This window comes from Macaca mulatta, chromosome 11, assembly GCF_049350105.2.
Source record: "Macaca mulatta isolate MMU2019108-1 chromosome 11, T2T-MMU8v2.0, whole genome shotgun sequence".
In the NCBI taxonomy this organism is placed as follows: domain Eukaryota; kingdom Metazoa; phylum Chordata; class Mammalia; order Primates; family Cercopithecidae; genus Macaca; species Macaca mulatta.
In genome coordinates, this window is record NC_133416.1 from 73,333,675 (window position 1) to 73,396,328 (window position 62,654).

At 39.6% G+C, this 62,654-nt stretch overlaps 1 protein-coding gene across 3 annotated transcripts; it reads left to right on the forward strand.

Annotated features, from left to right (window-relative positions):
* Positions 1 to 4,960: 4,960 nt before the first annotated feature.
* Positions 4,961 to 57,454, forward strand: IRAK3 (interleukin 1 receptor associated kinase 3). 3 transcript variants are annotated; one of them, XM_001117080.5, is made up of 12 exons: positions 4,961 to 5,212; positions 18,852 to 19,034; positions 24,429 to 24,493; positions 25,121 to 25,175; positions 26,411 to 26,562; positions 32,332 to 32,396; positions 40,889 to 41,003; positions 42,456 to 42,574; positions 54,918 to 55,116; positions 55,379 to 55,441; positions 55,529 to 55,693; positions 56,977 to 57,454. In XM_001117080.5, the coding sequence occupies exons 1-12, from the start codon at positions 5,080 to 5,082 to the stop codon at positions 57,451 to 57,453; spliced, it is 1,791 nt and encodes a 596-aa protein (XP_001117080.4). In that variant the 5' UTR covers positions 4,961 to 5,079; the 3' UTR covers position 57,454. The 3 variants fall into 3 exon arrangements, with proteins under 3 accessions (XP_001117080.4, XP_077810808.1, XP_002798715.4); XM_077954682.1 differs by having other exon boundaries at positions 18,855 to 19,034; XM_002798669.4 differs by lacking the exon at positions 18,852 to 19,034.
* The last annotated feature ends 5,200 nt before the right edge of the window (positions 57,455 to 62,654 follow it).

Here is a 62,654-nt window from a genome sequence, read left to right on the forward strand (position 1 = left end):
GTGTGCACCACCACACCCAACTACTAATAATTTTTTATTATTATTATTATTTTGTAGAGACAGGGTTTTGCCATGTTACCCAGGCTGGTCTTGAGCCCCTGGGCTCAAGCAGCTTGCCTGCCTCAGTCTCCCAAAGTGCTGGTATTACAGGCCTGAGCCATTGTGCCCAGCTGGTGGAGTTGCTGTTAATCTAAACATGGAGGAATGCAGGAAGAGTAGGTTTAAGAGGCATGATCAAGAATTCAATTTTGGACATGACTCTAGAATTTAAGAGAGAGGTCTGGACTAAAAATAAATTTGGTAGTCTGTGGTATATAGATGGTACCTAAAGCCTTGAAACTGATTAAGATCAGCAAGGCAGTGGGTGTAGATAGAGAAGAGCCATGGATTGAGTCATGGGTTGCTCCAACATTTAGAATTTAGGGAGAAGAGGAGGAACAGCAAAGGAAGCTGAGGGGTGACCAATGAGGTAAGTGAAAAATATAAGAGAATGTGGTATCCTAAAAATCAAATGAAGAAAGTTTCCAAGAAGGAGGGGGTGATCAACTGTATCAAAAATACCGATGGGTCAAGTAAGTGAGGACTGAAAATTAATTATTTTACTTAGCAATGATGTGGACATGTGTGACCCTGAAGGCAGTAGTTTTAGTGGAGTAAGGTGGGAGGGGTGCCTCTAATTAGAGTTGGTTTAAGAGAAGATAGGAAGAGGACATCGGACACAATGAGAATATTCGGCTCTACACTGCAAAGGGGAGCAAAGAATTGGGACCAAAGACAGAAGGGGGAAGTGGCATCAAAAATTTTGGTTTAGGCCGGGCGCGGTGGCTCAAGCCTGTAATCCCAGCACTTTGGGAGGCCGAGACGGGCGGATCACTAGGTCAGGAGATCGAGACCATCCTGGCGAACACGGTGAAACCCCGTCTCTACTAAAAAATACAAAAAAAAAAACTAGCCGGGCGAGGCGGCGGGCGCTTGTAGTCCCAGCTACTTGGGAGGCTGAGCCAGGAGAATGGCGTAAACCCGGGGGGCGGAGCTTGCAGTGAGCTGAGATCCGGCCACTGCACTCCAGCCTGGGCGACAGAGCCAGACTCCGTCTCAAAAAAAAAAAAAAAAAAAAAAAAAAAAAAAAAAAAATTTTGGTTTAAGTTGATAGAAACAACATCATATTTGTATGCTGATGGAATTGAGGTGGTAAAGAGTGAAAAACTCACAATGTAACAGGGACCAGGGAAAGCAGGTGCCCTTGATGCCTTTGAATTGGTACTAGAGATAAGATCCAGTGCACAAATGAAGTCTAATGATTTACATAGGCGCCTAGATAATTCATCCATGGAAAACAAGAAGAAAGAGTATGTTGGCACAGATGCTAGTAGATAGTTCGATGTTGTGGTGAGATTCCATGGAAGTTTTTTTTCCTGATGCATCGGTATTCTCAATAAATATTCTCAAGATCATTTGTGGAGGACAGGATGATGGGAGTTGAGAAAAAAGAAAGCATAGCATAGCTTTCAAGGAGACCAGAAGACTGCATTGGCTAAAGGTGCATAGTATGCTTGCCCAGTGACATAAAGGACCCACTTGAGAGTCTTGGCCTTGATTTTAAATTGAGTTCAATTAACAGGATTTTGGTTTTCCACCCTGTTCCCCAGCTACACTCAGGTGCATGGGTGCAGAGCCAACTTAGAAAATTGGATTTAATCAGGATTTTAGACTTGCCAAGAGAGCTCAACAAAGTGGGAGAGGAACAAGGGAATGTAGAGCATATGCAAAGGAGTGAATATATTAATTGACCACAGACCTAATGGAGAAGCAGAAAAGTGAGGACGTCAAGAGGGTGGAGCCAGAAAAGAGGCAGCAAGATTTTGGATTGGATATCTGGTGAAGGGAAAGGATTGTTGGGGTCAGAGTACTAGAGGGAATGCGCTAGAAGGACAGGAGGTATGATCAGAGAGTGGATTCATGAAAGAAAGTATAGATGGGATGCAGCTATTGATAATGACAAATTCTAGGGTAGCTCATGGGATTGAGTGGCTGAAATGGAGCATTGGGTGGAGTACAATGTCACTGGAGGAGAGGAGTCAAGGAAATGAGAGGCCAGGCATTGGAAAGATCACCATCTATTCTACATATATATCTGTGTGTGTGTGTGTGTGTGTGTGTGTGCATTTAATTTTGTTTCATCAGCTTTTAAGTTCCGGGGTACATGTGCAGGATGTGCAGTTTGTTACATAGGTAAACATGTGCCATTGTGGTTTGCTCCACAGATGATCCCACCACCTAGGTATTAAGCCCAGCATCTATCAGCTATTCCTTCTGATTCACTGCCTCCCCTACCCCTTCGCCTGACAGGCCCCAGTGTGCATTGTTCCCCCTCCATGTGTCCATGTGTTCTCATGGTTCAGCTCCCACTTATAAGTGAGAACATGCAGTGTTTGATTTTCTGTTCCTGTGTTAGTTTGCTGAGGATAATGGCCTCCAGCTCCATTCATGTCCCTGGAAAGGACATGATCTCATTCCTTTTTATGATTGCATAGTATTCCACGGTGTATATGTACCACGTTTTCTTTATCCAGTCTGTCGTTGATGGGCATTTGGCTTGATTCCATATCTTTGCTATTGTGAATAGTTATTCTACATATATTTTAAATCACTGAGAACTAAGACAGGATTAGTACTGGAGAGAGCAACAATGGGCCAGGAGCTAGAGAGTCTAAAAATGAGGAGAAGGAATTGGAGTCGGGGAGATCAGCAGTTGACAGCAACCATGATGATATAACCTGATGATATAAAAATCAAAACTCAAAGACAGTTTTAGGAATAGGGAGGGAACATGGTCTGAGAACAACTGCCAACCCTGAAAATACAGGAAATTTCACATACTTTAGCTTTCACATAGGATCCTTGCTTCTTGGTAAATTACAAGATCTGGCAAAGCAGGCTGTTCTGATTGCTTCCCTCATCTGCAGTGATTTCCTGGTTCCTCTGAGTGAGTTTGCCTCCCCTGTAGTAGCAACTCAAGAGCTACCAAATAATTAATGACCTCTTGCCTCTGTTGCTCAGAGTGTTCAGGTAGTCCCTTTAAGAGGTGTAGAGTGGGCTGGGTGCGGTGGCTCATGCCTGTAATCCCAGCACCTTGGGAGGCCGAGGTGGGTGGAACACTTGAGCCCAGGAGTTTGAGACCAGATTGAGCAACATGACAAAACCCCATCTCTACAAAAAATACAAAGGTTAGCTGGGCATAGTGGCATGCACCTGTAGTCCCAGCTGTGCTGGAGGATGAAGTGGCAGGATCACTTGAGCCCAGGGGTTGGAGGTTGCAGTGAGCCAAGATCACACCACTGCATCCCAACCTGGGCGACAGAGCGACTAAAACAAAATAGAAAGAAAGAGAGAGAGAGAGAAAGAGAGAAAGAAAGAAAGAAAGGAAGGAAGGAAGGAAGGAAGGAAGGAAGGAAGGAAGGAAGGAAGGAAGGAAGGAAGGAAGGGGTGTACAGCGTGTACAGATTGACAATAAAACCTTGAACAACGGCATATCGAAATTCCTGCCCACACAGTATGGGCTTTGCCAGTTTTTAGGTATATTGTTATGGAGTATTTTCGCTGACAAGGACCATTCAGGTAGGGCCATGAAATGCTAGTGTTTCATAACTCCTGATCTCTAGGGGAAGATATTTCTAAGACTACAATCTGAGAGGTTTAAAAACACCTCTGGTGTTTTCACTTGATGGTCACTGCCCACTCTTCCAGTCATTAAGGCTAAGCTTTTTCTCACCACTTTGAAAACAACTTTTTGTCACTGGTAACATGCCTTGTGTGACCTAGAGGATTTCGAAACAACAATTTTACTTAAACTCCGTGAAGATTTCAAAACAATAATTTTACTTAAACTCCATGTTGAAGGCAAAAAGGAAGATTATGTGAAGCACTTTGAGGAAGGAAAAAATGATGGAACGATATTTCATCAGGGAAGCCCATGAGGAAGAGAATTTCTTAAAACCAAGTAGGTGTATGGAGGAGGGGCCGCCTCGTGAAGAAAACGAGCATAATTTTACTCTCATTTGGTGTCTCTTCTGTTTTTCTGTTGTTGATATCTACATTCATCTTTTCCAGTAATAATCCCATATATGCACATTTTTATCTGTTTAAATTCAGTAAAAGTTGGGAGGAAAATGTGTCAAAACTTTTAGAGGGTAAATGGGCTGAGTGGGGTTGTGAGTGATTATCTTCTTTTTTCAGTTTTTTTTTTTTTTTTGTGGGTTTTCCAAGTGTTCCTCGATGAACATGGATAGCTATTCTGACAGGATAAAAAATAAATAGTCCGGGGACAGTGGCTAATACCCCCAGTCCCAGCACTTTGGAAAGTCGGAAGTGGGAGGATCGCTTGAGGCCAGGAGTTTGAAGCCAGTCTGGGCAACATAGCGAGACTCCCTCTCTACGAAGAAAGAAAAAATAATAATTAACTGGGGGTGGTGGCGCGCGCCTGTGGTTCCAGCTACTCAGGAGGCTGAGGTGGGAGGATCCCTTAAGCCCAGGAGGTGGAGGCTCCGGCGAGCTGAGATACAGCCACTGCCCTCCAGCCTGGGCGACACAGCGAGAACCTGACTCAAAACAAAGAAAAAAAGGAAGAAAAGAAAGGAAGGAAAGAAGGAAGGGAGAAACTTTCAGAAACAAACTTTTTAAAGAAGTAATGACATCTCTAGCTATCCACACCAGGAGACCGCCTAGCCATGGGGCACGGTGGGCCCCTGGTAGCTCTGAGCTCTGGGCTTTCTCCAGTTCTCACTCTGCTTGTTTCAGCAGCTCCATCCCCACCGCAGAGGTGTGAAGGGGCGCAAAGCCAGCGAAGGGAGAACCCGGGTTGGGTAACCCCCCAGGCCAGGCCAAGCTGCCGCACGGGCATCTCGGGCTAGGCGCGCCTTGCGTCACGTGGGCACCGCCCCTGCCGGGGCCGGGGAACTGCGTGTTCCTAGGGCTCTGCCGCCGTCGTGGAAGCAGGATTTCCGCGGTTGTGTAACGGCCTGTCGCGGGCCTGCAGGGGCCTGGGCTCCGCCTCGTTCCCGGGGCTCGGGCCACCGAGCCATGGCGGGGAACTGCGGGGTCCGCGGCGCGCTGTCGGCGCACACCCTGCTGTTCGACCTGCCGCCCGCGCTGCTGGGGGAGCTGTGCGCGGTGCTGGACAGCTGCGACGGCGCGCTGGGCTGGCGCGGCCTGGGTGAGTCGGCCAGGACCGGCCGGGGGCGGCGGGGGAGCGGAGCGCGCCGCGGGGCCAGCTCGGCGTAGGCTCCGCGTCGCCCTGCACGGCTGGGGTCGCTCGCGGGGCTGGCGCGGCCTCCGGGAAGTTCCCGCCGGGGAACCGGCCCCTTCCTTTCCCGGGGAGGACGCAGAGACTCCTTGGGACCCAGAAGCCAGCCCTGCCTTCTCTGTTTCAAAGAATTTTGGGTATCGCAGCAATGTCAAGGGAGCCGAGGCCTGGGAAAGACGGATAACCCGCGTGAAAGCATCTTCTGTTCGTCCGCAATGCCACCCTCACTGGGTTCGCAATGTGTGATGTCTTCTGGCCCTTGTGAAATCATCCCAGAATATCATTTTCGTATTAGGACATTTTTAGAACTTTGAGATATTTATCCTTTGGTGTTTTCAATGCATGCCTAAGCCCCTAACTTAATTCCAAGTGAAATGCTAAAGTAAAATACGATTTGCAATGAACGTGGCTCCTAGTTTTCTTAATTAAATCTTATTTAACCAATTTCGTTGAATGAAGGTTTATGCTCGAGTGGCTTTTTATTTTAGTCTAAAAAAATTGGCTTCAGAACTGTATTTTATGCAGACATTGGAAAGTTGAGCAACTGCCTGTTGGAAGTGTTGAGTGTAGCCAGAGATAATTCAGACAAAAATCTTTGTTTTGTTAAGTATAGGCATTTTTGGTTAGATTTGATATTCCACAATGTCATGTTTAATGTTTATTGAAAAGAATCATGATTATGTCAAAATAACTTAGCTTTAATGGTCTGAAGTAGGATTTTTCTTACCAGGACTAGCAGAAGACCTAAATGGAGAGTTTTCTTTGTTACTGATGAACAGTATGGTCACAGTCTTTGAATTGTAGCAATGGGCTTCTAGTTATACAAAAAATGTTTATATATTTTAAGCTCTGTAATTTTAAGTTATGCCCCCCCCCAAAAAAAAGTCTGATTTCTAGAAAACAGAGACTTCCAGTGTGCATATGAGGGATTTTGAGGAATAAGGTCACTTCCCCATCAGATCTTTTTGAGATGGATTTTGGCGTCGGCAGTATTTATACCCCTGGATTTCCTAGAGTTACTGACTGTGAAAGAAAAGTGTTTTTAGTCCAGTTTAATGTTGGTGAATGGGGCCAGGTGGGTATCATAAATTAGTGAGGCAGATTATTCTCTCTGTTGATAGCACTGAAATCCAGATATTCATGCTTTACATGGCTTGTCTCATATAACCCCTCCAGTTACTCTGTGAGCCATTATCATTGCCAGTGTTTTTTAACAGGTCAGGAAACTGTGGTACAAATTGGTTAAGTAACTTGTTCAGGTTCACCAGCTGGTAGTGGAAGAGCCAGGATCTGAACCATGGCAGTCTGGATCCAAGGCTTATGTCCTTAACCCCAGCCACTCTACACTTCTTCCCTTACTGCTGTGCTCTTTTTGGCCACATCTAACAGCCTCCCTAAAGTACAGACATTTCTGGCATCAAAGAACAATTCAGTGATCCATTTCAAGCATGCAGCCCCATTTCCCTAGTGGTGAAAATAAATGAGGACCACCCAAATGAGAACAAACAAAAGCTAATTTTTCAAAGCAAGGGAGCCAGCCACCATTACTTGTGTTTGGCAGAAACTCAAAAGCAGGCAGAGGACAGAGGAGGATGGGAGAAGGCTGCAGTTATGTCCTGATTGGAGGCTATTGATACAGGGAAGCTGTAGCTGAGCTACCTAAAAGGGGGGTATGCTGTGTGTTTGTTTAGGGGTATATAATTGACTTTCTCTGATTGGCCCTAAGTTGGAAGTAGGAGCAAAAATTGAGGAAGCTGTCAGTAATTATTCAAGTCCTGGCCATTTGGGGCAGGTTGCTACAGGGTTTCTTGTTTGGCTGCCTGGGCTGGTTGCTACAGTTTAACCCAGTTGCTGATAGTTTAACTTGTTAGATACTGTAGATGGTAGGTTGGTTTCTTGGACTGGTTGATGCACATTGTCTGCAGAATTCTGTTTTTATATATAAGCTGGCCATTGTCCGTTTGTGTATTCATTCTCTCATAGGGCAAGGGTCTAAAATGTTTACTCCATGATACTTCAGCCGTAATTCATTGTGCAGGTGGTCATGCCTACTGACTGCCTGGACTACTGAGCTGGCCCTGACCAGGTGCTGCACAAGCTGTTGGCTCAGCAAGAAGGCAAGGCCAGCTCAGTTCAGGGTGTTGAGGCAACTGCCTGTACTAAACATGCTGAGTTGTCCTGTGGGCACAGTGAAGGGAGAAAGAGGGGAAGAGGTGCAGGGAGGGAAAACTTAACCTTCGAGAGGGGAAGGAGAGTGATGGAGGACTGAATCAAAGAGGCAGTCCCTTGTATGCTCAGGACAGCTGACAGCCCAAGCTTAAATATAGAAAACAACCGTAATATACTAAGTAAAGCTCTCTCAAGCTGATCATGATTCTTGATGACGGTGAGTATCAGTCTATGTTTACCAAGGCAGCTCATATAGCAGCCTATATGATATGATCAGTGTGTGCAGGATAAGGTAAGCCAATCATTCACAAACCAAAATCATCTATGCAGTCTTTTAAATACACAGATGCAGGTCTCACTCCTAGAGCTGCTGATTCAGTAAGTCTGGGTTGAGGGTCCAGCTTCTTTCATTTTTTGTCAAACCCCAAGAGTGAGTCTGATGCACAACCTGATTGGGAAGCCATTGCTTAGGCCAAATTCTCTTCTTTAATAGTGTCTTCATATAACAGATATTTTACTACATTCTTTCATTACTTCATTTAATTACTTTTATTTTTAAACATTCTACATATTACTCTTCAAATCACTTTTGTCAAGTATTATTATTACAAATAATGTAATAACAAGATAATATATTCTCTGGTTATCATTGATGACTTTATGGCTTTTAGTGAAAGCAAGAGCCCAAAAGCCCAAATGAAAAATGTTGTTTACATTACAGACATGATAACGTAGTACATATAGAACCTCTGGAGACAACTCATCTGATTACATTACCATAGATTGGTATTTAAATTAAATTGTTTGCAGCAGCTGACACCATAAGACCTCTCAACAATTATGATGCACTGAGAAATGCTTTTTGCAGATGATTTATAATAGGCTGTATTCAATTTTTTTCCTCTCAAGAAAGGAAAGGGAAATTATTATATAAATTATTAATAATTACTTTAAAAATTAAATGTAAAATCACACTAAGTGTGTGTTTGTATATTCAATAAAGATTCAAAATAATAGTAGTAATAATAATAAAGCTACCTCCTATCAAGGCTTACTATTGGCCAGTGTGATAAGCATTTTACATGGATTATCTCATTTGCTTATCACAACAATTCTATGAGGTAGATACTCTTCCTATTTCCATTTTATAGATAGGGGAACTGATTCTCAGAGAATTTAAGTAACTTGCCTTGAGTCACAGTCTTCTAAATGGCACACTAAGATTCTAACCAGATGATCAGACATCATAGTCTATGTTTTTTTTTTTTCCTTTTCTTTCGAAATTTTAAATAGATGTGGTTTTTTAATGTTATTATTATTATTTTTTGAGATGGAGTTTCGCTCTTGTTGCCCAGGCTGGAGTGCAATGGCGCAGTCTCAGCTTACCACAACCTCCACCTCCCGGGTTCAAATGATTCTCCTATCTCAGCCTCCCGAGTAGCTGGGATTAAAGACATGCACCATCATGCCTGGCTTAATTTAAAAAAAATATTTTTTGTATTTTTAGTAGAGACAGGGTTTCTTCATGTTGGTCAGGCTGGTCTAGAACTCCCGACCTTAGATGATCCGCCTGCCTCGGCCTCCTAAAGTGCTGGGATTACAGGCGTGAGCCACTGCGCCTGGCCTAGATGTGTTTTTTTATGAACAGTTTTAAATTTATGGAAAAGTTTAGAAGATAGTAGGAAGAGTTCCCGGATACTCTGCGTCCTTTGCATACTCCGCACCCAGTTTCCCGTTATTAACATCTTGCATGAGTGTGCTGCATTCATTACAATACAATATTGACACATTATTATTAACTAAAGTCCATGCTTTATTCAGACTTCCTTCGCTTTTACTTGATGTCCTTTCTCTGTTCCAGGATCCCATTCAGGATACCATATTACATTTAGTTGTTGTATCTTCTGGCTCCTCTTGGCTGTGATGGTTTCTCAGACTTTCCTTGTTTTTGATGACTTTGACAGTTTTGAGGAATATTGGTTGGAACTTATCCACTATTTTGTAGACTGTTTGTCAATTGCGATTTGTCTGATGTTTTTCTCATGATCAGACTGAGGTTTTGGATTTGGGGGAGGAAAACCATAGAGTACCAACCTGTATCCAGGGTCAGTACTATTTACAGGAGTTATCACTGCTTATGTTAACCATGGCTGAGGTGGCGTCTGTCAGATATCTGCCCTGTAAAATTACTTCACTTCCTTCTCTTTCTGTTTCTTACTTTTTGGAAGGAAGTCACCATATGCAGTAGAGCCTGCTTTTTTTGTGTTGCTGTTGTTGTTTTGGAAACGGGATCTCACTCTGTCATCCAGGGTGAAGTGCAGTGGCGCAGTCACAACTCACTGCAGCCTCGACCTCCCAGGCTCAAGTGATCCTTCCCACCTCAGACTCCCAAATAGCTGGGACTGCAGGCATGTGCCACCACACCTGGCAAATCTTTTTGTACAGATGGGGTCAGGCTGGTCTCAAACTCCTAGGCTCTAGCAATCCTCCTGCTTCAGCCTCCCAGAGTGCTGGGATTACCGATGTGAGCCACCGCTCCCGGGTAAGCCTGGTCTTTTGACCACTGTGTTATTTCTCTCACATGTTAGCTAGACAATGCTATGTCTAGCTCTCACTTCTCCTCTAAGCTAACACCTCACTGCTCTGTTCCTCTTTATGGTAAAATTCCTCAAAAGGGCTATTTATACTCCAGGTCCTCCATTCTTCCTTGAACTCCTCCAATCAGGGCTTCACCTCCCACTGCTCCATTGAAATTCCTCTCATCCCAAGTCACCATAGCTAAATTCAATGGTTGGTTCAAAGTTTTGATCTTATTTGATATAGTTGATCACTCCTTTCTCCTTTCTTCTTGAAGCACTTTTTTCCTTTTCTTTCTAAATTTTAAATAGATGTGTTTTTTTATGTTATTATTTTTTGAGATGGAGTTTTGCTCTTGTTGCCCAGGCTGAGTGTGGTGGTTCACGCCTGTAATCATGCCCCTGCTGGGTGCGGTGGTTCACACCTGTAATCCCAGCACTTTGGGAGGCCAAGGCGGGAGGATTGCTTGAGGTCAGGAGTTCAAGACCAGCCTGGACAGCATGGTGAAACCCTGTCTCTACTAAAAATGCAAAAAATTAGCCAGGCATGGTGGCAGGCGCCTGTAATCCCAGCTACTTGGGAGGCTGAGGCAGGAGAATCCTTGAACCTGGGAGGCCAAGGTTTCAGTGAGCCGGGATCACACCACCATACTCCAGCCTAGGTGACAGAGCGAGACTCCTGTCAGAAAAAAAAAATAATAATAATAAAAATTTTATGCTCCTTAATTTCTTCTCTTCTTATAGATTTATCTTGATGTCTTAGAGTGCCCCTGGGCTTAGTCCATGGACCTCGTCTCTTCTGTTTATCTGCTAAATTTACATAAATTCCATCTATATATTAACTCCCAAATTTCTAGCTGGCCCAAGTCTCCCTGTAGAATGTCATCTTCACTTATCTATTTACCTATTTGACAGACATCTCCAACTTAACAGCTCAGAAATGCTCCCCCTAGCCCTCCCAAAGTTTTCCCATTTCAGTAATGGCTGCTCCATTCTTCATTTGTTCAGGCCAGAAATATTAGCCTTTTGTGACTTGTCACTTTCTCTCACAAACCACATCCTATCTCTCAGTAAATGATGCTGCTGACTGTGCCTTCAGGATCTATCTAATAATCTGACCGCTTCTTACCACTGCCACCACAGCCATCTTGGCACCAACCACCATCAGTTCCCACCTCTACTATTTTCGCAGTTGGCTGACTGGGCTCGGACTCCCTGCTACTGCCCTTGACTTCCTCGAGTGTCTTTGCAGCCCAGCAGTCAGCGAGCCTGTGATGCATGTAAAGCATATGCTATCATTGGCCTATTCAGAACCCTCCAGTGGCTTCCCAGGCCACTCAGAGCAAACCCCGAAGTTCTGCATGGCTTTTCTCACTTTCCTCTCCCTCTTGTTTGCTTGACTCCAACCACATTAGCTTTCTTGTTCCTTGAACACGCAATGAACATTCTTCCTGCCAGTAACCTTGTAGGCTTGCTTCTTCACTTCCTTCATGTTTTTGTTTAACTATTACCTACTCTGACCACTTTTTTGTTTTGTTTTGTTTTTTGAGATGGAGTTTTGCTTTTGTTGCACAGCCTGGAGTGCAATGGTGCAATCTTGGCTCACTGCAACCTCCACCTCCCGGGTTCAAGCGATTCTCCTGCCTCAGCCTCTCAAGCGGGATTACAGGTGCCTACCACAACACCTGGCTAATTTTTTGTATTTTTAGCAGAGACAGGTTTAACCATATGGGCCAGGCTGGTCTCAAACTTCTGGCCTTAGGTGGTGCTGGGATTACAGGTGTGAGTCACCATGCCTGGCCGTGACCACTTTTTAAAAATTGATTACCCCCTCTAACACTCCCTTATGCCTCTTCTCCAGTTTATTTTTCTCTATATTATTTATCACCTCTTACATACGTCATGTATGTAAGTATCTCTATGTATATATAAAATAAACTATATACATATGTAAACATATATATGTTTATTTGTTTATTCTTCATCTAGAAATAAGCTTCAAGGGGGCAGGGATATTTCCTTCCTTTGTTTCCTGCTGACTCTCTTAGCATTGAAAATTGTACTTGGCACAGAGCAGGCACTCACTAAATATATGTGTTTTGAATAAATTAATGAATCAACAAATGTCTATTAAACATCCAAAACCTTGTTGAGCAGAATCTTTGGCAAAGCACTGTAAATACAATGTCCTAGTCCCTGCTTGTAAGAATTTTCCAATTTAGTGTAGGCAACAGACCTATAAAAGTTTAACAATGGAAGAATGTGTGGGGAAATAGTATTGATATTCACCTGGGAATGAAATTACATAGCTTCTGACTGAAACCTTGGTGTTGAGGGTGAATTCTCTCCCAGAGGTAGTTAATGTTAGGTTCCTACCTGTGTCTAGGATTAAGAGAGCAGGACAGAGAGAGGGGCATCTGAGAAATCGCACACAGCCCTCCCCAGTTATGAGTCCTACTCAGGCATGGGGTAAAACATACACATGAGCTTAAGTATGAATAAGAACTATTTCTTCTAAAATATATTAACTAGTGAGTGTTAATGCTCACAGTCTGGTATGAAGAACAGATCTAACTTATAATTTTGACTTTTGTTTTACTTTTTTGGAATTAAAATATCTTTAACCTTAATAGTTCTTTTAAAAAATTGTCTAATTTTTTGCATGCTTTGTAGAAAGAAAGAAACATCTTTCCTTTTTCCATTACAGTATCTAAAAACAAGCTCTGTGAGAATGGAGTCTTAATTTTACAGGGGTTTTGGCATGTGGTTGTATGCAAATACAAAGATTCCAAATACGGATGTGTTGCGTTATTTGAAAAAACCCCTTCAGAGACATATTTGCATATGGAGACGTGATTTCTGCAACTGAAAACCCCAAAGGTTAACACTACTTAGACAGTCCTGCACTCTTAAAACAGCCTTCAAGGACCTTTGAGCATGTGATTTCTGAACTTCTTAGGTTGACTTTTTGGCTTATGTGACTCCAATATGACTTTCAACAAAAGATTTGTGTTCCGAAAAATGGTTTTCAACAATGCTTAACTAACAGCATGTTTTTCTTAATTTGTATTTTCAGTTTAGAATGCTTTTAACTTTATCAACACAATTAATCATTGAGAACTTTTCTCTATATTTTTATTTGATATGTACTATGAGTAAACAAAGTCCTATATTCTGAAAGGGGACAAGTAAGGGAGAGTTGGAGAAAATGATGAATATTGAAGAATGTAATTAACATGTTGATAGTTTGCATTCCTGTTGTATCAGATTGAAACTATTTTATAGAATTGGATCTAAATGAAGTATGCATTTTATGGATGCTAATAATACTCTTTAGCGATGTTGCTATTCAGAATGCATCATCGTTAGAGAAAAGCTATTAAGGTTGCAGTGTGAATCACCAGTTGGAAAAAGAGAAAACATATTTCACTTCCAGTCCAGAAGCAATCCATACATGCAGGCAGTCTGGATCAGTTTTTCACCATGAACTTCTGCTATTAGAAAAAAATGCCTTTGACTAATCTAGCTTTCCTTAGATTTGGTGCAAACTCAGAACTATAAGCCCCTGGTCAATTTAGAGAACTTAAAACCCCAGCTCATTTGACATCTGTTCATTCATATTCCAGCTGAATCTCAGAAATGTGCTTAAGGGAGAGCATCTGATATTAGCAGTTTCTCAGCCAAGTCACAGGACAGGACAGCACAGAGTCATGGCCTGCTGCACTTTTAAAAGGGTAATCAAGGAATTAAAAACAAAACAAAACAAAAAACAAAGAATGGAATTTATGGAAAGTATGGAATGAAAAGCTGACATTCCCTGGGACTTGAAATGTTAACTGTGGATTTCCTTTACAGCTATCAACTGTGCCTTTCCTTCTGTGGCAATTGTTGTGAGCAATTGAAGGTAGCTTCAACCTCCTGGGCTCAAGCTATCCTCCCACCTCAGCCACCTGAGTAGTTAGGATTACAGATGCATGCACACCACCAAGCCTGGCTAATTTTTAAATTTTTTGTAGAGATGGGGTTTTGCCATGTTGCCCAGTCCTGTCTTAAACTCCTGGGCTCAAGCGATTCTCTTGCCTTGGCCTCCCAAAGTGCTGGGTTTACAGGCGTGAGCCACTGCACCCAGCCTTGATTAATTTTCTAATAGAAAACATAGAAACCTAAACTTTCCCTTTGCTGAAATTTGATATTTAGAGTTCTCTTGTTGGAATGTTCATTTTGAGAGTGGGAAGTGTTTTACAGATTAGAGGTGCTATAATTAATTAACAGGCCAGGGAAGAGCAAGAAGATTTATTATATGTTTTAGGTGGGACTACAAGGACATTTGTGAAGAAGTTTGAGATTGTTCAGTGAGGCTATGTTTTGCCTGGAGTTGTGTCATAGGTCGATGGCAGTGCCACCACTAAATACATACGTTCCTGTACTCTCCCAGAGGCCCACGGGAATGCTTTGTTTTGACTAAGAACCTTTTTTCTTGGAAAGCAGGATAGTCTGTGGGGCTCAGACTCATTCATTTGTCTTGTTTTCAATCTGAAACTCTAGTGATTATTTTTTTCCTCCCCAGGATAGTGTACCCTATCCAATACTTCAAGAATTGGCCTCTCTTTAGAAGTACTCAGTTTTAGACATGGCATGGCTCAGGCTTCAGAAACCACCCCTCCAGAAAGGCTTCCCTGCTGTTCTCATCTTTAGGTAGAGGCCTGTCTTCATAGTCAACCCACGCTTGGTGCATGCAATTACTGTATTGCTGACACATAACAGATACTCAACAAGTGTTTGAACTACACTGATTTGCAGTATTTCTCTTAAGAGCTTTTAGAAATAGCTAAATAAAGTGTTTATTAAAAATGTGCCTCAATGAAATAGGCAGATTACCTCATCAGAAAGAAATACATTAAAATAACATTACAACATTTGGCTAATATTTTTGCTTTTTAAGGCTTCCTTTTAAAAATGATAAGCTATCTAAAACATATATTGGCATGTGGATAGTCTTTGCCTCTTTGTGAAACGTCATCTCTTCAAGGAGATGAGGAATGAATATATTCTTCCCAGAACTTGAAATATGGAGGAAGGGCAAAGACATTCTAACTCAATTATGTCAGACATTTTATTCTAGCTATTTTTCTTTCCTTACAGCCTAAACATGCATTCAAATAGAATGTCTCAACTTTATCTTCCCTTGTTTAATATGTAATTTGCAAAGGCTGCCACTCTGTTTAACTCTGTTCTGGTACAGGTTGTAACAGAGTAACAAAATTCAAGATATGACCTTGTGTATATCAGTCAGGATAGACCAAGTTATGCTGCAGTAACAAGCAGCACCAAAATCTCAGTGGTTTAACATAGCAGAGGTTTACTTTTTGCTCCCAGGAAGAGCTCTGAGAGTCCAGCAAACTCTCCTCCATCTGGTGGCTCAGCATTTCAGGCTGCTTTGGTCTTGAGGCAGCCCCCTGTCAACACGTGGTGAATTGTACCCTGGTTCTTCAGTGTTTCTGGCTGGAAGAGACATAAAGGCGTGCCTAATCTGAAAGGGCAGGGAAATGGAATCCTCTATGATGGGATAGAGGGTTGGAAGTTATTAGCGGCACTAGTAATGTCTACCATGTCAATTTTTAGCTCATAAAAAGAGGGCCAGTAATGGTTTCATATTGTGGAAACTTTCAACTTTCAGGATTTACTCATCGCCTCAGTGGGAGCATAAAGTTGAGGTAAATTGAATATTCCAGCAAAGGCTTGTAGAACCAAAAATTGGGCAGGGGGGGAATGCGATATAAAGGCAGAAGATATCTGCCTTTCTGCTGGCTTGATTTCGAATATAACTGGTGTAGCAACTCCCTAAGAAATGAATGACCTTTGGACTCTAAAACAGACTTTTGTGTGTGTGTGTGTGTGTGTGTGTGTGTGTGTGTGTGTGTAAACGGAGTCTCACTCTGTTGCCTAGGCTGGAGTGCAATGGTCTCAGCTCAGCTCACTGCAACCTCCACCTCCTGGATTCAAGTGATTCTCCCACCTCACCCTCCTGTGTAGCTGGGACTACAGGTGCACACCATCACACCTGGCTAATTTTTGTATTTTTTTAGTCAAGATGGGGTTTCACCATGTTGGCCAGGCTGGTCTCAAACTCCTGACCTCAAGTGATCCTCCTGCCTCAGCCTCCCAAAGTGCTGGAATTACAGGTGTGAGCCACCACGCCTGGTCCCAAAACAGACTTTTAACAGAAGAAAGTTTCACAAGACTTATCATTCTTCTGATATCTGAACAACCATTGCCTTTTAAAAGCACATCTGCCTTTGAAGTATCTCCTTGGTGGAAAGGGGAGTCCTGTCTCCTATGAGATCACATTGGTTCCTGCTGGAGGGCAGCTTCCACATATTGGTATGTGGCAGGATGAAAGGGTGCTGAGCTCCTAAAGCCAGTTATGGTGGCATGTCAGGGGTCCCCCATGACCACCCTCAGATAACAGTAGGATTTGATCCACAGACTTGCATCCAGGATCCTAAATTTTTTAGCTTCTCTGGAAGGTAAAGTTATGAAAGGATGCTGCCATCACCACCAATAACCCAAAAACACTGTTAATTTTAGTGCTCAATATTCCAGGTTATAAATATTATCATAGGAACGAGACCACCTTTTCTGTCATTTGCTTTCTTTCTCTCCACTTTGCCTCAAAGTACACTTTAAAATTTGGAAGTTGTGCAGAAAGGCAACATAAATTTTCACTTGAAGAAACCTGTTAAATCAGGGCACCACAAAAACTCATATGCTTTCTGCACAGTTTTAAGATGTTTATGCCAAACTTTAATTGAATTATTTAAAGCCTAGTATCCTAGTAAAACATTTCCCTGATTTTACCCAGATACTAGCTTTTAAAATTGCTCAAAAGTGTTCAAGGGGAAGACAGGGGGAACAAAACACCATTTCTCAAACCTTCAACAATTGAATCTAACTGTATTACAAATGAATAATAACCACACTGAAGGGGTGAGGAAGAAAAGAATTAATCTAAGTAAGTTTGGAACACAACATCTTAACTGGATGTGCTTATGCTAAGGACAGAAAGAATTATGTATTCTGATTTTGCTAATGTGTTTCTCACAAGGTTATAGGTTGGCAATTCTGAAAGTACTTTATGTGCATTGTAGAATTAAGCAAACAAGTAAATATATTATCAATAATATTATTGTTCAAGAATAAAGTTACAAATGAGGAAGGACTGAAATATACCCTGTGATGCTGGATTAAAATCCGAAGCATCAGAATAAATTCTTGGTATTTAATATATGCGCATACAGGTAGAGGAATAGAGATCCACGGATGAGTGTTCATACCTATATTTCCTTGCTCTGTGTTCTTAGAGGGCCTAGAAGCAATGGAACCTTGGCCACAATGAACAATTCTAGCACCGGGATTGAGCTTCTATACACCATTGTCCAATAAAGAGACCAGAGATCATTAGACAAATAATTGCAGTCCAGGAAAGGGGGAAATACAAAATAAGCCTGGATCACCTTGTAGAGCCATAAAATAAGGAGATACTCACAAAAAGATAGGACTTGTCAAAAGAACATACGAGGCCTGCTGTGGTAGTTCATACATGTAATCCCAGCACTTTGGAAGGCCAAGGCGGGCAGATTGCTTGAGCTTGATCCTAGGAGTTTGAGACCACCTGGGGCAATGTGTCAAAACCCCATCTCTACCAAAAAGGAAAAAACAACCCACCCAAATACAAAAATTTGCTGGGCATGGTGGTGCGGTGCACACCTGAAGTTGCAGCTACTTGGGAGGTTGAGGTGGGAGGATGGCTTGAGCCTGGGAGATGGAGGCTGCAGTGAGCTGAGATTGCCCCACTGCACTCCAACCTGGGTGACAGAGTGAGATCTTGTCTCAAAAATAATAATAATAATAATAAAATTTTAAAAACCAGAAAAAAAAGAACACAAGAGTCAACCTACATGGACAAAGCTAGAATAATTTTAGCAACAAAATTATTAATGATAGTACTGGATTTTAACCCATGGGATAAAATAAATATCCATGAGCCCATAGATATAAATAAACAACTGGATAAATAAATAAATAAACATAGCAGAAAGGACAGCTGTTTCTTACCAAAGAGTTCATGAAGGAGAAAGGGAAAATAGAAAAATCACCATTAAGCGAATACTGTAGTAATAATTGTGATAAATAAGATCCACTGGTGGATGCAAAATATTAGTGGCCCAAATCTGAGGAGAAGCAGAGTATTTTCATAATCTCAAAGTATCTCCCCCTAAATATTTATTAATTACAAAGGGAAAGATAATTTTATAGTAGAGAAACTCTGCAGACACTCCCTTCACTAAGTGATCAGAATAAACATTATTATTGATAAGACATCACTATCTTAAACCTCTTGATATGATGCACTGAGAAGGACAATATCATTTCACTGTCCTGAAAGACAGGAAAGATTGAGGGACCATCATAGATTGGAGGAGATTAAGGAGAAGGAACAATTAAACATAATATGGAAAACTGGATAGGATCTTAGAACAGATAATGGGCATTAGTGGAAAAGCTAGTGAAATTAGAATAAGGTTTGCAGTTATCACTGATTCTGATCTTTGTATTGTGGTTAGTAAGATGTCAACATTAGCAGAAGGCAGGTGAGTATATGCCAAATTAGTTCAAAATAAAAGTTATAAACAAGAGGAAAGTTAAAGTTATAAATAAGAGGAAATAAACATAAGGTACACAAAAACAAGTATTTCAATGAAAGTACAGTAAACAATTCTTTGTTTATATTGCAATTTCCACAGCAGAGAGACTTTCAAGCAGCTGGCTGGATGTTCGTCATATTGAAAAGTATGTAGACCAAGGTAAAAGTGGAACAAGAGAATTACTTTGGTCCTGGGCACAGAAAAACAAGACCATCGGTGACCTTTTACAGGTCCTCCAGGAGATGGGGCATCGTCGAGCTATTCATTTAATTACAAACCATGGTAAATGCTGATTCTTATAATGTGGCTCTTAATCTGTAATAGGAACTGTAGTTTGTAAATTCGAATATTGCATTTTATCCAAGACATTGACTCATGCTGTGTGTCAGTGTTTCCTTACCTGTGGCTTTTATCTGGAAGGGACTTTCCAGCTTCACATTTTCTTGTGACACTTTCTTCCCTTATCACCTAACTTATACAACATATTTCTTTCTACCACTTTATAGTTTTGTTTTGTTTTTTTAATTTACTTTTACTTACAAACTACACTTTTTAAAATGTTTCATTTTTCGCAGTTAATAGAATGAGCTTGCTATCAAAAACTCCGAAACTCTTTGAGTCATAAACGTAATTGGAATCATAGTATTTGAGAAACAGATCATGCTATTCTTTGTTTTACTATATATTACAAGTTGAAAACATAATTGTATTTTCCCCCTATATTTAGTATTTTATATTGCACCTACCTCCAGAATAATCTTGGGATGTTTCTTTTATCTTCACTGCTATTTTTACGCCACAGCGTTTAACCCTGCCTTACTTGTTACTACCCATTCCACAGTAGCCTAATTCTTCCCTTTGTTTATCTTCTCTATTTCTGATGCTGTGTCATGCCTTATATTTAGAACAACCTGATCAATAAAGCTCGTGAAGTTTTCTCCATGTATTCTTTGTCAGTGAAATAATCTAACGTTACCTGTTCTGTTTGTTCCACTCAGATGTATTCATTTCAACAATAATGATCTTGGGGCTTATGTTATAGACCCAAGGCTCTTAGATTGGAAACTCTTTTGAATCAACATCTTTGTTCTTTGGCTCTTTTCATAGATCACATTTTTAGTTTTGTGTATTTGCACACATGTTCTTTGGTAATATATTTAGTGCACATGAGCCCTTCCACACACACACACAAGGAATCCTGAGAGGTTTGTACAAGAAAACTGTAGCTTCACATTGACTTTTATCTTGATCTTTCCTATTAATGGGGTATTAGTTCCTAATAGACTTCCACCATGGTATTATTCATATAACTTGGCTAATTCCCTTTGTCTTTTGCACATTGTTTCTTCACTTAGTTTAGTGCAGCAGAATATTTCACTGTGAAGTTGACTGAGCAAGTGAAATTCAGTGAGTCCCTGGGAACTGTAAATGCAATGCCTTTTCCATTATCTGAGCCTTTCTCAGCCACTGAAACCACCTACATGGCTTGCTGTTCAAAATACAAACTTATGCCACTTTTATAGGACACCCAGGTATGTTTTATACGGCAGCGTTCAGTGTTCTGGAATAAATTTTAGAGTATATTTTCACTCTCTATGTTGTTTATTTATGCAACAGAGAATAAGTTGGACTGTAAGTAGACAAAAATTCCACATTCTTGGTTGACTCTTAGTCTGTTGCACATACAACATTTATTTTTCTTTTTTGGATGTGAGATTAGCTGATTGGTAAAAAGACTTTACTACCCTAGTACAAAGAGATAGGCAAATCTGAAGTGAAGAGGAGGATAGCACCTTACTTCTTTACTAAAGAAAATAGCATTATTTAATTGTAATTGATTGAGTTGGTGTTTCAAATTAAGTAACAATTTTGAAAAAGTTAATTATGTAGTTGTTATAAGTGAGATGTGATGATTTGTTGGAAGCATAAGTGTATCTTGCTCAACAGGGGTTTCCTATCATGGCTACTCACTAAATTAGGAGTTGGAGCTCCTAACTGAAGATGGTTAAGACGATTTAGTCTTTCTGTGTTGCTACCATGGACAGATTTATCAGTTATCTAAATAATCAGCTATTGCCCACCTTTCCTTGCAATTTTCTTCTGTTTTGTGGAACTGATTTTATTTTAGAGGAATTTGGGCCTTTTATATTCCAACTTCCAGGCATCACTTTGTAGATTTGGATTTTCCCAGTCTTATAAAAATGGGCCTTTGATTTCCTCCCAGGTACTGTGCCTACAATTCAAGTTGCTGCTGCTCGGTGGTTTCTTCACATCAGTAAAGCATTCTGTCAGATCTCAGGACATACCAAAATTGCTCAAGAAACTAGAATCTCTATTTTTTGTTATTATATTTCTGACATGCATGTCCTTATATATCACTTTTTGCATTTATATTTCAATGATCAGCAGTTGTTTTCCAGTTTTGACACAAAATTCACAGCTTTCTACTGGCTTCTTAAGAGAGCCATTTTCAATTTTCCATTTTATATGCCAATGAAGTATTATCTCTCTTTTCACAAACAGCAAAAGAATAATGACTTTTAGTGCCCCTACAGCCCCCAGATTTCACATTTTTTTTCTACACAAATTCAGTATGTTTGTTATTTTTTCTTCTTGCCTAGTTGCCCTGGCTAGAACCTTTAGCATGTTGAGTAGAAGCGGCAAGACCGGACATCCTTACCTTGTTCCTGATCTTAAGGGGAAAACATTCAGTCTTTCACGGTTAGTGATGATAACTGTCAGTTTTTTATAGATGGCCCTTATCATATTGAGGACATTTTCTTCTGTTGGTAGGGCTTTTATCATGATAGGGTGTTGGATTTTGTCAGCTGCTTTTTTGTCATCTATTGAAATGAACATGTGTTTTTTGTCCTTCATTCTGCTAATGTGGTGTATTACATTGATTGATTTTCAGACATTAAACAAATATTGGATTCCTGGGATACATCCCATTTGGTCATTGTATCTAATCCTTACATGCTTCTGGATTCAGTTTGCCAGTATTTTGTTGAGGATTTTTGCATCTATGTTTGTAATAGGTATTGGTCTGTTGTTTTCTTGTAATGTCTTTATTTGGCATTGGTATCAGAATAATACTGATCTCATAGAATTATTTGGGAATTGTTCTATCCTTTTCTATTCTGGAAGAATTTGTGAAGGACTGGTGTTAATCTTCTTTAAATGTTTGGTAGAATTCACCTGCGAAGCTATCTAAGCCTCAGCTTTTCTTTGTGGGAAGTTTTAAAGTACCAGCTCAAACTCTTGTTATGAGTCCATGTATATTATTTATTTTTACTTGAGTTAGTTTCAATAGTTGTGTCTTCCTAGAAATCTGTCCATGTGATCTAAGTTATCTAATTTTTGGCATATCATTGTTCATAATATTCCTTTATAATTCTATTTATTTCTGTGAGGTCAGTGTTGACGTCCCTCTTTTTTTTCTTGATTTTAGTAATTTGAGTGTCTTTCTTGGTCAGTTAAGCTAAAAGATTGTCAATTTTATTGATCTTTTCGAAGAAATGATTTTGGTTCTATTGATTTTTCTTTTTAAAAAATCCTCTATTTTGGCCAGGCAAGGTAGCTCCCGCCTGTAATCCTAGCACTTTGGGAGGCTGAGGCAGGCAGATTGCCTGAGCTGAGGAGTTCGAGACCAGCTTGGGCAAAACAGTGAAACCCCATCTCTACTAAAATATAAAAAAATTAGCCGGCATGGCAGCGTGCACCTGTAGTCCCAGCTATTCAGGAGGCTGAGGCAGGAGAATTGCTTGAACCCGGGAGGTGGAGATTGCAGTGAGCCAAGATCGCGCCACTTCACTCCTCACTCCAGCCTAGTTGACAGAGTGAGACTCCATCTTAAACAAACAAACAAACAAACAAATCATCTGTTTCATGTATTTCTAATCTAAAGTATTTCCTTCCTTTTGCTTGCTTCAGTTTAGGTTGTGCTTCTTTTTCTAGTTCCTTAATGTGAAAGTTTAGTTTACTGATTTGATGCATTTCTTCTTTTTTTAAGGTAGGCACTTGCAGCTATAAATTTCCCTCTAAGCATGGCTTTTGCTGCATCTCATAACTTTTGATATGTTGTGTTTTCATTTTCATTTATCTCAAGGTATTTTCTAATTTCTGTCATGACTTCTTTTGTAACTCATTGGTTATTTACGATTTTGTTGTTTAATTTCCAGATACTTGTGAATTTCCCAAATTTCCTTCTGCTGCTGATTTCTGCTTGCATTTCAATGTGATCAGAAAATAGACTTTGTATGATTTTAATCCTTACACATGTATTTGAAGTTCATTTAATTGCCTAAGGTCAGGTCTGTTCTGGAAAATGTTCAATGTACACTTGAGAAATATGTGTATATTTTGGTTTTGGATGGAATGTTCTATAGATGTCTCTTAAGTCTGGTTTATAGTGTTATCAAGGAAATTTGTTACTAATTGGTTATGCTTTCTTGCTAGTTTTCTAAGCAAAATAATTTAAGAAACACTAGAAGATAATCTAGAAAGAAGAAAGCTAGAATATAAAATGAAAGTTTTCTAGTCTGAGACAAAATGTTAGAAATGACAGCAAAATATGGCAGGGTTTTAATCTGTTGTAGGAAGCTACATAAATTACCTCAGTCCAGACAGCACTCTACCAAAGAGAAGTTATAGTCGACATTTGGGGTGGTAAGTATTTGTGATTGATACACACACACACACACGCACACACGCACATGCCACTTCCAATACTTTATGGCACAAGATGATATAAAAAAAATAAACGAACCCAGGAAGATATAATATCATAATTGTAACATTTAAAAATATATGTGCAAAAATGCTGATGACACAGCTGGGCACTGTGGCTCATGCCTGTAATCCCAGCTACTCAGGATGCTGAGGCAGGAGAATCACTTGAACCCAGGAGGCGGAGGTTGCAGTGAGCCAAGATTGTACCACTGCACTCCAGCCTGGGTGACAGAGCAAGACTCTGTCTCAAAAAAAAAGGCCCAGTGTGGTGGTTGGCTCATACCTGTAATCCCAGCATTTTGGGAGGTCGAGGCAGGTGGATCTCTTGAGGCCAGGAGTTCGAGACTAGCCTGGCCAACATGGTGAAGCCCCATCTCTATTAAAAATACAAAAAAAAATTAGCCAGGCATGCTGACGGGTGCCTGTAATCCCGGCTATTTGGGAGGCTGAGGCAGAAGAATCGCTTGAACCTAGGAGGCAGAGATTGCAATGAGCCGAGATCATGCCACTGCCCACCAGCCTGGGCAAGAGTGAGACTCCATCTCAAAAAAACAAAAACAAAAACAAAACCTGATAACAATTTTTTAAAAAAATTTTCTTCTGTGTACTTTAATATTTTTAATGTCTAACAATAATTTATCTTATTTATTACTTATTTATTATTTAATTATTTAAATTATTTAAAGTTATATTAATAATAGATTAAGGCAGCTACTTATGTTTTAAGTGAACAAAAGTATGTTTGTATAACATTTGTTAATTAGAAAACTGTTTCACAACTTCACAAATAATACTTCCACAAATTTATTGTAAGTGTTCGATGGGAATGAAACTTTAGAAATCAACAATGACTAGCAAGACATTTATTTTCAGAGTCTCAGAAAGAAAAAAATCATTAGGGACATAGAATTGTTTTGTATCTACCTTCCCGTATTTCTCTTTCAGGAGCAGTCTTGAGTCCTTCAGAGAAGAGTTATCAGGAAGGTGGATTTCCAAACATATTACTCAAGGTAGAGTATGTGTGCATGGAAAATGAGCCTTGAACTTTGTTGTATGTATAACTGAGCAAAAGGAATGAAGTTAGCAGGCAGAAAAATGCTGGATTTGCCAGCACTTTTAAAAAATCAGAAATGCCCTGGTTCTCTCATTATTCTCTATTTAGTTGAGGATTCAGGAAAGTAGAGATTTATAAATATTTGAGAAATTAAGAGCTTTCTCTTCTCAGTGATCTGTCAGAGATGAGACTGAGAACTACTAAGGATGCTGTGATTTATATATTTGTCTTAACTCAGCTTTTAATTTTCCTTTTTTAGTTGGTGCTTTGCATATCACTGTTAGTTTTTATTACAGCAAACTAGCAGTGATCATTTTTATAGCATTAGAAGTAATTTAAAATTGACTTTAACTGACTGTGGCATTGAAACTTGAGTTTTTACCGTTGGTATGAAAGCCTTAAATATGGCAATGAATGCTATTAAATAAAGTGAAATAACTTTGATTTCTGCTAACTTTATTTTAAATTAGGTTGCACTCTGTTGCACTGCAGAGTCCCCAGGGAGCTTTAGATTTCTGTTGAAGTTCTGTTCTTTCTAGACTTATGAAATGGAATTACTTTAGTATGTATTTTCTTCTCTTAGGAAACAGCCAGTGTCACAGTGGATAATGTTCTTATTCCTGAACATAATGGAAAAGGTAAGAAAAAACAACTTTTTCCAACAATTTTTTTTAAATCATACTTTCATTTAAGTGAATTAAGAAGGAGAAATACCCAATAAACACAATAACCATATAAATTCAGATTCAGTATAAAATGTCATAGATACTAAAATAATTTCAATTTGCTTGACACTTTTAGTTCTAATAGATGACACATTATTATGTTAAGGCTCCATTGGCAAATGAAGAATGCAATTGTCTCTTCACACAGGGGTATGTTTTCGTTTTTTGTTAGTAAAATTTGCTATGTTTGTGTGTCATGGGAAAACATTTTTAAAATTATGTTGAGATTATATAGTTTTAGAAATGCTCACAGCAGTTACAGAAATTTTTCAAGATGATTGTAGAGCAATGCTGAAGGTCAGTATGAAAATCTGGTTATTTTCCATATCAACTTTCCTAGTTCATTAGTAGGAAGAATAATTTAGTTCCGCCTGGAGTCATTCTGATAAATTTTAAAGACTATTTAAGGCTGTGTTGACTAGTCTTTGCCACTAGATCTGATACTTCTTTCATTGAAAAAAAGAATTAGAAAAGTTAGATAAGGCTTTGGTTCTTTAGCAATAAGGTCTAAATCAAACATTAAGTGTCTTCAGAGAGGATTTTGTATTAGCTATGGAAATATAGCCAAAATTGGGTTCTGAAGGACATAGCCAAACTTTTCCTTTTCAATTTGTATTTGATTACTCTTTGCATGTTTTCTCCCAATCTCCACTTTGGGTGAGTTTTTAAAAGGCTGAATCATCTTTCTAATTTACTCTGAGGAAGTAAATTAGGCAGTTAGAGGGTTTGGCACATGAAAAGTGTTTCTATCAGTCATGCTTGGAGAATATTGCTTACTCATGTCAATATTTCCACTTCCATAATTTTTTAGTAGTTTTAGGTTCACAGTGGGTCAACAGCAACACATTGACCTAATGACCAGGAAATTGAATCTTGGAAGAATTTCTTCCGCTAAGCTCTTTGGCTGATCTCTTTTGAGAGGAGGTAAAATCACAATGCTGCTGTTCTAACCCTTTGCTCTGTGGAATGGTGGGAACTAGATCCAAGTCAATGTGTAGAGAGCACATGATGGGCTTCGGCTTTGGTTCCTGGACCTTTCTCTACTGACCTTCCACTGGACTCTGAATTGTTTCTAATATAGAAGTTTTGGTTATAAAGGTGATGTTCATTCTTAGATAACTTATCTTCCCCCTACTTTCCTTCCTAAGGAATACTGCCTAAATCTTCAATCAGCTTTCAAAACATCATAGAAGGAACTAGAAATTTCCACAAAGACTTCCTAATTGGAGAAGGAGAGATTTTTGAGGTATACAGAGTGGAGATTCAAAACCTAACATACGCTGTCAAATTATTTAAACAGGTATGGAAAGAATTATTGTCACAGGACATCAATTCCACTTATTTGCTCATCTTTCATATTTAAAAAAGTCATTTTTCATCGATGTTGAAAGGGGTATTTGAACATAAAATTTTATAAGTGGAAATAAGAGATATGATTTCAGGTGCCTGAAGAAACAAAGACCTGTCTTGCAAGAATGTGGAAGTTAAATTCTTTCCATCCCCAGATGTATAGCATGAAAGACTTTTCCGGGCTGGGCGTGGTGGTTCACGCCTGTAACCCCAGCACTTTGGGAGCCCAAGGTGGGTGGATCACTTGAGGTCAGGAGTTTGAGACCAGCCTGATCAACAGGGTGAAGCCCCATCTCTACTAAAAACACACAACTTAGCTGGACATGGTTGTATGCTCCTGTAGTCCCAGCTACTCAGGAGGCTGAGGCAGGAGAATTCCTTGAGCCCAAAAAGAAGAGGCTGCAGTGAGCCAAGATCACGCCACTGCACTCCTGCCTGAGTGATAAAGTGAGACACCACCTCAAAAAAAAAAAAAAAAAAAAAAAAGGAATTCTGAAAAGTGTCCTGGGACTTTACTAAAGAGGATCAGATTGTGCTAGCCTGCCACGATTTTCCTGAATTTTTTGGATGAGCTGGGTCCTCTCCAGGCAGCTTCACAGGCTAAGCCACAGTTTGGCATTTGGTACTGCTTTATAAGTTGCCTTCTATCACAACTCAGAAGGGTGGAAGGAGGAGGCTTTCAAGTAGGAGCAACAAACCAACATAACAGGATAGGAAGTCAGAAGACAATTGAGTGACTGCAGCCAGTGAAGCAGAAAGGGAATTCCAGGATCAAGCTCAGGAGTCAGTCAGAGACAGGTCCACACACAAACACAGAAGAGCTGCTCTTCATTTTCTTCATAGTTGGTCAACAATAAGTAAACATTTACTAAACTCTTATATGGACTGGGTGCTGAGCATGTAGAGATGAATAAGGCATAGTTCTGTCCTCAAGGAGCTCACAGTCTCTCTGGGGAAATAGCCAGGTAAACAAAACATTAAACTGTTGTGAAAGAAGTACTTTAGCAGAGAATTGTACAAAAGATCACAGGAACACATAAAATATAGAACTCTTGCTGCCATAAAAAAAAAAAATGAGTTCATGTCCTTTGCAGGGACACAGATGAAGCTGGAAACCATCATCCTTAGCAAACTAACACAAGAACAGAAAACCAAACGCTGCATGTTCTCACTTATAAGTGGGAGTTGAACAATAAGAACACATGAACACAGAGGGGAGAGGAACATCACACACCCGGGGGGTTGGGGAAAATGGGAGAAAGAGCATTAGGACAAATACCTAATGCATGCAGGGCTTAAAACTGAGATGATGGGTTGATGGGTGCAGCAAACCACCATGGCACATGTATACGTATGTCACAAACCTGCATGTTCAGCACATGTATCCAGAACTTAAAGTAAAATTAAAAAAGAAAAAAAAAAGGAGAAGAGGTTTAATGGACTCATAGTTTCACATGGCTGGGGAGGCCTCAGTATCATGGCAGAAGGTGAAAGTCATGTCTTACGATGGCAGACAAGAGAGAACTTGTGCAGGGAAGCTCCTGTTTTAAAAACCATCAGATCTCGTGAGACTTATTCACTGTCACGAGAACAGCACTGGGAAGGCCCACTCCCATGATTCATTTAACTCCCACTGAGCCCCTCCCACAACATGTGAGAATTGTGGGAGCTACAATTCAAGATGAATTTGGGTGGGGACACAGCAAAACCATATCAGAAGTCTATCTGAAAAAGTTACATACCATATGATTCCAAATATATGACACTTTGGAAAAGGAAGAACAATTGAGACAGTACAAAAATGATTTCTGGGTATTTGGTAAGGGGTAGATGAATAGGCAGAGCACAGATGATTTTTAGGGCAGTGAAACTGATACTATACTCTGATTTTAGGGCAGTGAAACTGATACTATACTCTGATACTATAATGGTGGATACATATTATCATGTATTTGTCAAAACCCATAGAATATACCACACTAAGAGTGAACCCTAGTGTAAACTATGGTGATAATATGTCAACATAGGTTCATTAATTTTAACAAATGTACCTCACTGGTGTGAGATGTTAATAATTGGGAAGCTGTGTGCGTGTGTGTAGGAACGCCTTACTTTCCTCTCAATTTTTTCTAAATCTAAATCTGCTCTAAAAAATAAAGTCTACTAATTAAAAAAAAAAAAAAAAAAGATAGCAACAACTCTTTCTACCCAGAGAGGGGATGTATCTGGCACCCAGAAGAGTATCTGGCCAAAGTAACCACTCAATAAACAGTTCTCAAAAACAAATGGAAAAACCTTCCAGCTAGATTTTGAAGGATGAGTAGAATTTTGGCAGGCAGTGAAGGAGGGGAAGTACATTCTGAGTGGAACAAATAGCAGTTGCAGAGGCCTGGAGACGTATGTATGAAAACGTAGGTCTTACTCATGAATTCATTCAGCGCAGTGGACTGGCCATAGGGAAGATAGTGAGAAGAGGATGCTGGAAAGATATTAAGTCTGTGGGGTCTGTGTCCCCACCCAAATTCATCTTGAATTGTGGCTCCCACAATTCCCACATATTGTGGGAGGGGCTCAGTGGGAGGTAATTGAATCTTGGGGGTGGGTCTTTCCAGTGCTGTTCTTGTGACAGTGAGTAAGTCTCACAAGATCTGATTTTTAAGTAGGAGAGTGAAAGACTTAGATTTGTGTTGTTAAAATATGACTTTGTTTCTAGGTTAGATAGTAGATTGGAAGTTGTCAGAAGAATTGGGGGAAAGATGGCAAGAGCTAGACTGGAGGCAGGCCGGGCATGGTGACTCATGCCTGTAATCCCAGCACTTTGGGAGGCTGAGGTGGGTAGATCACTTGAGGTCAGGAGTTCGAGACCAGACTGGCCAACATGGTGAAACCCTGTCTCTACCAAGAAATCAAAAAAAAAAAAAAAAAAAAAAAAAATAGCTGGGTGTGGTGGTGCCTGCCTGTAGTTCCAGCTACTCGGGAGGCTGAGGTAAGAGGATTGCTTGAACGCAGAAGACGGAGGTTGCAGTGAGCCGAGATCACACCACTGCATTTCAGTCTGGGCAACAGAATAAGACTTTGTCAAAAAGAAAACAAAACAAAAAACAAAACAAAACCCACAGACTGGAGGCAGAAAGACCTGGTGGAGGGATATTTCAGATGTGCAAACCAAGAAATGGACAGGGTGTAAACCAGTGTTCCCAACCCTGACTATATATTAGAATTATCTAGGGAGCTTTTTTAAAAAATGAGCCTTTAAAAAAATGGGCTTTTAAGAAAATGAGCCTTTAAAAAATGAGCTTTTAAAAAAATGGTAGGCACCAGTGTTTTTTAAAAGATCCCAAGGTGGTTCACATGTGTTGCCACTGTTGAGAGCTAATGCTGTTAGTCTGGGCAAAGTCAGTGAGGATGCAGAGGAGAAAGTATGTCTAAGAGATGAGGTGAAGTGGACCACATCTGATTATCTGTTATAGGACTGGGGAAGTGGGAAGAAGGAGGGTTCCACAGTGATTCCTAGTTTGCAACGTGCATTACAGAACCTTTTAAAAAATTATTTCCCTAATTTCTCCATTTCTCCAAATTGCAGTTAGTACTACTTAATTGTACATAGACATCTCAGAATTCCTGAGAAGATGCTAAAGAAACAACCAACTGGCACAACCATTCAACAAATAGAATGTGGTCGCTCTAGAGGTGGCCAAGCTAAAGCCTGTTTCTCAGTGCCAATGTGTCCCTGGCCCCAATTCGTACACTCTCTTATAGTTGAGCCTCAGGACCCCATCCCCAAAGGGTCTGTCCAGTCTACTTTCCTGTTCTTTCTGCAGCTGCCACCAAATCACACTCCCTTTTGGGAGTTTTCTTTCCATGAGTCTGAATGGGACATCATTGCCTCTAGAACCCCTTCCCTTTCTTTCTTAAAGACAGGTGTTATTTCCTGGATTGTCTCTGACCCCTCCAGTGTGGTTTGGGTGACACTCCTATGTTTAGCAACAGCATCAAAGCATTACATTATTCACCCACCTCTCTCAAAGGACTAGGCAGCTTTCTTTGAAGAGCTCTTATTTGTCTTTGTATCTTAGTGCCTTATTACAGGTCCTGGCCCGTAGCAGTTGCTCAGTAAATGTTTGCTGGATAAATTGAATGAAGCATACATACCTTTTCCAAGAATTTAGTTGCTAGTTGTTAGGAGTAAAAATACCTGAGATTACCAAGGTGTATACAAAGTCTTACTGTCTCTACATACATTTTAACTTTCTCTTAAGGTGGTACATGGAAGTATGGCCAGACTTCACCCTTCTGCTTTTATCTCTGCCCCCTATTTTAACCGAACACACGCGCGCGCGCGCGCGCACACACACACACACACACACACACACACACTTATCAGGAAAAAATGAGAACATTTAATGAAGCCTTAGCCACAGAACTTTGTTAAAGAAATGCAGTTTTGTAACATTGTTTATTACCAATTACTTTTCTTAGAGGGACTGAGGTGGGAAATTGTGCTAGGTGTGTTAGATCTGTGCTTCTCTAACTTTAATTACCTGGGAATCATCTTACAATGCAGATTCTGATTCAGCAGATCTGACAGGAGCCATGGATTTGCCATTTCTCAGCAGCTCCTAGCGAAGCTGAGGTTTTTTTGGTCATAGACCACATTTCAAGCAACAGGGTGTTAGAGTGCTACATTAGCATAAACAAAAAAACCAACTTCTTCATTTTTCAAACTAGAAAACTATGACCTTAGGGAGGTTGAGTGACTGACAAAGAGTCACAAATAGCAAGTGTTAGAGATAGGCGGAAAATCCAACCCATCTGGCTCCCAGGACAATGGTCTCGTAAAATGTAAATTCTGATAAAATGGTCCTTGAAAATGATTTTTTAGTCTGATTTATTGTTTCTGACTTCCTAGTTCAACTTGGAAAATAGTTTCCAAAATTCCTGTTGAATTTCTCTCCCTTTATTCCTGAAGGCAGAGCTCCAAAACTCCACCTTCTCTAGCAATTTGCAAATGATAGAACGTTACAACTGGTGAGACCTAGGAGCAGACTTAATTTAACTCTTTTTTTGGTAGAAGTTGGAAACCTGAGATCCAGAGACATGCAATGACCTAAGATGTATGAAGGCATCAAGAACAGTGCCAGGGACAGAGTAGGTGCTCAGTACATTATTAAACTCATTAAAATATTCATGTGTCAGCCTCTGTGCTATCTTCTAAAGCTTCTTGGAAGTAAAGAGTTATATTTTTATTTGCTTGGTAAGCCCATCTTTTCAAAATGCAAAGGTAAACTTAAACTGACATATCCAAATAACCCAAGTCATAAATACCAAATTAGTGAAATTTTGCAGCAGAATGGAAATAACACAAACTGGATTCTTTGTAAGATCAAGTGGGGGAGGTTCTAGCTGTCATGGGATTGTCTTTGAATACATAGAATGTTTTTGAATTTATGTAAATGTGTACAAAATATGATGAAAGAGTTTAGCAAGGCAATACATTGCATGAAAAACTTTTCATTTAAGAACACTCATTCCAGATCTCTTTTGGGGCTAATGGATTTTTGAAAATCTGGTAAAAGCTAAAGATTATTTCCCCAGAAAAGTGTTCATACGCATTTACACCAAAAAGTTCATCTAATTTAAGGAGACTATAGACCCTGGGTTAAGAATCCTAGAAACAAATCCTTTTCTTAATTTTGTTCTTGTCTTTCTGTCAATGTAGGAGAAAAAAATGCAATGTAAGAAGCATTGGAAGAGTTTTTTATCTGAGCTTGAAGTCTTACTACTGTGAGTATGTTTTCTCTGGAATTTCCTCCTCTTTGTGCCTGGGTTTCATCTCTGTTCATTTTTTATTTTACAGCACAGAGCTTGGTGTGATATGTAATACATTTGATTTGGATGTTAGAACTTTGGATAAATTTTGACATGTGCTTTAGTATATTCCTTAGAGTACATTTTAAAATAGATCATTTACATAATTCCCTTGAACATATTTTAACAGGAAACTGTCACAAGGAAGTGGGTTAAATCATATGTGACTAACATGGCTGAATAGTAACTCTTAGAACATTAGGTCTATATTTCACCATTTCCTCTCTTCCTTAGAGACATTCCAGTCTATAAGCTGTTTCATCAGTATAACTCTATTCAGGAAGAGAGTTTTAGACAAAGAAATCAAGCGATTTTGATGTACATATTATTTTTCGGGAATTCACTCCTGAGTCTGAGAGTCCTTGGAGACAAATTGAAATGACTTCATTTTCATATATATATTCATATCTGCAGCTGTGCAGCCCTCCTCACTGAAAGCCTCTAACCCTGTAGAGTTCACTTGTCACTCTTTACAAATAGGAAACTTTCTTTTCGATATTTTTTTAACCAAGATGTGAAGTCGGGAGGCAGAGAGGAAGGTGAAGAGAGAAGGCATTATACTGAATCCATTTTCTTTTAGACTGAAGACCAGAAATCAGAATAGTAGAGGCTAATCATCAAAGCTTACATATCACTTAGTCAATAAAAAATGAAATCCAAAATTGTAATAGTAAAAAGTTTTTACATGTGATTGTTTTATTTATTTGCTTATGAAAGTAAGGTTCAAACATTGCAAAATTTCAAAAGTGCAAAAGGATAGACCAAGAAAAGATTTTCTCCCACCATTATCATCCAGTCACCCAGCTGATCTTTCTAAGGCAACAGTATTACCAGTTCCTTGTATATCTTTCCAGAGATATTTTGTGTGTAGGCAAATATGTATTTTGTTTTCTTATTTTTCTCCTTTAACACAAGCGGTGACATGAACACATTGTTCACATTGCTTATTTTCATATTCTATTATATTCTGTACTGTAGTTTACGTAACCATTCCCCTGTTGATGGTTTCTTAGATTTGTTCTAATATTTTATTATATGAAAATAATGCTGCAACAAAAAAACCTTGTATTTATGTTATTTCGTACTTATTTGAGTATATCTGTAAAATAAATTCTCATCAAATGGTGGTATTAAATGGTTATGTGCATTTTATCATAACAAATTGTCCTCCAATATAAGTTATAACAATTTACTTTCAAAGAAGTCATATATGAGTGCCTGGTTTTCCATTGTTGCCAACCTGGTATTTATTCTTACCTCTTAATTTTTGCCAATCTGTTAGGTGAAAATAGTTTATCAGTGTAGCTTTTGAAAAAATATTTATTGACAAATAAAAATTGTATATATTAATGTGTACAGTGTGATGATTTTATATACAGTATGTACACACTGTCTAATGATTACCACAATCAAATTAATTAATACATCTATCACCACCCATGCTGTACTTTAGATCCCCAGAATGTATTCATTGTACAATGGAAAGGTTGTCTGCTTTGACCAACATCTCTCTATTTTTCCCAACCCCCAGCCCTTGGTAACTATTTTTCTGCTCTGTGCTTCTCTATGTTTGACTTTTTTAGCTTCCACATGTAAGTGAGATCATGCAGTATTTGTCTTCTGTGTCTGGCTTATTTCACTTAGCATAATGTCTTCCAGGTTCATCTATGTTGTTGAAAATGGCAGGATTTTCTTCTTTTTATGGCTGAATAATATTCCATTTTTTTGTGTGTGTATGTGTGTTGTGTGTATCACACTTTCTTTATTGTTTATCCATTCATCTGTCAATGGACATTTAAGTTGTGTCTATGTCTTGGTTACTGTAAATAATGCTGCATTAAACATGAGAGCACAGATATCTCTTTGAGATAGTGATTTTATTTCTTTTACATACATACCCTGATATGGTTTGGCTCTGTGTCACCACCCAAATCTCATCGTGAATATGCTCCCATAATTCCCATGTGTTGTGGGAGGGACCTAGTGGGAGATAATTGAGTCAGGGGGGCAGTTTCTCCCATACTGTTTTTGTGATAGTGAATAAGTCTCACAAGACCTGATGGTTTTAAAAAGGGGAGTTTCCCTGCACATGCTCTGTTCTTTTGTCTGCCACCGTGTGAGATGTGCTTTTTACCTTCCACCATGATTGTGGGGCATCCTCAACCATATGGAACTGTAAGCCCATTCAGCCTTTTTCTTTTGTAAATTGCCAGGTCTCGGGTATGTCTTTATCAGCAGCATGAAAACGGACTAATACATACGCAGAAGTGAGATTGTTGGATCTCATGGCAGTTGTATTTTTAGTTTTTTAAGGAACCTCCATTATGGCTGTACCACTTTATATTCCAACCAACAGCATACAAGGACTTCTTTTTCTCCATACCCTCAGCAACTCTCGTATCTTTTTCTCCATACCCTTGGCAACTTTTTGATAATAGTCATCCTAACAAGTGTGAGGTGATATCTCATTGTGGTTTTGATTTGCATTTTTCTGATGATTAGTGATGTTGAGCATCTTTTCATATACCTGTTAGTCATTGGTATGTCTTCTTTGAAAAACCATCTCTTTGGGTCATTTACCCATTTTTATCAGGTTATTTGTTTTTTTGCTATTGAGTTGTATGAATTCCTCACTATTTTGTATCTTAACACCTTATTAGATATATGGTTTGCAAATATTTGCTGCCATTCCATAGGTTTCCTTTTCATTTTGTTGATTGCTTCCTTTGCTGTACAGAAGCTTTTTAGTTTGATATAGTTCTACTTGCTTATTTTTGCTTTTGTCACCTACACTTTTGGTGTCATAGCCAAAAAATCATTGCCAAGACCAATCTTAAGGAAAATTTTCCCTATGTTTTCTTCCAGATTTGTATGGTTTCAGATCTTACATTTAAATATTTAATCCATTTTGAGATAATTTTTGTATATGGTGTATAAGACAAAGTTCTAGTTTTATTATTTTGTATGTGGGTATTCAGTTTTCCCAACACCATTTATTGAAGATAATTTTCTTTTTCTGTTGTATATACTTGGTGCCCTTTTCAAAGATTAGTTGATGATGTATATGTAGGTTTATTTCTGTTTTGTTTTTTTTTTTTTAATTCTATTCCATTGGTCAATGAGTCTGTTTTTATGCCAGTGCTATATTGTTTTTATTACTATAGCTCTGTAATATCGTTTAAAATCAGGAAGTGAATGCCTCTGGCTTTGTTCTTCTTTCTTAAACTCACTTATACTGTTTGGGGTCTTTTGTGGTTCTATATAAATTTTAGCATTCTTCTATTTTTTGAAAAATGTCATTGGAATTTTGATAGAAATTGCATTGAATGTGTAGCTCACTTTTATGGACATTTTAACAATATTAATTATTTCAATTCATGTATGTAATGCATCTTTCCATTTATTTGTGTCTTCTTCAGTTTCTTTCATCAGTGTCTTATAGTTGTTAATGCACAGAATTTTCACCTCCTTGGTTAAATTTATTCCTAAGAGTTTTATTCTTTTTAATGCTGTTGTAAATAGGATCAATTTCTTTAATTTCCTTTTCAGGTTGTTCATTGTTAGCATATACACACATAGTTAGTTTTTATACATTGATTTTGTATTCTGCAACTTTTCTGAATTTGTTTATTAGTTTTAACAGTTTTTTTGGTGGAGTCTTTTGGGTTTTCATCATGTCATCTGCAGACAGAGCCCATTAACTTCCACCTTTCCAATTAGGATGCCTTTTATTTCTTTTTCTTACCTAATTGCTCTGGCTAGGACTTCCAGCTTTATGTTGAATAGAAATGGAAAGTATGAGCACCCTTATCTTTTTCCTGAACTTAGAGGAAAAGCATTCAGCTTTTCACTGTTAGGTATGATGTTAACTGTGGGTTTGTCATATATGGCATTTATTATGTTGAGATACATTCCTTCTACACCTAATTTGTTGAGAGGTTCCATCATGAAAGGATGTTGAATTTTATCAAATGCCTTTGCATTTGTTGAGATGGTTTTGTGATTTTTGCAGTGTGTTAATATGGTGTATAATTTATAGATCTGCACATGTTAAACCATTCTTGCTTCTCGGGGATAAGTCCTGTTTGACTATGGTATTTCATCCTATTAATGTTCTGTTGAAGACTGGGAACAATGGCTCACACCTGTAATCTCAGCACTTTGGGAGGCCAGGGAAGGTGGGTCACCTGAGGTCAGGAGTTCAAGACTAGCCTGGCCAACATGATGAAACCCCATCTGTACTAAAAATATAAAAATTAGTCAGGTGTAGTGGCGCACGCTTGCAATCCCAGCTACAAAGGAGGCTGAGGCACAAGATTCGCTTGAACCTGGGAGGCAGAGGTTGCAGTGAGCTGAGATCATGCCACTACACTCTAGCCTGGGCAACAAAGCAAGACTCGATATCCAAAAACAAACAAACAAACAAACAAACAAACAAACAATGTTCTGTTGAATTTAGCTTGCTAGTATTTTGTTGAAGATTTTTGTATCTATGGCCATCAGGGATATTGGCCTACAACTTTTTCTCATTATGTTCTTATCTGGCTTTGATATGAGGGTAATGCTGTCCTAATAAAATAAGATTTACAGAGTTCCCTCCTCTTTAATTTTTTAAAAGAGTTTGACAAGGATTAGTATTAATTCTTTTTTAAATGCTTGTTAAAATTTTGCCAGAAGCTCTATGGTCCTGGACTTTTCTTTGTTGGAGGTTTTTGATTATTGAATCAATCTCCTTAGTTGTTATTGGTCTGTTTAGGTTTTCTATTTCTTCATGATACAGTCTTGGTGGATGGTATGTTTCTAGGAATCCATCTATTTCTTTTACGTTTTCCAGATTGTTGGCATACGATAGTTCATAATAGTCTCTTACGATCCTTTGTGTTTCTGTGGCATCAGTTGTAATGTCTCCTCTTTCATTTATATTTTATTTATTTGAGGCCTCTCAGAAAAAGAAGTCTCATAGTATCAATTTTTCTGAGTGATATTAATAATCCTTTTTTATTAAGAGATATATTTTATTTTCTATGAAGTAGCTTATAATATTCCTTACCTATTATTATAGATTAGACTGTTGGTCTTTTCTTAATGATTTGAAGGAATATTTTATAATTCCTATTAGAAAATCAGCCTATTTTTATGTTATGAGATGCAAATAATTTTTTACTGTACTGTCATTTCATCTTTGCTTATTATAGTGTTGACATGTAGAAATAGTTTTAATACAGTTAAATTTATCAAGGTTTTCTTTTAGGGATTCTAGATTTTATGTTATAGTTTAAAAGGCCTTTTCCATTAAGAAGTTATATTTAGGTTGGTGTAAAAGTTATTGCAGTTTTGCCATTAAAAGTTATCACGTTTTTTTGCCATTAAAAGTAAACATTACTTTTTTTTTTTTTTTTTGAGACGGAGTCTTGCTCTGTCACCCAGGCTGGAGTGCAGTGGTTCCATTTCAGCTCACTGCAAGCTCTGCCTCCTGGGTTCACACCATTCTTCTGCCTCAGCCTCCCTAGTAGCTGGGCAAAAACCGCAATAATTTTTGCACCAACCTAATAAAATAGTTCTCCTATTTTTTCCAGTACTTTCATGGCTTCATTTTTTACATTTATTTACCTGATCCATTTGTTTATCTGGTGAGATATTTTCTGTGAACTACAACAACAGCTTGTCTAGGCTTCAAAAATTCTGTTGGCATTTTTAATGGAATTTTAATAACTTTATAGATTAATCTGGAGACATTTACAATTTTATAAGGTTGACTATTCCTGGGGTACCATTTTTATTTTGCTAATATTTATTTTGTGTTAGGCCCTATTTCAAGTGCTTTACATGTGTTAATTCATTAATCCTCATGACCATCCAATGAGATAAATTCTCCTGTTATCCCCATTTTGCAGATGAGGAAACTGAGGTACATCCTACCTTTTCTATAAGATCCAAGTTATTTCCTAAATCATCTTCTCAGATGTGACTAAGGCAGATGCAGCTTTCTCCTCTTAGAATGTACTATCAAAAATGGGATTGGGAGAGAAATTCCTAAGTAAACAGACAATTTCAATAAACTAAGTGGTAAGATGAGGAAATACGAGCACAGAGGAGGGAATGATAACTTGGGGGATGAGCAGCAGAATGGGTTTCTTGATAGAAATAATATCTAAGCTGAGACCTGAAGGATGAGGTTTCTTTAGTTTAATATTAAGGGAATTACCTTAAACAGAATTGTAAACTCCATAGAATGTGACTTCTGATTCCTTTTTTCCCTCCTTTCTCAAGGGAAGGGGAAAAAGCTAATAATTTTTGAGGACCTGGCTTTTGGCTTAACCTTTTATTTAATTTTCATAAGAACCTTGGAAATAGATGTTTTAATTACTGATTACGGTTAAAGGAACAGGCTCAGAGCAATTAAATAACTTGCCCAAGTTAACACAGTCGTTAAAAAGACCGGAGATTCAATCCCAGGTTAGTCGTTCAAGTCTGTTTACCACACCATGGGGCTTGCATAATTTTGTCTGAACAAGGCACTCAGAATGTTTGCTGAAGTGATTTTAGAAGGTATCAGATCTGCTAACCTTCTGATGTATATAATCTAAAACCCTACTGATTTAAAAATTTGTAGCAAAAAGTTGGGTGGCATGGGTCCACAGGTACAAAACCAGCAAACTTTCTCCAAGGTATCTCCACGTTCCATACCTTGGTAACCTCTAAAGTATCTGTTTTTCTGTTTGATCAGTAATACTTAAAAATAAGCACATGGTCTTTTCTCCTCTCTGAGCAAGAGAGTAGAGCACCAGGCCATGGCCGTGTCTATCTGATGTCCACTATCTACTGCCTTCCGGAAGATTCGTCTCTCTGAATTATTTTAAGTTGCAGAAGAACCAACCAGGTATACACGGACTGTTAAATACACTACCTCAATTTCCTTTCAATCCATTGCTTTTCATTTTATAGGTATAGTTGGAATCATAATAGGTGTGGGGATCTTGTATCACAGAAGACTTTGATATATTTAAAAATAAAAACTTCTCTGTGTGTGTACATGTATACACACACATACACACACACACACACACACACATACACACACATGCTTCCTTCCTTGAAGTAAGAAGAAGAAAAGGAATCAGAACCCCCCTCCCCCACCACATATGCACAATATATATAGGATTGTGTGTGTTTATAGGAAAATTTTGCTACTGCAGAAATGAATAATAGGCTTTTATAAATAGAATATTTTTTACAGATTTATTTTAATATCCCCAAGCCTGCCCAGAACATAGTAGGTATCCCATAAGTAATTTTTGAATTAAACTGAGCTCACAGTATGTGTGAATTTCACATTTTATGTTTGCTAGTTGTTACCTGGGCTCATAGTGATAGCACACACTATTGAGGAATATAGTTTTTGTTAATAAGCTAATAAATGATTATTAGGGGAAGAAAAGCCTGAGAAATGTATGCTACACTGACATAGAAATCTGTGATTTAAAATCAGTGATATACTCTCAACATCAAACATTACTAGTCATATGGATTTAGACAACAATGCAAGCTTTGTGAAGACACTGACATCTCGTTTCAGCTGTGTAACTGGTATTTAGCACAGTCCCTGACATAGTAGTGCTCCATAAGTGGATGAATGAAAATGGTATTTATTCTTACGTTTTGGTGGCTTAAACTTATATACTTAAATAAATCAAACTAACAATTTTAGTTGTACTGTTTTTACTTAATAAGTCATGTTGTCTTTCATATTGATAAAAATAAGTTAATATTGAATAGTGCTATCTTTTGTAAAGTTTCCAATATTACAAATCTTTAAAACTCTTTATTTTTTGAAAATTTGTGCCTTATATTTGGATGTTTTATTTATATTTACATGATTACAGTCAATCAAAAACAGTAACTAGTATTTGCTAGAATTTTTGTTTTTTTTTTTTTTTTTTTTTGAGGTGGAGTCTCACTCTTGTCACCCAGGCTGGAGTGCAGTGACATGATCTAGGTTCACTGCAACCTCTGCCTCCCAGTTCAAGCAATTCTCCTGCCTCAGCCTTCTGAGTAGCTGGAATAACCAGGTGCTCACCACCAGGCCCGGCTAATTTTTGTGTTTTTAGTAGAAATAGGATTTCACCATGTTGGCCAGGCAGGTCTCAAACTCCTGACCTCAAGTGATCTGCCCACCTCGGCCTCCCAAATTGCTGGGATTACAGGTGTGAGCCACCGCGCCCTGCCGTTAGAACTCTTTAGACCAGTTTGGAAAGCAAATCTGTGTCCTGTGCCCAATGTGTCCAGCCAAATTTATATTCTGCTTTAAGCCTATTCTCCATCCCACCTTACTACTCCCACACCGGAGTGTTGTTCATTTCCTGTCTGAATACGCAATTTGATGGCTTTAAAACATCTTTTGTTTCAAGGTTTCACCATCCAAACATACTCGAGTTGACTGCATATTTTACAGAGACTGAGAAGTTCTGTCTGGTTTATCCATACATGAGAAATGGAACACTTTTTGACAGATTGCAGTGTGTAGTAAGTTCTTTCTATTATTCTGTCTGATCCTCTGACCCCCTGAAGTCCTGGGAGAGCTGCTGAAACCATCTGGGAGAGCTGGGAGGCAAGATGTGTTTGCATGAGGGGAAAGCGAAGGATGGGTTTCCCAAGGAAGCAGTACTTCTTGGATTAATTTCTTACTTTTAGGAGGCTGAGCAAATACCTGAGTTAATGTGTTTTGTGCAACATTCTGGCAACCATATTGGGTTCTCACTCATTATATAGTAAGAACCCAGCAAATCTTTTGGCAACCATGTTATATTATATTTGATTCTGTACCTCCAGTGAGTTGCCATCAACTACTCTTATTCCTTAGATAATTTTAATTTATATAACTTTATATAAAGTATCCTTCAATACAAAGGATTGCCATAACAGTGACACAGACTCTAAAGAGAAAGAGGCAGCCTGGACAACAACATAGCCAGATCTCGCCTCTACTAAAAAAATGAATAGGCTGGGCACGGTGGCTCATGCCTGTAATACCAGCACTTTGGGAGGGCAAGATGGGTGGAGCATGAGGTCAGGAATTCGGGACTAGCCTGACCAACATGGTGAAACCCCATCTCCATTAAAAATACAGAAATTAGCTGGGCGTGGTAGTGCGCACCTGTAATCCCAGCTACTCAGGAGGCTAAGGCAGGAGAATCACTTGAACCCAGGAGGCAGAGGTTGCAGCGAGCCGAGATTGTGCCATTGCACTCCAGCCTGGAGATTGTACCATAGCACTCCAGCCTGGGCGACAAAGCAAGACTCTGCCTCAAATAAGTAAGTAAATAAATTGCTGGCCATGGTGGCACATGCCTGTCCCATCTACTTGAGAGGCAGAGGCAGGACAATTGCTTGAGCCCAGGGACATGGAGACTGTAGTGAGCTATGATTGTGCCACTGTACTCCAGCCTGGGTGACATGGAGTGAGACCTTGTCTCAAAAAAAAAAAAAGAAAGAAAAGAGAGAGAGAGAGACAGAGAGAGGGAGAGAGAGAGAAGGAGGTTGAATAAATGCCATGATCCCTCATTAGATGTTTTTGGAGGTTAAGTTTAAAAATTGATTCCAAATAGGTTAAGTTTCAGTGAGGATGAAAATAAAAGCAGATTGTCTCAATTTCTCATACTATTATACCACAAGTAACTTAAAAATCTTATTTAATGAACTTTTAAGTAGTGTTACCTTACTAGCTATGTTTTGATTAAGCTAATATTAAGAAGTATGGAGTATTTTCACTGTCTATAAAGAGGCCTAGAACTGTCATCAGTAGCAAAAGGAAACCCATCTGGAATTAAAAATAAGTTCTGGAAAACCAAAACGTTGATTCACCCACCTCACCCCACCTTGCTATCTGCTTCTATTCTGGTGTATGTCTGCATAAGGAATACATAGGTAGTTTTTACTCAGAAAGTGCAACCAAACCAATTGCTGTTGTCGTTTTAGGGTGACACAGCCCCACTCCCTTGGCACGTTCGAATCAGTATATTAATAGGAATATCTAAAGCCATTCACTACCTGCACAACGTTCAACCATGCTCGGTCATCTGTGGCAGTATATCAAGGTAAATGATTCCAGAGCTTTTGGTTATTCCTGAAAGCTTCTTTTATCCTCACACGTGAGTCATACTTCACACTATTCTCTGCTGTAGTTCTCCTGGTATGTGTGTGTGTGTGTGTGTGTGTGTGTGTGTGAAGAACTGTCATCTAGGTATTTAAAAATCCTATATTTTTATTAATGAAAATGTGTCTACCAAATTTAAAAAGCTATATGTATGTTGCCAAAAAGAGGGTTTGCATTATCTTTGGGAATTATTAATGAACAATGTAGGATAGACAATTCTGTGTACAGATGGTCCCAATTTATGATGATTCAATGAAATGATTTTTTTGGACTTTACAATGGCACAAAAGTGATACGTGTTAAGTAGAAATCATACTTTGAGTATCCCCATACAGTCATTCTGTTTTTCAGTTTCAGTACAGTATTCAATTTATTCTATGAGGTAGTTAACACTTTATTATAAACTAGCCTTTGCACTAGATGATTTTGCCCAACTGTAGGCTAATATAATTGTTCTGAGCACATTTAACATAGACTAGGCTAAGCTAGGATGTTCGGTAGGTTAGGTGTATTAAATGCATTTTCGACTTACCATGAGTTTGTCAGGATGTAACCTCATAAGTTGAGAAGCATCTGTATTTTAGTAATTATTAATGGCACTTTGTGAAATGAACCTGTCTTTATCTACTTTTTTTAAAAACTGAAGCTTAAAGAAAAATTAAGCAACTTAAATGGGGATTCCTAGCAAGCTGGCAGTAGTAAATAGCGATACAAATTGTTTGTCCTTGAGTCTCCAATGTCTTGCTCATCCTACTGAGCCTGCTGTCTCGTAACTTTATGTATTAACCTACGACAAGCTGAGCAGCAACCCCAGTGTTCATTTTTTGAGACATGAGAAAATTAGAAGCAACATCTCCCACATTTCTTCTTCTAGGCATAAAGAATCATTCGCACAGACTAGATACCCCCTGCCGGTGAATTTTTTTCTATTTGCCCTTTATCTTGAACCTGTTCAAAAGTACATGAATACACGTTTGCTGAATATCAAGGAAGACTGAATTTAAAAGACTGCTGCTGCTTCTGAACCATTTCCCAGTATCTTGAAAAAAAATTTGTAGGATGCTTTTGACTTGGGCAGAAGAGGAGCTGATTACTTACTTGTTTTTTGGATGAAATGAACTCCATAGGAATAGACTTTAGGTTTTACTTAGTTCTAGAGGGGTGGGATGACCTACTGATAGATGTCTGTGCTTGTTGCAGTGTGGCAATCCAGCAAATGCTAGTGGCTTTGTAGAAACTGCATAAAATTAATGCACACTCAAGGAACCTGAATATAGAGGGACCGTGAGGGTCTTGAGTCAGTGGAGTTATCTATTGAATTGCTTTCAAAGGGCTGAGGTGGCCGCCCACAACCTAAAACAATCCCTTCTCCACTCAGCTTGCAACCAACACTGAGCACACTAAGTGCTCAAGTATATGTTTTACTTAGTAAATACATATCTGGAATGTTGCTAAACATATTCTTCCTTTGGTCTAAACTTTAAGTATTAGCTTATTTTAAATCCCCAAGAAGTAATAGATTAATTTTATTAAGTTTCCTTTTGTGTGGCTGAGTTCATCAAATCCTTTCCTGAATGCAGAGTTTGAAGGAGAAAGAAAAGAGAAGGTGTTGGGGTTTTGGCTCTTGATGGGAGACGGGGACAGAGAGTCACTAACTGAAGCAAAGGGAGCATCAGGGCAGGGAGGGAGGCAGAGGCAAGCTCTGCCCATGTCCGGTTATTTTTCACAGCTGAAATTGGGCAAGGTGATTTGGATGTGACAGCGTCTCTCTCCTGGTATTTGGTGAGAGCACAGGCTTTGGGCCCTCATTTCCACTTTCTCGCTGTTGGTCCGTGTCTTCAGGCAGGTTCCCAGGAAGTGGGCTCAGAAGCACAGATTTACCTGCAGGAGATTTTTAAGAGAGGGCTCTCAGGCACAGCAAATGAAGCGAGGAAAGGAAAAAGGCAGGATTGGGCAGCTGGAGAGGTTGAGTTGGGATATTGTTGTCCTAGAGGCCTCAGTCCATGCTATGGGGAAGCACTGAAGCTGGGATGGTCCTTCAAAGACATCCCAGAGGCAGGTAGGATACTCTGGACTTTGCAGCCCTGCATCTGACCAGCCTTCTTGTGGAGCAGTAATGTGGCTGCGTGAGGCAACTCGCTTCTACCAAGACAGTTCCCAGACTGTGGCTCAGCTGTGAGCCATCTTTAGCCAACTCTTCCTGCTGGGGAACCAGAGCCTCCCTGGGACCCAGGGAGGGAGCCAAGTGGGGTGGTAAAGGACGGGGTGGGAAAGGGTGGGGCTGGGGGTGCGTGGAGTCATGTTGGGAGATGGCAGCCACCATAATTATAAAGGAAGATTTGACAGGACAGAGTTCTGAAAAATGTGACCCAAAGATTTTTGTTTTTCACGTACTTTGCTCCCCACCCTCCTCCCATCCTTTTCTCTTAGCTCATTGTCCCCATAATGTTTAAATCAGAGAGACTTTCCACTTAAAATGCGATTCTGAGCAAATTGCTTAATGTCTGCAAGCCTCAATCTTTCCCTCTGCAAAATGCTAGTAGTAGAATAATAGCTTCTATTTCCTAGGGTTAAATGACATAAGGTCCTTGGCACAGAGCATACACATCTTCAGTGGTAACTCCTGTCCTAACTGGTCTAGAAGTGGTGGGAGTGGCACAATGGCAGAGACCAAGTACTGTGGTGGCCAATCAGTCTTTTTACTTAACACTCTTCCCTCTATCGTCAGTTTATAGTGTTTGAAAAGTGGACCCACCGACTAAGCTCTAGTTTAAGAAAAATTACTTCTCTGTTAATATGTTTACTGACCAGGTGTGGTGGCTTACGCTCGTAGTCCCAGCACTTTGGGAGGCCAAAGTGGGTCAATTACGTGAGGCCAGGAGTTTGAGACCAGCCTGGCCAACGTGGTGAAACCCCATTCTCCACTTAAAAAAAAAAGTGTTTATTAAATATCTTGAGAATCCCATTCATCTTATTTCACAAATGTTTATAGAACATCTGTTGTGTACAGATCATTGTGTTAGACCACAGTGGGAGAGACATTGCTGATGATAGTCTTGTCCTTGAAGGTTCAACCTGGTAATCAGAAAGATAACATAAACACAAAATGTGTAGTGCAACGGTAACTATGCCCGCTGAGTGGCTGGTCTGACAAGGCTTCCTCTCGTTAGAGAGTTCCAAGCCAGGTCTTGGAAAAAGTGGGATTGGTTGAAAGAAGGGGAGAGAATATTCCTGGTGGAGGCAATAATTTGTTCAAAGGAACAGAGTAAAGAATTGTCACGTACATGGTAAAAGCAAGAGAAATCAGTTGGTTGGAAAAGAAAGGACAAGGTTGGAGAATAAGGTAAAGTGAGACTAGAGAAGAATAAGGACTGTGGTGAGCAGGGGATGGAATGAGGCTTTAGATGCTGACTAGGCTGAGGAACTAGGTTTGACAAGCTGGGCTCTAGTGAGAGTCTGCAGCTCGTCTAGGATATAGGTGAAAACCAAAAGGTTCTCACAACTTAAAAGGAGGCCAGTTCTTCCAGGTCACTATCCCAGGAACTCGTCTGGATGTACAGAACTCTAAAAATCATTTAAGCAACACTGCTAGACAGAATGCCCAACAGGTAACAAAGATACAGAGTACCCAGAGAGATCTGATCAGAAACAAGAATATTATGGAAGAGACAGGGCTTGAAATGCATCTAGCAATGTATTTTATATTTTACTTGGTGGTGGGGCTGCTGACAATTGTTGCCTTTCTGAGTGTTCCAAAGAGTTCAAGGATTTCAATGTAACCCATTCATAAAATGTGCACACCCAGGCACGTGTCAGGGTATGGAGATCCATGGCTGTGGGCATTTGTTAGAGAACTGTGGTTTCACAAGGGCTCATCAGTGTACCCCTGCCTGTTCCAAAGCAAATCAGTCCCTTCCAGAGTCATTGAACTCTTGGCCTTTCTGCTGAGCCTGCCAGCAAAGATGTTAATTAGTGCCAACTGTAACAGTGGATTTTCCCCTAGTGTTTGGTGGTGTGCACACCTGTTCTCTAGAAGCTGGAATGAGACCAACTCAGTTCATTTGGGACACTGAACACCTGTCAGATGGTAATGACAGTCAGGCCCCAGCAGCCTCGGCCAGATGTGATTGGCTGACCTAGATTACCCTCCTGAATCTCTTTTAAATGAATCCTCTGCTGTGCTCTAAACCTGGGCCTCTCTGAGTCTTGATCCCTCTGTGTATAGGTCAGTGCTTTTAGGACTGAGCTGTCTGAAATCCCTGCCTCTTCTGCCTTTGTCGTATTAATTTTCTAAATCTGTGTAAGGGAGACAGCTTCTAGGAGGGATGCAGTTTTATTGTACAGCTCCAATGATTGGCTCAGAAAAGGACATCTCAAAATCTGTGTTAAACAGTGGCCTTTTCCCTGAGTAATTCGGGGCTCTGTTTTTATTGGAGGAGTGAACAATGGAAGATGCTGTTACCTTTATTTTCTTTTCTGTATTTGGGCTTCAGAGTGATGAGTCACAGAACACTTTATCCTAAATCTTTGATATTATTATGTTTTTAACAGTATGAAATAACATGGAACAATGTATATATGGTGCGATTAAGTGGAAAAGACCAAATTAAAGTAACATATAGTATATAATTATAACTTCGTATAACTACAAATTCATGCATTAAAAAAAATATTAAAAGTAAAACATACCAAAATATCAACAACATTTTATTTGGTTGGAGAAACTATAGCTTATTTTTCAATGGTTTATGTTTTTACTTCTTTATGTTCTTTAGATTGTATTTAAAGAAGTATGTTCTAGTCTAACAATAACATAAAATTTATTAGACAAAAATAACTTGGCATCAGACCTTACTATCTCAAGCCAAATAATTGGAAAAAGTTCCAAAAGACAGTCTCAAGTTACTAAATGAAATCCTTAAGTTATCAGTTCAATCATTCTGTGTAATTAATTTTATCAGTAAAGAAGCTGGATAATCTGTCATTTTTATGGTTTTAAAATAGTTTTTAAAATGAAAGCTGGAAAGTCATTATTCAGCAGCCTGGTGCCCAAAGTGTGAATAACATCTTTTGTCTAAAGCAAAGTGAAATGGTACTCATGTCTTCAGCAGGGAGGAGGGAGGATGAAGATGTGGATGTGGGAAGATCACCAGAAATCTGTGTTCAGGCCAGGTGCGGTGGCTCACACCTATAATCCCAGCACTTTGGGAGACCGAGGTAGGCAGATCACTTGAGGTCAGGAGTTTGAGACCAGCCTGGCCAACATGCTGAAACTCCATCTCTACTAAAAATACACACACACACACACACACACAAATAAATAAATAAAAATTAACCAGGCATGGTGGCGTGCGCTTGTAGTCCCAGCTACTCTGGAGGCTGAGGCAGGAGAATTGCTTGAACCCAGGAGGTGGAGGTTGCAGTGAGCTGAAATTGCATCACTGCACTACAGCCTGGGTGACAGAGCGAGACTCCGTCTAAAACAAACAAACAAACAAACAAAATAAAAACAAAAACAAAAAGAAGAAAAAGAAATCAGAGTTCAGACCCAGGGCTTGTCTGTCTTTCTGTGGCCAGAGAGCGGCCAAAAGTTTTCACACTTGCACATTCGGAGCCAACCAAGACAGTCTTAAGGTGACCTCTTGTTGCTGTCAATTCTTTGACATTACACCTGCCTATTTTTGTCCTGGGCTCTATACTCACGAGTCTAGGACTGTTACAGGAGAATGTGACCCTGTTATAGACTCAACATTATGCTTAAGTAAACAACATCAGGTGGTCTCCCTGTAAGTGTCAAATGATGTCGTTGGGGCTGTACAGTAGGAATTTTGGAGAAAGGAGGAGCACTGGAATTCAGAGCGGTCAAGTGAAAAGTTCATGGAGGAAGTGAATCTTATGGCTGTGGAGAGGATTCGGATAAAAATAAAGCAGGGGAGAGTGTTTTCAAGATGAGGGGAACAGAATGGAGAGAGGCCAAGACAGCAGAAAGCACAATTTGTCCTGACTGCATAGTAAGTACTAATACCTTACGGGTAGCGGATAGACTGCCATCAGATGAGGGAGCTCAATGAGACCAGAGACTTTTCACCTGACATCAGCACCTGCTGAATAACTTGTTAGCAATCCTCCCAGCAAGCCTGAGTTCAGGTGTTATAGTTATTATCTCCATTTGATAGAGGAGAAAGCTGAGGCTTACAGAGATTAGTGACTGGCCTCTGTCTCATGGCTGTGGAAGGAAAAAGGGAGGTTGCATTCCATGTTTGTGTGAGTCCAATCATCATACACTTTTTAAGGAATTAAAGGTCTGGGATTACTGGAAACATGCTGGTGTCATCGGCAGAGACAGGGCAATTGGGAAGGAGAGGAGAGCATAATTAGTGTGCAGAAATTTGGAAATGCTGACATTGGACTCCTGGGGAAATTGGCAGTAGCAACAGGCATTGAAGGGGACATCGGGCCTGTAAAGCAGTGAGAGTAGATAGCTTTCTAAGGAAGAAGCTGTCAAAGACACAGCTCAGAAACACCCACAGGAGAAGCAATGCCCATGTTTCCAAGGTGCTTTCAACAAGTCTGGGGTTTTATTTAGCTAAAAAATGTCTCAGTAATTTGAACTCTTCAAAGACAATGTTATAAAAACAAAATCTGCTTCCAGGTGGTGGAATTTGAGAAGGAAAGGATTTAAAGAAAAGAATCTTGAAAAGTTGCAGCCTGTATTCTTGGCAAAGACCCTCACATTTTTATTGGAGAAACGAAGATGTTTTTGACTTACAGGATCACTTAAAAGCATCTGAAAGCAGTAAACTTCCTTGTTATTTCCCTCCTATCCCTTAGTGAGCTTAATTGTTTTCACATTTATGAACTATTTTAAATGGAAATGCATTTTGTCCTCAGCATTTTCCATCCCAGACATTTCATTCCTGCTAATGTTTCCAAAGCAAAGAGATAATATTGGTGAACATTTCTAATGTTTCCTATAAAATCATGTTCTTTAATCAGTATTGCCATTTGTCTCTTGCCAAGTGAAACAGTCTTTCATACAAGGGAAGTGGTCTAGGAAAGAAAGGAAGGAAGAAGCTATTTGCCTCTAAATGGACTTTTTTTTTTTTAATGGAAATTGATCAGAGATGTAAGGTCAGAGTGAGTGAGTGCATGGATAATTTCCTTTCAGAAAGACTAGAAAAACTGAGTGGTTGGGAAGAGGGCATAGGGGGCCACAGGTTGGCCCTTCCCTGCGACCAGGACACCCTTTCCTGAAGACCCAGGCTCCTCCTGCCTTTATCCCCAGACGGGAAAGTTGGAGCCTAGCTCATTGTTTAACAGGCATGTCAAAGCCTACAGGGAATCCAAAGTCTCTTTCTTTGTTTGACTGATAGATTCTTTAATCAGTCTCCTACCTCTCCCTCTTAACCCCCTCAAAAAGCCTATTTTTATCTTCAGAAAAATTTTAGATATATACAATTCTTTTTCCTCAGATTTTCCTATTTTCCCCTAGTACCTCCCTTCTTCTAAAATATCCAAATTTGATTTTTTCTAAGGGATGGCAAAACAATTAAGTATGACATAAATTAAAATTTCCCCTATTAATTCTATTTGCCACCACTCTAAGCCCCAACATTCATTTACTTATACACATAGATACATACACGTATGCACAGTACTTGCCAGTTTTTTCTGTCTCTCCATTGTCTTAAAATGTCTGGAAATATGACTTTAGTTATGTTGGCCCAGAACTTCTCTGGAACTATTTGAAACTCAGCCAGTTTATTGACATTAACTGAAGGGTCCTCAGATCTCCAGGGACATCCTACAACCCCCTGTATTTTTGTTCCTTGAGTTGCTGTCTTTGGACTTCTTCTAGAGACATGCAACCAAGCCTTTTGAGATTTTAAGGTAAGGTAATGGACGTAGGATGGACAATGGCCAGCCTATATCCTTTAAAGCATACTTTGAGCCCTCTGTGAGTGTCACTGTCCTTACGTTTTCTCATTTAATACTGGTAAGAACCCCGTGAAGTAAGATCTTTATACCAACAAGGAAACAGGCTGAGGGGGGTTGTTCTAGTTGTGGGTAGAGTCAGAATTTCACAATTAAAGGAGGAACACCCCTTTCTGGGCCTTTGCACCGAGTACCTAGACTCAGAAGGCACCAACAAAGCAAAAACAAGCTTGAATACTGTGTCTCTCAGACCTGCCTAGGTTCAATGGGGATGAAAGAGAAAGCTCCACAGTCCCACAGGAATAAAGGGTTTCAGATTGTAGCATTCCAGGCAAGATGCAGTGTACACTTAAGTTGGGGTGGGGTGCACAACTGTTTTAGTAGCCTGCAGGTTCTAGGAGAAACTGAGTCTTGCCTCATCTAGTTAGGGGAGGCAGGGCATTTGGTGAGTGGTGTCTCGGTGTTGCAACAGCCATAATACAGACAGCACATGTGTGCTATTGCCTCAGGCTGTCCCAGAGGGGCCGTTGGGTCCTCTTTATATCTGGAGCCAATCTGTGGCTCCCTGCCCCCTCTTCCCTAGATCCTTCTTTGGAGTCCTGGTCTTTCCTGAGAGTTTCCAGGCACCCAGGAGCTGGACTGCTGGGCCCATACATATATATACACACACACTATATACTATATATATGTATATATATTATATATATCAGTATATATAATATATATGTGGGTGTTTATATATATTATATATATGTGTGTGTGTGTGTGTGTGTATATACATATATATCTTTAAAAACCAATCATGCTCTTTCATGCCAAATATGGTATTTGCACTTGAACTCAAATCCTGCCTTAAAATTTAGGTGGAGCATCTTGTCTTATGTTTAAGGTCCAAGGGATTGAACTTAATTAGGAGATAAACTAGTGAGCAAAGAAAGCAATTCTCGTTACAAAGTAGCATTTGTTTGGGGAATTCAGGTCCCCCAAAACTTGTCCTAGAGACCCCTACTAATAGAGAAATTAAGTAACATCCTAGAGTCAGGTTACAAACTCATCATCTGTATAGGATTCTCCATACTTCCTCAGTGTACAACCAATGATCATTCTGTTAAAGGAATTATCTGGAGAGGGGATGGCATCTCTGTTAAGGTAAACAGCCTTGTGATAAAGAGTAGAAAAAATAGATTGTAGAAACATGAAATTGAGGATATGGACCATGGATATGGGTCAAAGATATCTTTTATCTATCTCTTTGGTGGCCACAGTTGCTTGCAGGCTGCCCTTTTGCATGACATTGCCATGATTCTAGTTATTTTAGGTTCTTAATTTTGTTTGTTTATTTTCACCCACGGGATAAACTTACTCAGCTGATCTGCATGGAAGCCGAAGGCACTTTGTGTTTGAACATTCCATTTAAGGTTGAAGCAGGGGAAAAGAATTAAGATAGAAATTGATTGTTGAAGGGCCTTTTGCAATTTCCGCTTTCCTAAAACAGAACATCCTTCTTCCTCAGCTACTGCTAACCTTTATTTAGAACAGAATAAATCACTGGACTCAAAATTTATGTTATACACTAAAGTCAGCTGGAAAACGACTTATCTTTTCACGGATTGTCATTATTCAAACTGTAAATTCAGTACCCTAGAATAATTTCACATCTTGTTGATGGCCTTTCACTGACCCAAAGTCCTCTCTGGGTTTTATGATGTAAGCATTGTTTGTGGTTACTCAACTCCCTTCTGCCCAACTTTCACAGAAGCTGACTCACCATTTGCTGAAAGCATCCCACCAGCTTTGCTATTGGTCAAATAAGTTTATTAGATTGAAGGTTTTGTTGTTGTTATTGTGTCTTTTTTCTCCCTTTTTGTACTTAAAAAAAGATTCAGAGGTTTTTTTTTGTTTTTGTTTTTGTTTTTTGGTGTTTCAAAAATTCAGCTTTTGCATTCTCATGATTCTGGCATTGTCAATTGTAATTCTATGCCTTCTTTTAGAACTGTGGTAGAGGAAGATGTTTAGGTGTTTGACACTGCATATCTGCCATTCAGAACATTCCTGCCCTCCCCCTGTGCTGAAATGAAATGGAGCATGCAGAAGTGACTCCAAAGTTGAAGGGCAGAAGGAGGGGTCCTGGCAATGAAGGCTGAAGAACCTTTTATTCCCACCTTGCCTCCTGGCCCACCGGCAAACTCCTGCATTCAAATGTCCCCAGCACTCTGAAACCCTCAGGGCATCTCCAGGAGCCTCAGACTTGATCTGATCCGTTGAAGAGTCAACCTAGGGAAGAAGTGATTATGAACTGACAGTCTCCTTATCTAGAGCTGGACAGAAGTCAGATCTGATTGTAGTCTGTTCCTCATCTGAGGTATGTCAGGCTAGTCAACAGTTCTCCAAGTGAGAAAGTAAAAGAGTGGGTGAGGAGTGACAGATGGGGGTGTGTGACACTGTGACATTGATGAAATGACAACTGTGCTCATTGATATGAGCCTTGGGAACCAGGCCTCTCTGACTTTCCTTCCATAACTGCTGAGAGCACACAGCTGATAAGAGGCCCTAGAGCTCAGAAGGTGAGCGCTTTGGATTTTACAATTCCCTTGCCACCCTTAGCAGAAGGAGGAGTGAAATAAAGTTTAAAATGTGTCTCTTTATCCTTAAAAGACCACGGAGTCTGGGCGCGGTGGCTCACGCCTGTAATCCCAGCACTTTGGGAGGCCGAGGCGGGTGGATCACCTGAAGTCAGAAATTCAAGACCAGCCTGGTCAACATGGTGAAATTTCGTCTCTACTAAATTACCCGGGTATAGTGGCAGGCGCCTCTAATCCCAGCTACTCGGGAGGCTGAGGCAGGAGAATCACTTGAACCTGGGAGGCAGAGATTGCAGTGAGCTGTGATCGCACCAATGCGCTCCAGCCTGGGGGACAAGAGCCAAACTTTGTCTCAAAAAAAAAAAAAAGACCACTGGAAGTCCCTTTGTTTTTTCTATTGTCAACTCAGCCCTAAACAAAGTCTGGACTAGAATCTTTGAGGCCTTAGCTTCATACATTGAACTGTTTCCCCCAAACTGTCTAAATAGAAGTAGGACTCTGAGTCCTCTGAACAGTAAGAACACCTGCAGTTCAGACCTATGGAACTGGGGTCTGCCCATTAACCTACCTATATAAGGATAGCAAAGACTTCTGGAGCTTTTGTAAGATTCAAAATTTGTTCAGAATTAAGAACTTCTTGATATCCCATGGCTGTTGCTATAGCACCTTTAGTAACAGCCTGTCGTACTACAAATATACCTCTGGGCATTTTGGATGGGCAGGTCTACTATTAGATGCTTTGGTTTCAGGGGATAAAGAGCAAGCTCTGAAGAGCCCTAAGTAAAGCCGGGAAGTGCATGACTTTCTGTTGGCTGCCCCACCTCCTTCTCAATATCCATCTGTTCTCTTAGAATTGATTGCTAATCTTCCTCCTAGCTGCCATTTTTTGAGCATTAACAAGTGCTGCGGAGGACGCTATGCATTTCGTTTTCCCCCTGCCAGAGTTCTGTTCTCCTCATTTCATATGAGAGGAGAGAGGGCACTGAGGCTTACATGGTGAAGGAAACTGTGGGTGGTCAAGGAGCCAGGGAAAGGCAGAACTCCTGGCTGTATGCAGTGGGAAATGGATCTGTCTCATGGCTTTGCTTTCCCGTTCCTGCTTTGACAGCCCTTTGAAGGTAAAAGTAAGCCAATGCCTACCCTCAGCCAAAATGTCAGATGATTCTTAAGGTTTTAATGTGACAACTGCTTAACTTGACTATAAGCACTTTGCCTTTGTCTCTGTAAACATTTGTAGTTTAAATAAAACTCAAAGACCGTAAAACCACAGAGATGAAACCATGGGATAGGGCTGCCATGAGGGCAGGGACTACCAAAGAGTCCTCAAATCATTCCAAGTTAGTGGCTCTGTGCTCGTAAGCCAAGCATTTCACAGCACAGCTCTTGCACATAACAGACACATAACCAGCTGATTAAAACTCAGTTCACATTCTCTGTAAGTGTAAGAGAAGCACAAGGAAAGCTGTTTTGGTTAACTTCAGTTTCTCTGAGAAAGCATCAGCTTTATACAGCAACTTCACATATGTATCTTTAAGTTTGAAATGCCCACTGTTCCTCGGTCAGCTTTTTGTTCTAGGTTGCAGATAACACTTGGATTTACACATTAAGAAAAATGAAAGAATGTTCTCTAGTTCATGAAAATTTGTTTGGCTTTATTTTACAGTGTTGTGAATTAACCAGATGTGAAGAAGGTGAGTTTAGTATGTTTGTTTACACTGAAGTGCCCTTATGATATTTTGTCTTGTTTGTCCCTGATCGCAATTTTAGTGCAAACATCCTTTTGGATGATCAGTTTCAACCCAAACTAACTGATTTTGCCATGGCACACTTCCGGTCCCACGTAGAACATCAGAGTTGTACCATAAATATGACCAGCAGCAGCAGTAAACATCTGTGGTACATGCCAGAAGAGTACATCAGACAGGGGAAACTTTCCATTAAAACAGACGTCTACAGCTTTGGAATTGTGAGTACCAACTGCCAGTTAACAAAGGAGGAGAGTTTATTGCCAAGAATGTTCTAGATTCTAAGAATTTTTCAAAGAGTTTTAACGTTTGACTCATTGATTTTCTGTTAGCCCATCTTATATATTAATTTTTTGTAATCAAGCAATTAATAAAATATAAAGTCATTAATTAGAATGAACTGTATTCATAGTCATGGTTAATAGTTGCAACAAATTATGTGTATATGTTTAAGATAGCTGACTTTCTATATATCCCTTGTAGGTCATAATGGAAGTTCTGACAGGATGTAGAGTAGTGTTAGATGATCCAAAACATATCCAGCTGGTAAGAATTGTTTTCATCCTGGCACCTATCTCTTGGTCATTTTCCAATCAAGTTCTCTGTGATAAAATTGTCTCCCTCTCTTCCAAGCGGGATCTCCTTATAGAATTGATGGAGAAGAGAGGCCTGGATTCATGTCTCTCATTTCTAGATAAGAAGGTGCCTCCCTGCCCTCGGAATTTCTCCATCAAGCTCTTCTGTTTGGCAGGCCAGTGTGCTGCAACGCGGGCAAAGTTAAGACCATCAATGGATGAAGTGAGTATATACATGGTTTTATTCAAAACTGAGTCCACAGAACCATGGAAAATCTAAACTAGATAAATTGTGTATCTAAGTGAATTATTTGTTAATGAGACAAATCGAGCCTCCAACAGAGAATTCCAGCATAGTAGTTAGTGTTTCCAGGTCAAAAAGCCACATCATTTGGTACTCTGGTAGAGGTCATTTCTAGGTGGAACCAAGACCCCACAAAAAATTTAATGTAAAGACATAAATGAGCAGTTTTCAGGGAATATTTTATTCAATTTTTTTTTTTTTTTTTTTTTGAGACAGAGTCTCACTCTGTTGCCCAGGCTGGAGTGCAGTGGCACTGTCTCGGCCCACTGCAACCTCCACCTCCGTGATTCTACTGCCTCAGCCTCTCAACTAGCTGGGATTATAGGCACAAGCCACCACGCCTGGCTAATTTTTGTATTTTTAGTAGAGCCAGGGTTTCACATGTTGGCCAGGCTGGTCTCGAACTCCTGATCTCAAGTGATCCACCCTCCTCGGCCTCCTAAAGTGTTTAATCTTCATTAAGAGATCTGGCTCATTATAAATGCAGCATATATTTTCCTTATCCATTTTTAAAAAGTTATTAATCTATCCATAGGCTTAATCACCCATTCACTTATTTATTTGCACAAATAAACAAATAATTGTTTATTTGTTTCACCAACATGGGGAAACCACCATCTCTACTAAAAACACAAAAATTAGCTGGGCATGGTGGCACGTGCCTGTAATACCAGCTACTTGGGAGGCTAAGGCAGGAGGATTGCCTGAACCTGGGAGGTCGGGGTTGCAGTGAGCCGAGATTATGCCACTGCACTGCAGCCTGGGCAACAGAGTGAGACTCCGTCTCAAACAAAACAAAACAAAACAAAAACCCAACAACAACAACAAAACAAACTGGCATTTAAGAATTACAGGTTTATTTCCTCATTCCCTTCCAATCCTCCACATATTATGGTTGAAATAAAAAATGTAGAGACTTGCCCAAGTTCACAAATCTAGTTGGTGGCAAATCTGAGGCTTAAGTCAGGTCTCTTGGTATTTACTTTAGTGTGGTTTCTTTTATACCTTGTTTTAAGTCACTTAATTTACTCCACAAAATAAAGGGGTTTAGCTAATTTTTAAGATCCCTTCTAATTCAAAACTCTATAGTTGAACTAATTTCATGAAAATGAAACAATATTCTTTATAGGTAGAGAGATAAAAGGTAAAAGGAAAGATTATTCAAACTTAGTTTAATGTCTATTTGCTTCTTTGTTAATTAGGTTCTAAATACTCTTGAAAGTACTCAAGCCAGCTTGTATTTTGCTGAAGATCCTCCCACGTCACTAAAGTCCTTCAGGTGTCCTTCTCCTCTATTCCTGGAGAATGTACCAAGTATTCCAGTGGAAGATGATGAAAGCCAGAATAACCATTTACTGCCTTCTGATGAAGGCTTGAGGATAGACAGAATGACTCAGAAAACTCCTTTTGAATGCAGCCAGTCTGAGGTTATGTTTCTGAGCTTGGACAAAAAGCCAGAGAGCAAGAGAAATGAGGAAGCTTGCAACATGCCCAGTTCTTCTCGTGAAGAAAGTTGGTTCCCAAAGTATATAGTTCCATCCCAGGACTTAAGGCCTTTTAAGGTAAATATGGATCCTTCTTCAGAAGCTCCAGGCCATTCTTGCAGGAGCAGGCCAGTGGAGAGCAGCTGTTCCTCCAAATTTTCCTGGGACGAATATGAACAACACAAAAAAGAATAAATTCCTCCAGAAGATAAAGAAAAGAGCGAGTATTGCCTAGGCACCTGAGTATAGGTATGACCTTGGGAAGACATTGGCTCCATAAGCAATGCCAAGATAATGATCAATAGTGAGTTTGGGTGATGCAGATAAACAATCTGGACAATTCCATTCCTTTTTTCCCAAACCCTCAGAGTGACTTAAAAAATCGTTTTATCAGGATAATTGTCTCATGACCAAATCCACGCTCAATTAGAGCCATTCAAGATTCCTTAAGATCATGGGTTCTGACTTCAGACAAACAAAACAATCAAAACTTACCAAAAAGGGACTGGATTCTCTATTATCCTCAGTGTGAGTCCCCAGAGCCTCCATCTGCCGAGAACATTCAGTTGGATTCCATCGTTTGGTTTAGCTTGCTTGCAAGGGTTGTAGGAAATGTCTGATTTGTAAATGTTAATAGATACCTTTGGAAAGAATCACCTGGTTATTCTGATTGACCCCTCTTGTTTTGCGGTTAATCCCTGACTAGCCTGCTTGTCTGAAAACGAGCCAGGTTCACCCTTGGCGATGGCATGCTCTGTGTTGAAAGGGGATTTCTTCCCAAGATCTATCCTAAACTCTTAGGACAATTTATCCTGTATTGACTAATATTACAGCTTTTTAAAAACATACTTAGTGACCTATTGTATCCTAAGGAGACTATATGAAATGTCCATCAGGTAATTTTTATTCCTGAGAAAATGGCTGATCAAGGGCCTAGGTCAGCTTTTGGTTTAATCTACACCTTCCAACTCTGGGCCTTCACTCCTGCTGTTTCTTGGATCTCCCTCTTTTGAAATCCTACCAATCATCAGAGCTCTACAAAACTGCCATCCTCCTGAAAGCTTCCCTAATCTCTACAACCAGAAGTACTCCCTTTATCAGTATTGCCATAGCAATTTCTTTGTATTTCTATTTTATACTTATCACTTTTTGAATTATATCAAAGCTGCTTGTCTCATCTCTTTTACTAGGTTGTAAACTCCCTATATTAGTTTTCTATTGTTTTTGTAACACATTACCACAAATTTAGTGATCTAAAGTAACACAAATTAATTATTTTGCAGTTCTGGAGGTCAGAATTCCTTAGCATTCCTTCTGGAGGCTGTCGGAGAGAACTCACTGCCTTTCCTTTTCCAGCTTCTAGAGGCCACCTGCCTTCTTTGGCTCATGGTCTCTTCCTCCATCTTCAAAGCCAGCAATGTAACATTTCAGATCTCCCTCTCTCTCTGTCTCACTGCATCTTCACTAACCTCTTCCTCTCATTCTGGCCCTTCTGCCTGTCTTTTGTAAAGACCTTTGTGATTTCACTGGGCCCACTCATAAGCCAGGAAAATCTCTGTGTCTCAGATCCTTAATTTAATTACACCTGCAAAGTCCGTTTTCTCATGTAAAGTAACGTATTCACAGGTTTCTGGAATTGGGACATGGACAGCTTTGGGGGACCATTACTCTGTCTGTCATACTCCCTGAGTATGTAAGGGCCATCTCTTCAGAACCTAACGTGTCATTCTACACAGAGCAGGTGTTTCCTTATAAATTAAGTTGAATTAAATTACCCCGATGAACCCACATAGTCGATAATTCAGCTATAAGAAACATTGCTGAGTAAATAATGACTCTTTATGATGATGGGTAGACACACTGAAGAAAACCATTTTCAGAGGATTTACTGAATCTTCCTCTCCAAGAAGCTTGTAACAGAAGGGTAAACCTCTAGTTTCTTGTCCAGCAGAGGAATAGGCGCATGTCTTTTGTTTTATTTTATTTTATTTTTTTGGTGAGTCAGTATAGTTGGGTTAATCGTACTCACATTAGATTCCATGTTGAAGAACAACTAATCAAAGAAGAAAATCATCAGGAATCAGGGTGAGATTAACAGACCAAGGTCAGAAACATGGAGCTGCAATTCTCCAAAAAGGCACAAAGTGAGATTAAAAACACAGTGAGTCTTAGTCTGATTGACAGGCTTTATGCAGGCCCTGGGTAAGCAGTTAGGAGAGCCCATGCCCACCACTGCTCTGTGGGGTACCTGGCTGCCCAGAGCTCTCTGCTCTATCTGATCACCACACATATGAAAGGGTTGGACTAAACTTCATATGACTTTTATTCCTGTGACCTGTCCTAGTTTGGCAACTCTTGATTACACATGTTAATGAAAGGAAGCAGCAAAAGTCTTTGACATTTGGTTTACATATTGCAAACCATTCTGAGGCCCATTTAGCTTATTTTAGAGATGTAATCTGAGATTATATTGGCTGAATTGGGAAAATTAGCCTGGAATCATTTGAAGTTGCCACTAATAATTCACAAAAAAAGATCATCAAGAATTGACTCTGTGTTAAACTGTTTTTCACTTAGAATATAGACTCCCACCAGTACATTCAATGAAGGGTCGTTAAGGAAGGTCTGATTAACACCAGGCCCATACAATTACTCAGCACATATAATCTGTTGGTATTATGTTGATTTGAACTTGCTTAGCCGACTTAAAGCAGGGTTTCTCAAACTGTAGTATGCATCAGAATGACTTAGAAAGTTGGTTAAAAACACGGATTGCTGGGTCTACCCAGCTTCTGATGCAATAGTTCTGAGGTTAGAAATTTTGCTTTCTAATAAGTTCCCAGGTGATACAGATGCCAATGATGTGAAGCCCACTCTTTGCATCAGTGAAAACCACTGCCTTAAAGTGCTCTTAAATTGTTATAGATTGGTAGATCTTACCTTTCCATCACTGGTATGTTTTTTGAGAAAAGGATCCTTTCTTTTCATTCCATTAGATTCATCCTATTACCTAGAATGTTGGTTAGCACAGAGTGGGAGCTCTAGAAAGATTGTTGACCAATGATCTTATTGAGTAGATCATCTTTCTAGAGTATGACTATTTTGGACACCTCAAAGATGAAGTCAGATAAGCTGGAAGTGACCTGATTAATGTTGTGGTAAGCAGATGCCACTGTGGCTGGGAAGTGCCAAATCTTCTGTTGAGTGATTCAGTCTTCCTGACTAGATTTGCCTTCTAGTGGGCTTACTAATAAGCGTTAGTTGATATGAATTAAATGTTGCACCTTTCTATGGGTAGTAAGAGGATACCTTTATGGTTTCATGGTGTGGAGACCAAGATACATAAGAAAGCAAGAGTGAGCCTCCAGGTGTTCCCTCTGATCAGTAAACATGAATTCATAATTTCACTTACTCTCATTTTTGTAATGCACTGTGAGCAATCCTCCAGGCAGATCCTATTTACTAAGCTTCTTCAGGCTTTTGTCCCATTTTATAATGCCCAAACACATGGAGAAAACATTCTGTTGTTTTTGAAAATAGGTATGGGATTTCTGACATAATCAATTTTATTGACTTCTTGAGAGTTATAATGATCTGTGACTCTCTGCATAATATTGTAGTTTTATAGGGTGGCACATCACCCTGTGTAAAACAACTTTTATGACCTGAGGACTGATGAGTACAGGAAGTGAGGTTTATCATGAGTAGCATTTATTAAGCATCTGCTAGAATCAAAGCACTGCATTTGCTACTAGGGTACCAAATAAGACACAAACAGTTTAGTAAGGAAGATAGGGCATCTACCCAAGTCAACAGTTCAGTGACATCTGTTATTTGAACCACACATCAATGGAACTGAAAGTAATTGCTGAAAGGGTGAGAAGAAGGAATAGATTACTATGCATTTTTGAGAAGGTGAAGAAGGCTTCTTGGGGAAGGTGTCTAAAAAGAGATAAGGAATTAAGAGAAATAGAAAAGAGCACTGATGAAGCATTCAGGATGGTTATTCAGGGAATTGGGGGTCCACAGCAGCTGTGCACAACCATCCCTGACACCATAAAAATGGGGTAAGGATAAAAGGAACTGGGTCTAGAGCTTTGCATGTTTTTTTCTGGTTAAACCTCAGAGTCACCATGAAGATGTGAATCCCATCTTATAGGTGAGGACACTGAGTCAGGAAACTAACTTGCTGAAATCAAGTCCTCTCAGTCCTCCCATCAGGTCCTCCCAGATCTGGAGGAGCCAGGGTTTGAATTCACATTTGTCTGACTTCAAAATCCATGCTTTTTCTTGTGTTCCACATTGCACAATGGAGCCACTGCCAGTTCAAGCTCCTACGAAGAGGGATGGATGTGAAAAGTCATTTGCTGATTCCACAGACTTTTAGTAGGTACCATGTCTCCTGCCTTTTTCACTATCCTACTCCTCTGCTACAACTTCTCTGCTACAGGCACCCACTCTGCAGTTACTTGATATAAGTTAAATGAATCCATCCATCCAAATGTCATTTCACTGAATAAGTACTTATCAATGGCTTCCTTTGTATCAGGCACTATTCTAGGAGCTGGGGCTACAGTGCAGATGGAAACCAGCAAATCTCGCTGCCCTCATGGAGCTTACATGTGAGTGAATAAATCTCACAGAGTTCTCCTGTCATAAGTTCTGGCTCCTCTGCCAGCTCTTCCAAATAGGTTCAGAGAGGTTTTCTCCTTGTCCTGTTGTGTGACTGATAATCCCATGGTGGCCCTCACTTTGCTATTCATATGCACTAAGTAGTTTATAGTGTGCTTTGTGGTTGGCAATTGTGACAGATTCTATTCTTCTATTGGTATGTGGTTTCTTTGGGGCATTTGTTTGGATACTGATGGCATCTTCTAGGGAGTCTGAGGCACCTACACAAACCTCAGGTCACTATCACGTGATACTGGAGTTGCCTGTTAAATTATATTTCTTCTTCCACAAAACTGCAGCAAGGTCTACATCCTGCTCATTTTTGGATCCCTAATAGTTGGCACAGTACCTGGTGCATAATATGGTTCAACAAATATTTGTAAAATGAATGAATCAAATAGTCCTTCAAAGCATCTTCAAAAGCATTAATAAATCTGGATTGCACCTGAAGTTTATCTTTCTAGTATTCAGAATATAAGCAAATCCTTGCTTAAATTATTCCATTTTACCATTCTTGAATAAAAGCTATTAATTTTAAATACTAATATCTGAGATATCTTTGAAAAGAAGATTAGTCATTGTATATGTTGCTTGTAAATTTTCTCTATTGTGGAAAATATTCCAAAACCATGTCTAAGCAATGATAAACCAGTGTTCTGGCAGGGAAAAAACTGATGTTTGTTGTGTTTTGTATCTGTCTTCCTGTTCCAAATCATTTATATATA

Coding starts and splice junctions, on each gene's coding strand:
- IRAK3 (XM_001117080.5), top strand. CDS start 5,080: ATGGCGGGGAACTGCGGGGTCCGCGGCGCGCTGTCGGCGCACACCCTG. Junction 25,176..26,410: donor TCCTGAACATAATGGAAAAG/GTAAGAAAAAAC, acceptor TTCCTTCCTAAG/GAATACTGCCTAAATCTTCA. Junction 32,397..40,888: donor GAGCTTGAAGTCTTACTACT/GTGAGTATGTTT, acceptor TTTTGTTTCAAG/GTTTCACCATCCAAACATAC.